At 39.8% G+C, this 72,089-nt stretch overlaps 1 pseudogene; it reads right to left on the bottom strand.

Annotated features, from left to right (window-relative positions):
• Positions 1–21,292: 21,292 nt before the first annotated feature.
• Positions 21,293–24,292, bottom strand: LOC118627876 (annotated as a pseudogene).
• Positions 24,293–72,089: the final 47,797 nt, after the last annotated feature.

The following is a 72,089-nucleotide window of genomic DNA, read 5'->3' on the forward strand; positions in this document are numbered from 1 at the left end:
AGGCAGATGTTGGGATCCTGGTGTCATGCCCAGAAGGAGCTTGATTATAATCATATTCCTTTAATAATCTCATTCTAACGAGGCTGCAGCTTGATGCCCATCATTGCCTTCACAGACCTGCCTTGGGCATTCTGTTCTAACTTTATGCTTGAATATCTCTCCTTCTCTTTCTGCTTTCTTGCTTTGCAATAGAGGTATGATTTCCTATTATTAGGTACCATTATTTATGAAGCACCGAACCTTCTGAGTGAAAAAGTGCAACCTACTTTTCTTCCTTCTAGGGGCAATTGGTCAGTTAGCTCTTCTTGTCCCCATCCCAGTTTCTCACTGAGCTCAGGAAAGCACCTCCTACCAGATTCTGTTTTCTTGTTTTTTAATCCTCACCTGAGGATATGTTTGTATTGATTTTTAGAGGGGAAGGGAGGGAGGCAGGGAGGGAGGCAGGGAGGGAGGGGGAGAGAGAGAAAGAAACATTGATGTGAAAGAAAAACGTCGATTGGTTGCCAGCCATCGGAAAGCTGACCAGGAATCAAATCCACCAGTTTTGGTGTATCGGATGACACTCCAACCATCTGAGCCACCCAACCAGGGCTCCTACAAGGATTCTTTTTGCTAGCACTGTCTTTTCTCCTACACCAGTGACACTGACATTTGCCTCCTGCATTCCTTCCGAAGCTCATCTTACGTCATTATTCCTCCAATCTCATTCTCCAAGCCAATTATGATCCCATTATCTCTGCTAACTTACTACATTATACACATGTGAATTATTGAAGATGAAAAGATTATGATCTTAATATTTAATTGCTTTTTATAATGTGGTATTTATTTCAAAATGAAGCTCTGCTGTAATGGCATTTCTCTATTATATACCATTCAGTGACAGTCAATTAATTGCAAAAGAAAACAACAAAATCTTAGTTGTGGTTCTCAGAAGAAAGGGTAGTTCTGTTTAAGCCCAAATTACTGACATGCAGCTATTTAAAAGGAAAGTGGAAGATGGGAGCCTTAAAGAGAAACATTACCTCGGAGCTGTAGAAAACATTCCTTCTCTGATGAGAACAGGGTGGATCTTGTGGAGGGAATCTCATTCGCCGTCAACACAGACATTCTAGATGTGTAGCTCAGAATCATAGCCAGGCCATTCATTCATTGACATTCATCCCATTCAAATACAAATTGATTTACTCATGTAGTCATTCACTCAAATATGTATTGAGCACCAACTGTATGTTAGGCACTAGATGTTCAGGTTCAGTAAGACATAACTGACCTCCACCTTCAAGCATCTACTGTTGTAACCGAGGGGGCAGAAAAGTAAAAAGGGACCAGACTAGGAGACAACAGATATAAAACGAAGAGACCTGTGATGGGGGGAAGTGATGATCAAGTTGTGTATTGAAGATTTAGCTGAGACAAAATCAAAGAGAGGTAGAGACATTGCTGATACCGGAAACGGCAGATGCACAGACATCGCCACGGGTCACAGTCTGGCGGCTGCAGCTGGAATTGTGCTTCAGAACAGTTCCGATTGGTCTCAGCACAGTGTTCTTAATTTGACTTTCAGAACTTTTATGCACACATGCCATAGTATCTGCTACTCTCTGTTACCTTACATCTAGGCTGTTTTACACATTTGTGTTTCCCACTTGGTCTCTAAATATATTTGAGTTTTCAAACCTTGGCATAGAGACAGCAAACAGCATGAGGCATTATAGAGAAGCTTCAAGTAGCTCACTGTGGGCAGCATAATAGGTGAATGCAGGGAAGGGGAAGAAAGGAATTTGCAGAACTGCATGGGAATTTGAACAGGAGAGGCCTTGCAGGGCAATGATAAAGAATCTGAATTGCACCCATCTGGAGGGGTTCATTTGGCTGAGCGTCATCCCATGGACCAGAAGGTTGCTGGTCTGATTCCCAGTCAGGGCATATACCTGGGTTTCGTGTTTGATCCCTGGTTGGGGCCTGTACAGAAGGCAACTGATTGATGTTTCTCTCTCACATCAATGATGATGATGTCTTTCTCTCTCCTCCTCCATCCTCTCTCTAAACATATACTCAGGTGAGGATTAAAAAATCTGAATTTCATCCAAAAAATTAAAGGAAACAAAGTAGCACAAGCAGGAAGTGTCAGGATCAAATTTGTCTTGTGGAAAGACCATGAGGCAGCAGGGTGCAGGATAGATTGAAGGAGATAACAAACAGACACAAAAATAAAATCTCCACAGTTATTGGTTAAATGAGGCTGGATATCATAAAGGCCTCTACAGTAACAATCAGAATAAAGGACTGCGACACATCTTTTGAGTTATTAAACAGGTTGAAAGAGTAAAATTTGGCAAGTGTGATTTATGTGAAAAATAATTAAAACAGAAATGTTTTAGGTAAAATAAAATCTATTTTTTTCTGTTTTAAACAGCTGGATTTGTGGTAGTGCCATTTGCCAAAACAGGGAATGAAGATTAAATTGTAGAAATATTCTCTTTTTGTCCTTACTTGTCCTCCCCTTGCCCAGAGATGACTGCTCTTCCTGTGTCTGTGACCCTGCACTTCACACCAGGTACCAGGAGAGTGAGCATGGTTTAGTGAAGAGAGTATTAGCTTTGTAATCAGGAGACCCAGTTTTGAACCATCTCTTTATGTAATCTTAGGCAAGTATCTCATCTTTAAAATGGAGATGCTAACACTTTCCACTTAACTTAAGGCTTGTTTGGAGATAAAATGTGCTGGAGAAAAGTGGATTTACTTCAGGAAGAGCAAGTGTAAGGAACTATCTAGGAGGTTAATTAAGTCTCTTGGGTCCACCCATGTCAGGAGAGCAAGCATTGACCCAGCAGATATCACATGGGCCGATTAAAGAGCAGTGAGAGATGTAACAAGCCTGCTGTGTCAAAACCAGGAGCAAATGAAGCTAAAATAAGCAAACTGTAAACTGGTGAGATGGAATGAATCCTTGAAACGCAGGTCGACTGACAAGGGAAATAATCTCTCTGGGGAGTCAGGGCAGATAACTCTGAGGAAGGATGCTGGATTTGTTCCACTGTTCTTCTCTGGAGAAACACAGGCTGAGAGGTTTACTATCAAGGTCCATCAGCAACTGTATAAATACTCAGTACCTGATGTATGTTTATGAGGAAGCTGTGAGCCACACAGTACTGCTGGAGATATGGTCTTCCCTGTGTTTCATTCAGTGATGGTACCTCATTTGGGACTGCAAGTTCATTCATGGGTGTGGAGGATCCAGTGTAAGCAACAGTGAGCCCCCTCAAATCCACCAGACCCTTCTGCAGTCCTCTCTTATCAAGCAGGTATTAGTGGATTCCTGAGTCATGGTCCTAAGGATGTTGCCCAAACATAGGATGATTATGTTAATTAGGATATAGATTAGGAGGCTATAACAAAAAGACTCTCCAGATACAGTAACAAACAAAAGAGAACTTGATTTCTTTCTCCTTTAGACATTTCAGTAGGTGGTCCAGGGCTGTGTTGGTGGCCCCGTGAAGTGAGAACCCAAGATTTTTTTATATGAATGCTCCCTCATTGTGTTACCACAAGTTTGAAACTAGCTCAACATCACATCTGTTGGGAGTACTTTTTAGCCAGTAGAGAAGGGTAAAGGGGAGGCAAAAGGAAATTCTTTCTCTTTTAGTTATGACCCAGAAGTTGTACACATTACTTATGCTCAGCTCTGAAGAACCTAATCATTGTCCGCACCTAGTTTCAATAAGGCTCAGAGTGTAGCCTTCAGCGAGGGATTCGTGTGCCCAGCTAAGCCTGGGAATCACAGAAGAAGGAGGGGTGATTGGATGCTGGGGCACTGGGTGATTTCCTGTCTCCGCCACTGTGCTAAAAGCACTTAGGTCTGGAAATTTGTCCGTAAGGATATCCTTAAAAATAACCTCAGTCTGAAGAGAGAAAGTCAAATACTAATCTGATGAAAATCTAATTATGGCTCCTTCTGTGTTTTTTTTTTTTAATCAGGGTATAATTTATATACAATTTAATGTGCACATGTTAACTATTATAGTTCAGTGAGATTGATGAATATATATACCCATCTAACCTGTACCCTTATTAAGATAGTGAGCATTTTTATCACCCACAGACATCCCTTCACGCCCCTTCTAAACCATCTCCAGCACTCAAGCAACCACTGTCCTGAATATCGTTGTAGTTTTGCCTGTTTTAGAGTTTTGCGAAAATGAAAATCAGAGAGCATGTGCTGTTTTACCTCTTTCACATAGAAGACTTTTAAGATTCACCTGTGTTGTTGTGAGTAGTATTCCATTACATGAGCTCGCTGCAGCTGGTTCGCCCGTTCTTCTATTTGATGAACATTTGGCCTGTTTACAGATTTGGACGACCATGAATAAGGATTTTCATGCATAAGTATTTTTCTGGACATTTGTTTTCATTTCATTGGATAAATACCTAGGAGTGGAATTACTGGGTATCAGGGCTGATGCATGTTAAGTTCATAAAAAAAAAATTGCTAGGTTTCTAACCAGCATTTTATGAATTCCAGTTGCTCTAAATCCTCACCAATATATGCCACTGGCAGAATTTTCAATAAATGCTCTTCTGATGGGTCTATTGGGTTTAAAAGGAGAAAAATAACATTTGGTCTCTAATTTGCACATTATCATATTTTTCAACAACTCTCTTCCATGGGGCAGCAAATAAACACTGAGGAAACGTTCATAAAATACTTTGAAATATACAAAATTCCACATAGAAAAATGATCCTATGATGAATGTTTTTATAAAAAGGACTTTTATATAAGAATTTATAGTGTAATAGCATATTTGGAGCCAGAAGATGGGCTTCTCACTGAGCCTCAAGTTTTTAAATCTACAAAATGGAGATAGAAATGCCCTTTTCAAGTTTTTATTAATTCCAGTTGCTCTAAATAAAGTGTTTTGCCTAGCACTAGCATGGTGCCTAATGCAGAGTAAAAGACAAATATGTTTTAATAGAATCTAAGATGGAGCTTATTCAAATAATCACAATTATCATCATCATCATCACCATCACTAGTCACCCTTATCATTAACTTTAACTGAATCCTTACCATATTCCAGGAACTGCTAAGCACTTACTATATATTTTAATTTAATCCTTGAACAGTCCTTAACTTCAGCGTTGGTGTTTTAATTTGTCAGGCAACCCTTCTATCCATAGGTTTCAGGACCAAATACAGCAGGTCCTCAAATAAAGTTGTTTTGCTCAACGTGGTCTCATTGTAACATCAGTGAGATGCCGTAGGTACTAAACTCTTGTTTATATCAATTAGCCTGTGGTAAAATTGATTTCCTTATATGTTGTTTCACTTGACGTCTCAGAACCTATCGAGGACAATGAGCCCAAGGACTTGTTGTAACGGCTGCTCTGTGCCTTTTGTGTGAAGAGGAGCCGCTGTTGTACCGAGAGCTCGGGCAAACACAGGAGCAAACACAGAGGCAAACACAGGGGCACCCCAGTGCAGACCAGAGCTCATGGGCAGAGGGTCAGCAGTGGCACCGACACTCTACGTCCTTGTCACCCTGTGGAGAGGGTATCCTGTCCTAGACCGTAGCTCCACGGTGCATCCAGCTGTGGCTTATCCCAAGCGTGCTCTCCAAAGTGCTCTAAGGGAACTGGGGACTCAAGCATCTGCTCGTTCTCCTGACTACACAGGTTCCCGCCAGTGTCAAGTGAAACCATGAGGGTTTGTATAAACACATTGCACGCACCATATAATAGACCATGAGCCTTGATTTAAAAAGGTACATGATTTGCTCAAACTGGCAAAATTAGCAAGTTGAAGATACAAAATTCAAACCCAGGCTGCATGACTCAAAGCCTTTATTCTGAATTGCTATGAGATACAGACTTCTTATCTGGACTTTTATTTATTCGTTTGTTTTTAAACCTAACAGAAACTTAGTTTCTTTTTGGTATACAATCAAAATGTCCCTATGTTATGTGCCTGAGGAGAACAAATGAGAAATCAGGCACTTGTAATAAATTTGCACATGCAGGGACATGACAACAGAAAACACCAGCATTGATCCAATGATGACTATTAGGGTATCTAGGTCATGTCAATACAAATCTTTAGGACACAATTTTGTTTCAAAGACTAAAGAGAAACAAATATTAGTCTGATCTGGGTCAGAATCATAGTTCTCTCAGTTACTAGCTGTATAATCTGGTAGCTGACCTTTTTAAGACTTAGTTTCTTTATAAAATAAACACAGTAGGATTTTTTCATAGGTTGGCAGGAAGGTTAAATATAGCTTATGTTGCAATATTTTATCAATTCTAAGAAGTCATGTGTCTTAAACATCAATAAAATGTTAAGTGCCTGGTACATAGGCTCCCACTAAATAATACCTACCATGAGGATTATTGCTGTTATCACTGTTATTATTACCATATAAGCCCATAAAATTGACACAGAGATTTCCAGTATTAAGATGCTTTAAAAAGTTGAAGGCAAATGATTTCTTTGATCCTTTCAGGTACAACTCTATCCACTGGTATCCCAATCTCTGTAGTATCAGGACCTCCCACATCTGCCAACTGTAATATCTGTATTATTTCATTTTATTTTTAATAAATCAGTATTAAACCATTATTGGTGAGAAGGGTTTCCAGAGGGAATTCTGAAAGAACAGTTGCAAACTTTTAATTTTCTTAGTGATAGAAATAAAACCAAGTGTTATTAATCCCTTTCAGTTATGTATTTGAGTAATACAGGTGTCAGTTTTAAAGTTAAAGGTTACATTCATCCATTATCATCCATAGATATGGAGAAAACAATCCCTGACAACAGAAAAGGTATTTTGTTTTGAAGGTGAAGTACTGATGATGGATAGAAAGATCCTCTTTTACACAATTGCTAAGGAAAAGAAATTATTAGCAATAAAAAAATTTATTTGGGTTGAACTCTAGAGATTTAGTATTTACTAGTGTGTGATCTTAAGCAAGTTACTCATTCATTCTGGGCCTCAGTGTCCTTAGCTATACTATGGCATAATAACACTTCGCATTCAGCATTGTTAAATAGCCTGTCCACGTGCAATTTCCTCAGTTCCTCTCCTTGCTTTTCCTCCCGAGCTCCCCTTTTACTTTACAACTTAGTTCCAGTATCTCCTCCGGATGGAATCATAGAGAAGCTCTAATTAATTCTCCTTTTTAGATCTTATAATTTTAATTTGAAGAATTGCTTTAAAAGAAAGTGTCTCCTCCACTGGATTATGGGCTCTGTGATGTTAGGGACCATGTATATTCTTGTTTGATCCCATGCCTCTACTGTAGCACCTAGCACATTGTGGGTGCTATATCATTTTCCCAAGTGAACGAATGACTGGATGGATGAGCAAATAAGGTAAAATGCCCAGCTCAGCTCCTGACACATAACAAGTCTTCAAATGGTAGCTAAGGTAATTTCTCTAATAGCTCAATGCTATTTTTTTATGAAAACTTTGTTTTGAAATTCCACTTTACCTCTTTTTCTGTCTTGCTGTGTCTCAGTCATTTTAGCCACATTAAGTGTGGGACCTGGCTGTATTTTCAGGGATCCTTTGGATTCACTTGGCTGACGGGAGGCCTGAGCATGTTTGTGACTGCATGGTGGGCTGTCACAGTCTACACCCGTGGAGATCTGTATCTTTAGAAGTTCAGGCACTTTCCCTTGCTATGAGCGAGGGCGCGTCGATAGCTGCTGTAGATGCGCCAGCACTCACGGACACCTTCCACTTGTCCGTGAGGCCCAGGTGACAGGAAAGAGCAGTGGCCTGTGCTGGGAAAGTGGCCTGGGGGAAAGCACAACTGTTTTCAGGTGCACTGAACAAGTGGATTTGACAGAATAAATGAGAGCTTCTGAATGGAACCACAGTCAGTCAGAGTGGCTTTCATCATGGGAATGTCTGCCAAGTCCATTCCATTTTTCTCAAGATGCTAAGAGGCCTATTTCTACATGGTAAAGGATGTAGGGGATAAGCTGGAGACAGTCTGAGAGATTTCTGAAGAACAGTGTCGCTTATTTCTATGTATATGGGTTGGGCACGCAGAGACTATTGGCCAAAGCTGTGGAACCACCCTGCTGTGGACTGACAATGGAGCTTTTTATACTTATCCCAGATTTGGATTCTTAAGTCAGACCATGTGGTTTAAATCACAGTCCTATCACTTTTTAGATGCATTTTCTTAAAAAGGGTTTTTAATCCCTTGGTACCACAGTTTCTTTGTCTTCACTGGGAGGATAATAGTACTTATCTCACAGAGTTGTTGTGAAAATTAAACCAGTTATACTTCGTGCGTTGACTACCACCCTCACTATGAACAGTTATTCCTACGTTAGAGTTTCTCTTTCTGACACTGCAGTTGTATCGGGGGTCCTTTTTGTATTGGTCACGATCATCATGACTGTCACATATAGGCATTGTACTTTATAATTGTTTAAAAGTTTGCCTATTCCTTAACATAGTTAACCTTTACAAAAATCCTCTGAGACAAAGAAACTGCAACTCATCTAGTGAAATATGTAACCTGACAACCACCTGTCAGGGCAATGAGGCCCTGGATTACTCTAGCAGAAGTGCATGGAAGTCCAAAGGAGTTTTCAGACTAGGAAGAATAGACAGGAATTTAGGAGCTAACATTTTGAGTAACAAACTACAATGGGACAGAACCGTGTTAGTCATGACCGTTACCATGTAATGCAAGACCACTTTAAATGGAAGTTTCTCTGGTTCGAATGCTCAGAATGGAATTTTAACCCACTTATATCTGAGTGGAAAGCATATGTTTTTTCCACTGTGCAGTAATATTCATTCATATAATATTAACTAAAGTGTAATTAAGTGACACCCCCATTGCAAGCAAAATGGCATGAGGCATTCATGCCAAGCTTGAGTCTGTGTGAGCTTGAGTGGCTGGGAGCACCAGAACTTGGGTCAGAGCCTAGGCCCTAACCAGTCACTTTCCCCAGTGCCTGTCATGGGGCACGGCGGATAATGGGGACAGAGCATATGTTGGTGTAATGGTGGTGACAATTAGGAAATGAGAAGTCAGGAAGAGGAGCTGGCTGTCTCGTAGAGTGGCCCACTGATCTTCTATACCCCTAATGCTTCCGTGGTTCATTTGACATGTTTTCCAAGTCACTCAGTGTTTTGCTTGTCTCTCTGTTGTGTGCACTCTGTTTTGTCAATATTGCAGATATGAACACACTTTCCAGGTATTGTATGCCAATTGACACATGACTGATGCTGTGTATAAAAGGATTACTGTTTCTGTGAGGTCATAAAATCGTTAATGCAACCTAATACTGAGAGAGGTTTTGGCAACCACATCACCTTACCCAGGTCTGTTCTAATCTTATTAACTGAAATCTAAGAACTTTCTGACTAAAACCCCAAAATCCTGTACATGTATGATTGATCTTTTGAATGGAAACTCAGGACTTGACAATTAGCGCTGTTGGGCTATTCACAGAGAGATGGCTTTTTGAAGGAGGTGCAGTTTTAAGAATTGTTTAGATGATGGCAGTGGTTTGGTTGAATTTAAATGCAGGTAGAAAGGGCCCATTGGGCCTGGTGAGGGCTGGAAAGAAGTGAGCTCTGGGAGAACATGGAGTCTTTCATCTTTGCCATTTCCTGAAACCCCCTTGGGTAAGATTTCCTGTACTCGGAAGCTCCAAATAGAGGCTACGGCAACAGGTTTTCTGCATCCAGTAAACTGGAATTTTCACCTCCACCAGTTAAAGTCAGGATTAAAATACCCTGAACCAGACAAGCTTGATTCAAAGGCGGCATTTCTGCTGTAAGTCCCACATATTGAGGATAATTCATAATCACAGTGGACTCTAGAAATAGGAATGCCTTTGTGGCACTGCAGAGTGTTCGACATTCAATTACTGCCTTTTGCATGCTACGCCTGATGAGCCCCAGCAGTTAATAACTAATATAAGAAGAATAAAGCCACTTGTCACATTTAAAAAATATTCCATTTCTTTCTGGCTGCTTTTGCAGCTTTCTATTCTGAAAGCCATGAGTTAGCCTCACCACCCTTTCATTACACCCCACCCCCCTTTTTTATTCACCCATTTTAAATAACTGATTTTCTTAGTGTCTCTGACATCATTTCTGGCTCTTTTTTTTTTTTTTTTCCTGGAGGGAGTTTAGCAAAGTATTTGTCTTATAGGCTTAAGACTTAGGTAGAGATACTGTGACAAGTGGATTAAAGTCAGGAGCCTTACTTAAAATATATTTAAAAGAATGAGTCCAGCTGGCTTCATTACAATAAGCAGAGGCTATTTTTTTTTCAGTTGCTTAGACTATAATCACTAAAAGTTATAGCAAAAACAAAGTATTTAGTGATTTTACAATGATCGAAGGAAATGGGGTTCCTAACATGCTGCCATTAACAGGCCTTTTGACAACAAATACCTTTATGAAGGCTACTCTGGACAGCACAAAGAATGCACGTACTTGCATCTCCTCAGTCATTGGTCTCTGAAGCCGTGTGCAGGAGGACACCGGTAACTCACAACTGAGACCCTGTAGGAGCTGCTCAGGGCTTGGCACTGGCTGACTGTGGGTTGTCCTTGAGAGTTATAGAATTGTCCCATCTGTTGCAAGGAGCCTAAGACCCTCATCTCGAAAATAAATAGGTAATAATATAGGTATAATATCTTGGAAGCCAGAGCTTACCCTTTCAACAAAGACACCAATTTGTGTATTACTCTCTTCTTTCCCTGGCTCCTCCATCTTCCAGAACTACTGTCTCACCATAGCAACCCATTCCAGGTTGTCATTCAGAATGGGTTTTCAGTTTTGTTGTCCCATAACTAGATCTCCTGGACACTATGGAATCAAGATCTGAGGGAGCTGAAAATTGGTCATGTCTATATCTGTGATGGAGAAAGCAGGTGTGTACCTTACTGTTTCATCCAGGAGTGTGGGAGGAGAGATATATAGCATCAACAGGGTGCTGTGAGGCTGAATCCTGGGAGGTGTGCAATATTCTACTAGAATCCTGCAGCCAGAACCCTGAGTTTACAATACAGGAAAAAAGCATGTCTTGAGGTGTCATAGGAATCTGGTAGTTAGAGAAGACCTATTTTGTGTTCCAACATGGACACGTCTTGAGAGACTAGAAGGCCCCAAGAGTGTTGAAAAGGTCTGGAGAGGGGCAGGTAATGTTTTACTGATGTCTGAGTAAAATTGGTAGTTCTGCTTCTATCAAAAAACATTTGGAAAAAAAAAATTTGAACAATAATGTGTGCACCAGAGCATATTCTTTTCATTAGTAGAACCATAGCTGTAGAAAGAAAAGCTAAAGAGTAAACTCCATAAATCTCAAACAAAGGCAGAATTTTACATATAAATAGGGGAACGTTATTCTCTAGGCTATCTGGGATTAGGTAAATAAGGAATAAATTTATATCTGTTCAAAGAAGTTTTCGTTAGACTTGTGAAAAATAAGTGTCTAGTGATACTAGAATGTTTCAAAAGTTGTGCAATCTTTGGTGAAATGGCCAATCATTTCCATTTGGTCTCCTGATATTCTTTTTTACAATTTTTATTAAATTTATTGGGGTGACATTGGTTAATACAATTATATGTTTCATATATACAATTCTATAATACATCATCTGTATATTGTATTGTGTGCTCACTACCCCAAGTAGTCAAATCTCCTTCCATCACCATTATCTCCCCTTTACCTTCTACCTCCCCCACAGTATGGCCCTCTCCACACTGTGTTATGTGTCTATGAGGTTAGGTTTCTTTTTTTACCCAGCCTCCCAATTCCCAACCCCCCTCCCCTCTGACAGCTGTCAGTCTGTTCTCTAGATCTATGAGTCTGTTTCTATTTTGTTTGTTTATTTGTTCTTGATTGTTCTTGATTTTCTTTGGAGACTGTTTGAACTAGAGAAGATATTTTGTTTTGAGACTAAAAACCTAAACTTTGGTTAAAAAGTTAGGACTCTAGTCAGTTTATTTTTGGATTTTACCTGGAATTAGACAGAAAGTCATTTTTATTCCTATTCTTCTTAAAATCTTTTCATTTTCTCTATAAACCTAATGCCTCTGCCTTAGCAAGTCAAGGATAGTGAATATTAGTGAAACTCCATTGTTGATTCCAGATTATATAGTGACAAACTCACCATCATTTCCATTCTGATCAACTAAGGGTCTAGTGACATACTAATGGCTGTTCATGAGTAAGGTGTGTGGTTAGATAGAAACATTCAGACCCTATCCTCAGAGTGTTTGTAATTTGTTTTTCAATTTAGTGAAAATTTTTATTAAATTTATTGGGGTGACATTTATGGGAAGAGATGCTCAAATGCAGGAAGAGTGAACTCATGTTCAAGGTGAGAATAGGGAAAGACCTAGGCTATATTCGTGATATGATAATAAGCTTCAGGATCTAGTTCTAGAAATAAAACTAACCTAGGGATAAATAGCAGGAGTTGATTTTCCAGTTAAGTCCCTCATTATCTGTTTTTCTGATTCAAACTGAGAATAAAATATTAAGAAAGAAAGAAATATGCAAAACTGCCTGGTATTCTTGCATATGCATTTGTACGGTGAAACTGGTTGAGTTCAGTTTGAGTTTAATTTGCCCACGTCATTTAAATTCTCAACTTATATTTGAATACCAAAGATAAGAAAATTTAGCATATTTTCTGTTTCTCAGTTTTTCAATACTTAAGCTTTTTAACTCTTTCCATACCCTGTCCCTTCTTCCTGTGAGAGAGCTTCAGTATTAGGTTACCTGCTGATCTAAAAGGAAGAATGATGGATCAGGGTGACAGCATAGAAAAGTAATTCTCTTTGAGGCAAAATTTCATCAGGTTAAATGCATATCCAACGCCTCTTCTCAGTTTTTCCCTAAGGTAATATCTGGGAAATACTCCCTCAGTCTGGCATAATTCATTAAAGTAACTCACAGGAGCAATTTCATGAGGTATTGGCTTTATGTCTGATCCCTCATGGAATCATTCTGCTACTAAAGCTACCAGGAAGCCATGTTCAAGACCAAGCTTCAAAAAAGGAGGTGCTGGCTTTCAGTTTTTGTTTCTAGAAGAATTCTTTTATTTTCTCCCTTCCTTTCTCTTATTTAGAGAAAATCAGAAAAATGGATATTGGCTAAACAAGTTCAACCAAGAAAAACTAGAATGTATTCAGTGCTACATCTGTTGTGGCCCTAGGTAGCTCCTGGAATGGAAGGAGGCAGAAGTAGAAGCTAAACATAGATATTAACATGTCACAGGTGAACTCCTCTTCCTCCAGTCCAGACACAACTATCTTTTTCACTCTGCCCATATCTTAAAACCTTCCACTCCATATCATTCTACTATTTCTTCTTTTTTTTTTTTTTTTGGCTCCTACCCACCCTCTTACCAAAACACAACAATTTCCCCTACAAAGTCAATCTGAGAGCTTCATCCTTAATATCTGCAGTGTACAAACAATCTTATATTAAAGTACTCATCACACTGAATTGCAGTCTTTGATTATATTGCTTTTTTCCCCCAGCATATTATGGGCTACTTGATGAAAAAAAAAAAAATGTCATTCATGTTGTTTTTCCAGTGATGCAGAGGATCGAAATATAGTAGGTTCTCATTGACTATAAATGAATATTGAATGTATGAATAATTGCATCGATGGATGAATAGATTAGATGGGTGAATATCTAAATTCTGACTTCTTCTTTCCCAGGACTTTAATGTTTCTTCTCTGAAAAATTAAGGTTTGAGGAATACCTCTAAGATCTTTCCTAGAATTCTAGGATTCTATTGCTCATTGACTAGGGTTGCTCCAAAACATGCCTCTGACATCCTTTTAGCTTCCTCTCCTAGACAGGGCTCCTGATCCCTACTGCCTAGACCAGCTGGAATCTGAATCCTATCTTACCCATTGCATTTCCCTTCTCATTCCTGGTTTTACTGATTTGACTGGGTTTGGGGCCTCATCTATTTAAGTCACATTCCTCTGCTACTTCCTGTTCCACTCCCATTGAAAGTCAGAGAATGGTATCCTTCTGTGAAATACTACTAGGCCCAATGAATGATTAAATAGCTTACAATGTTCCCAATGTACATGCTGTGGGAAAGCATGATCATAATGCTTCTATCCTTCCATCTATGTATCCATTTTTTTCTTACTATTTTTTGGGGGTAGGTATTAGATGCCTAACTCATTATATGTGTTTGTGTGCTTAGGGTAAATGATGGATAAGTTGAGTGACAGATCTCAAGAAGCTTGGCATCTACTAGAGATAGGCATGTAAATCAGTAAGTGTAATACAGTATTACAGTTTGGGCATCAAAATAAAAGTCTGTATATAGTCTTATGGGAGATCAGCAGAGAGAATGGTCAACATTATATAAAGGAGAAGGCAAGAAAGCTTCAGCTAATGAGGAGCTATGTGTAGTCAATATGGTTGGAAGTTAAAGCTTGTGGGAAAGGAATTAAGCAGAGGTTGCTACTAGGCCCACGTCACAGCTGGGCCTTTCCCTCTATTCCCTGCTGCTGCTTCTCCTCCCTTCAGTGCATGTTGACTTCAAAGGCATAAACATTCTGTATTCTTAACGTCATCTCAGTCTGCTTTACTGGGAACACAACCTACTCCCTAAGGAGGCTTTCTGTAGATAATGAGAGACATGAAACAGGAGAGGAACATAACAACAGTGTTCTAAGAAGATCATTTTAGTAACAGTTTGGAGATCGTATTTAATAGATCAGTTATTAGACTATTATCATAGTCCCCACAAGAGTTGATAAAGGCCCGAAATTAAGAAAGTGGGAGTGGAAATGGGGGAATAGAAGAAATACTAAAGACACAGAATAGGAAGGAATTGGTCACTGATGTACTATGGAGAAAGAGGCAGGTTCACTGAGAGGGAGAACTCAGGAAGAGGAGGGTTGTATTGGGTGGAGGAGGTACCTAGCCAAAATGAAATACAGATTTGGCTATGCTGAGTGGGATGCCTGTAGAGCGTCTGCATTAAGATGGCCAGAGCATACAGAGTCTGGATGGAGAAAGTGAGGTCTAGGCTGGGAAAAGAAACGTGGACATCATCATCCTAAATGTGGAAGCAAATCAAGAGAAGGAAATGAGCACACTGAGGGTACCTTTGGAATAATCTTTATAAGTGATCTCTCGGTAGCATATACGCTATAGTTTATCTGTATCTTCAGAAGAAGAGAGGTTTATGGACTGAACGCTGGAAAATTTCCATACTGAGACACAGACAGAAGCAAGCCAATGAAAAGGACTGAGAAGGACTTCTCAGAACTGTAGATGATGCGGGGACATAAAAAAATGTTCTCCCACCTTCTAAATTCCTCTAGCTGGGCTAATAATCAAATTAACAGAGATAGATTAGGTAATAGAAGAAAGGAACAATTTAACATGTACACATGAGGAATTCACATAAGCATGAAATTTCCCAAAACAGGCAAAATGAGGTATGTGTTATTTTCAACAAGGCAGAAAGGGTTGGAGAGAGCCTGGGATTTCAAAAAGGAAATAGGCAATACAATGGTAGCCGAAAAAGCGGCAAATTCTTGCTAAGCAACCCAGAAACAATGGGACAGAGGGAAATCTAATGAGCAGATTTTTGCGTGGATCCTTCGGTTTACCATACTTAATTCATGTGTGCTGAAAGGACTATGCTAAAGGGACTATGCCAAAGTGATTATGCTGAGGTTCCTTTTTTGAAACAGGTTTTTCTATCTAAATGAATCTCTTTGAGAAGGGATGTAAAAAACAAAACAAAAACCTCTTTCTGAGTTCATTGGGCTTTAATTGATTTCAGCTCTAAATAATCTACATGCCAGGGTGGCACATTCTGGAAAGACCTTCTCCCAACCCCCGACCAGAGGAGGACAGAGATATGCAAAGAGATGGCAGGCGACAGTTTCAAGTAAGGTAAGGACTGAAATGTTACTTGTATTTGGCTGTAATGATCAAACATTTATTCATCTTGTAACATGTTGAACACACAGGATATTTAAGACAGAATACTGCTAGGTTCTGACTGATGGCAAACATGGTTCACTAAGTGATAAATACAAACAAACAGAATGTTTTTGAGCAGTGTGATAACAGGTTTGATGAAGATGCATACACAGTGCTGAAAAAACTGAGTTTCAGGATAGGGAGCCAATCCAGTCTTATTGGAGTTCCTAACAGAGGAAAAGGACCTTGGGAGGCGAACAGGTTTTCACCAATAGAAAAGCTGAAAAGTGCCCCACCGGTGTGGCTCAGTGGTTGAGCATCGACCCATGCACCAAGAGGCCGCCAGTTCGATTCCTGGTCAGGGCACATGCTCAGGTTGTGGGCCCAATCCCTAGTAGGGGGCATGCAGGAGGCGGCCAATCCATGATCTCTCTCATTAATGTTTCTCTTTCTCTAAAAATCAATGAAGAATAAAAGTTTTTTAAAAAAAGGAAAGCTGAAAAGTATGCAGGTAATGATGAGAGGTAAGATAAGGCTTATTTCAAAATTAATTTTTATCTAATGGTCCAAATTAACTGTGAAAACTGGCATTGAGTATTCAAAACACACTGTAAAGTGTCAGCAAGCTAGACACAACTCTGCTGCTTCCCTTCAGTCTCCTCTGCAAGGTAACCTTCAGTTCCATTTGCTCTTTAATCAAATCACTAATGCAGCCTTTAGTTTTCTGTAGCCCAGGGACCAGAACTTTGAGCTTAGAAAATAATGCTGTTCACTAAATTACATTTTCAATACTATTTTCTCATCTTCTTTTTAAAACATAGCATTGTCTTTAAAGTTTTATAGTCATACCCTTTGCTTTTTGAAAAAAAAAATTGCATACACCTGGGAAAGAAAACATAAACCACCTGGAGCCCCAGCTCTCAGAAATGACCAGTTTTAACGATTTAAAGAATTTATTCCATTATTTATTCTGTGTGTGTTTCTTCAAATTGAAATTGTATTTACAGACAATTTTGGGTCTGGCTCTTTTCACTGGACGTATTTACAGAACTATTCTACTATAATATTATCTTCTGACTTTCGCATGAATAACAGTTTTTTCACTAAGCAATGTCTTCAGGTAGCATATATCTTGTGTTTCATCATCACCTTTTCTTAGAGACCATTCCTGAATGCCGTCCTTCTTGTAGGGTTCAAGGCTGCCTTTCCCTAGGACCAGAGAGACCACCTTGTGGTATGTGCTTGTTGGTGACATGCCCCAGGGTAAAAGCTGCGTCTGTTTAAACATCGTTTTCCCATAGACTAGCCTGACATACTAGAGGCTTTTCTTATTTATCTGTTGACTTATTACTGACTGATGACATTAAAAATAAGTAGCACTTTTAAAAGCCTGGGTGAAGGTACTGACAGGGATTTTGCCCATTTTATTGCTTATCTACATCACAATCCTCAGCTTTAGAGATGAGCATCATTATCCCATTTTTCAGACAAGAAACTCAAAGTTTAATTTCATTGACTCCAAGTTATGAATTAAAAAACTTTATTGAGAGTAACCTGAACTAGGTAAATCAATCTAGTGAGGCCCCTTGTTGCTTAAACTAGATATTTAGAATACCTTGTTCCCTTGCCATTAAAAACTTTGTTATATTTATTAGATATTTGATCTAGTTCTGGATATTTTAACTCAGATACCCATTTATAAAACATTTTAGTCTCTTATTATTCTTTTCTTTTGTATTGAAATAAGCAGTTTTCAGAGACTTCCTCTCAATTCATCAAAACATGACCAGGTAGAAAAAGATAAGTTGAACACTTACTACTATAATTTAAACTAAGATAAATGGTATTCTTAGAGTTTTATTTCAACAAACAAAATCTGACATTGATTCCAGGAAACATTAGATATTTTCAATTCAATGTCATGCCATGAAAAGTAGAAAATCACAATGTGATGATAATGTCTTGAATCCAGTGTTTTAGTAGACTCTTTTGTGACTGTAATATTTGTATTTCTGTAAAACTGAGAGGGAAATTAATATCAGTGTATGTGCGCACTGCCCGCATCTAATCAGTGACGTTTCTGACGGGGGTTGTGGTCTTCACCGCTGTTAGAGCAAGTGATTTTTCTGTACTAAGTATATTTTCTTGAATGTTTTTGAAATGGTGGCTAAACTCACAAAGAATGAACCTCAAATGAACTCTGAGAAGTAAAGACACAGCAGTCCTGAGAAACCAGCAATATTTAACAAGTTCATATGACCTGAGAAGGTCGGAGGTCAACTGGGTCACTTTGGCCAGAATGGTTCAAATTTAGATTTAAAAATCTCATACAATCAATTCAACTGAGTTGATGGTACTTTTGGTACAAGAATATGGACTATATCTGATTCTAGGAGCATAATGAAGACATATGCCTAAAATAATGAAGACTGTGTCTAAAGCATGACTTGTTTTCAATGGTAAGATTAGAAAAATATAGAGGGGAAAAAGCTTTTCTCTAGAAAGACTGATTATGGCCTATGTCTAAAAGCTCAACGTTCCAACTCTACATTAATTACATTTTATGAAATTTCCAATGTTAAGCAGAAATTGAGCTCATTAACTCAAACAATTCTACAAAGGCAACATTGCTAACTGGAGCATGGCATTGTGTTTGATAGACAAGCATGGGCTTCAGACGTATCCATTGTCAGTGTCTTGAAAACCAGCACCTGTAAAAGTTAGTAGCAGCTTCTGCAGGTACAAAAATACACATTTATCACATAACATATGGAAGTAAAATGTGTCAAGATATATTTTACAAACTCAAAGCATTTTAGCTAAAGCATCAGCCTAATATTTGTACTATATTGGTTAACAGAGTATAATAAGATGACATGTTCTTCACAAAATACAATGTAACACTTTACAGCAATATCAAAAACTATTCACATTAAAGTATTAGAGGAGTATCTAAGGGAACACAGACAGTAGAAACGGTTGTTTAAGAACTTCAACATTGCCTGGCTCTGTGGTTGAACGTCAACCCATGCACCAAGAGGTCACTGGTTTGATCCTGGGTCAGAGCACATGCTCAAGTTGCAGGTGCGATCCCCAGTAGGGGGCGTGCAGGAGACAGCCAATCGTTGTTTCTCTCTCTAAAAATCAATAAAAACATATTTCAAAAAAGAACCTCAACATCTGTTTTCTTCTATGCTTCAAATTGGGTGAGTGATTTTCTACTTAGCAATGTGATAATTTAAAAAGCCTAGAACTATTATTTTGTTAAGTAGAGAAGCTGACAGTAATATTGCCCCGAGGGTAAGGAAATCCCTGCTGCCTTTATATACCACAGAACATGCACGTGGACACTGAGGGGTCTGACCATGGGAGTGGTCAGCTACAAGGTGAAACCTACTTCATTCCTGTGACTGAGATGGCCAGTGGCATGAAGGAGTTGTTTGGACCCAGAGTTCTAAAAGCTAATAATGCTTAAGGTAAACAGGGCCATGTGCCCCTAGAGGTAGGTAGCACTGATAGCTCTAATACTAAAAAAACTTCTTATATCTTACAGAAAACATTGTTTCCCCATAACAGAAAAATGCAACATTTAGAACAACAGGGACAGAACATTTGACATGAAAGTTTCCAGATGGCTCAGAAAAGTAATCTGGGATAAGCTAGTTGGTGAAAGAAAGGTCCATCTGATGTTGGACTAAAGCAACTTAGAATCCCAGTGGATTCTAAGCAACTTCTTATGAGCTGAAATGAAGGAAGGTGTATATCCATAGCTGAAGGTGGATATCCATAGGTGCATATCCCTTCCTACCAGCTGGCAAGGCCTAATAATCCAAGGAGAAAGAAGTACCAGCGTAACCTTAAGGTGAGAGAGGAGAACTGTCCATGGATAGGAGATATGGTGTATACACTATCTGTAAACAATGAATCACTTGGGATAAAAATAAGTAAAAACATTTGGAGATAAGGAAATGTAAATCTAATGACTTTCAGAGAAAGTCAATGACAGCCACTTTGGTGGGTATTCTAGTCTGTAACTCTTTTTTTGTTGTTGTTTTTAATCCTCACCCAAGGGTGTTTTTCCATTGAATTTTGGATAGAGTGAAAGGAAGGAGGGAGAGAGAGAAACACTGATGTGAAAGACACACGTTGATTGGTTGCCTCCCTCATAATCCCAACTAGATCTTGGGATAAAATCTGCAACCCAAGTACGTGCCCTTGACCAAAAATCAAACCCATGACCCTTTGGTCTACAAGCTAATACTCTAACTGCTGAGCCAAACTGGCCAGAGTTATTCTGTAACTCTTTATAAACTGGCATCCTCTAAATTTCTCCCTGCCAAATGATAATCAGAAAAATTATGATTTATTAGTAATGTTTTCTGGTGGAATACTCCAAGAGGCAGGGCTACAGAAAACCACGTCAGCAAAGAGGAGTCAGCCTCTGATTACAGGTTGGCAAGTGCATTCCTGTAACAAGGACTGTTCCATCTTCCCCCACACTCAGGTAATGATGCTTTTCAAAAGGTCACCTTCTAACAGAAAAAGTTGCATTTCTGGAGAATGTTCCTAGCACAGGACTCTTTGGAAAGGACCCAGCCATGAGCAACCATTTCCTCCTTTCTCTTCACAGCTCTTTCCTGGAGCCTTTGCAGGACAATGCAGTGCTAATAGAAAAACGAACCCAGCAACATAACCAACAGAAAAATGCTACCATTATACTCATGATTCTGGAATCACTCTAGTTTTTTCCATTCTAGCTATAGCAGTGGGCTGTTTTCTGGAATGATTCTTTGAGGGCATGTGACTATAGGAAATCAGAGAAATGGCCACTGGGTTGGATTCAGAAACATTTCACGTGATTTTCTTCATTATTGGGCATCCTTTTCTTCCTAATGCTTGGATTAGTGACATTTTTCATGCCTATTTGTTAGAAACATCCCATGGAATGTGGATGGTTTCTCTGTACCCTTGCCTTCTCTCCACAGTTCTGTTCTTCACATACGATATCCTGGCCTTCTCGGGAGACTCATATAGGGTATGTTTTCTCTACAGCAAATGCTTTCTCTAACTCTCTGCAGGCATCTGTTAAATCACAAGACAGGACCAATCCCATGCTCTAATGAGGTACAGCCTCCCAAATTCTTAGGCAATACAATTTTTAGTCGTAACACTTTTCCAAATGGTTTCCAGAATTACTTTGTTGTCCTTCCTAAGTATTAGCAATGATTATATGCTCCCTAGCCAAGGTATGTTATACAAAAGTATCATAGTAATTATTGTCTTGACATTACAATTAGCCTAGTTTTTGTTCTTGTAGACATCAGATTATTGTGGTTCAATGTCTTTGGTTGAATGTTTGCCCCCAATATCAGTAACTACTATAGGCCCTGAGTCTGGGCTGGACACATCATCCACAATCAAAAAGCTGGGCGAGGATCTCACACAAGGCAGGGTACCAGGAGAGCGCTGCCCATTATTCTCTCCTTCCTTGTGTGCTTTCATACAAAGCTTGAGTGTGTCTCCCACTAGCTGAATGGAGAGATACCTTGTTTCCCTGAGTCTTGGCTGGAATAAAAGCTATACTGTTGGACTGGTTGCACAGTTCCAAGTCCTTCAGTTGCCCTTAGGAACATGTGTTTCTGTTTCTCTTGCAGTGAGTTGGCTTCTGGAACACCAGAAGCATGGGAATGTGGCTCATGGGTTCATGTAGAGAAACTAATATCTTTTCTTCTGATCTGCATGCCCTTGTTTTCTTTTTTAGAGACTAGTTTTTCAAACTGGCTAAACCATTTCTGAACCAAGTGCTCTGGTGAAGAATTACAGAACGCATTTGTGAATGACACTCTACTGTGTAATTTTCTTATCTAAGCCAGGCGGCCACTGGTCTACCCAGAGGAGGTCCTCAACATTCCAGAAATGAGACTGGAACTGAAAAAGTCAGAAGAAAACTTCTTCCTGCTTTCTTTGAGCCTGAAAAGTGCAGTCTATTGGAGAGGAGGTTTCATTGGATGTAAACCCGAATGTTCAGCACCCTGAGGAAAAGCACTGTCTTGGGAGCTCATTGATGAGCCAGATGGGGAAATGCCTGGGGAGGACAAGCAAATGTTTCATCTTAAGGGTAAAAACTTATTAGTGTTTCGCTTCATGGCACTATTCTCGCCCACCTTGAGCCCCACGACCAAACTATGATTAATAAGCATTTGACCCTCTGTTTGCAAAGACTTGTGCTGTATCAGATAATCCTCTTCTCCATGCAAGTGATTGGCTCTGTAGCTAGTTTTATTTTGTTTGTTTGGAAATATCCTCCTGAGATAGCTCAGTCTGCAGGGCCGGTTATCAATGTTGGGCTGTGAGCAGTGCCACTGCCTCTTTGAACTCTTGAGGGTATCAGTTGTGTGTGGCAAGGTGTGACCCAGTGTATCTGAATCACAGGGCTGCTTCCTGGGACCAGAACAGGTGACTGCAAGATGCCACGGAAATAGCCACTGGCTTGGACTTAGGGAGAAACTTCACATGAGTTCCTTCATTACCAAACAAGCGTTTTTCATATTTTTATTAGTGGCATTTTTCTTGACTTAGTGCCTGTGACTAAGTTTAAAATACGTCTTATCCCCTTTCTGTAGGAGTTGATTCTGCTGCAGATGGTCCTCGTTTTTTGTGAGGGAATTGCACCACAGCTGGACTTGCATAGCTGTTTCTGGTAGAACTGCCTAAGAGAAGAAAGCTTTGAATCTAGGTAGGTGGTGCTAGGCTCCAAGCAGCTCTAGTGTCCCCTTCAGCTTTTAGGAGCATCTGCAGCAGCTGTGGACAGACAGCTGGGAGTGGTCACACCAGATGGAGCCCCAGCATGGTCCGGCAGTGTGGCCTTTCTGTCCAGTACTGTAATGGTCATGGGTTTGGATTCAAGTGGGCATTGCATTTGAATGTCTTTGTGTTTAGGTCAAAGTCAAAATCACTCAAGGTTAAAAGACCTTCCATCTCTGGCTGGTCGAGGTCATCATCACTTAGGGGTTAAGACAGTCCATGTTTCTATGCCCTGGCCAAGGTTCTTCACCAAGTCTCTGCACGGAGCATTCACATCTGCATTCAGCTCATTTTCCAAGCTTTCATTGGGGGAGTCAGTCATTCGTAAGCAAGAGATATTGGAGGCATTCTCTCTAGTATCACATCTTGCAAAAATCTTTCCAAATATTCTACAGCAACTTTCAATTGACTAGGCAGCATAATGTTTTTGTAAAATTGTTTTCTACTTTTGGGCTGGAGGAAGTAGGAGGCCAAAGAATGCTTGGAGCATACACACTGCTAAGTCAAATGTAGCCATCTGATTGGATGAGGACTGTTGCTCAATATTGTGTAATACCCCAAGAAGGTACCGTAGGAGAACAATATTGGCTCTTGGAAGCTGGTCCAACAGCCTTTGAATTAAATTTATTTTTTCTTCACAATTTTCTTGATACACTACATAGACCCAGTGATCATAGAGATCTGATAAGGAAATACTTCCAGTAATATTTTGCCGAAAATCCTTTCAAACAGATGCTATCACAGAAATAGACTCTCAGTCCAGGTGTACCTAGGCTCCAGAATTCAGTTTCTTTCAGCAAGAATGTACATTGGCTGATTGTCTGAAGATGACTTTTGTGAGGGGTCTTTTTTTATTAAGAACAAAAAGCATACTTGAGACAGTTTTGGGCAGCTTGTCATTCTCTCAGATACTTGGCAGACACTCCAGGGAGCCATTCTGGCACAGGAGAAGCTGATGATATGGGCAACGTAGCCAGGAGAGTGCTAGAACCCCACCCAAGTTGTTTTTAAATGTCTGACCTGAGTCACTCAGCTGCTGGGTGGCAGCCAGGTGGCAGGGCTGCAGGGTGAACAGGCACTGCGTCTGCCAGGGCAGCTGCTCCATGAGGAGGGGCTGGTGGAGTCCTCTGATCCCTGTGTCAGGAGGGCAGGGTCTGTAAGGTGGCTCATTCTAAGTCCATAGGGACATTCATGCCCACCATACAGATGCGGTGCCTCTTCTTTGCCAGAACTGACCCATCACTGGCAACCTCTCTCAGAGCCAGTTGTCCCGGCACTGGTAGTGGCATGTTGATATGTTCATTCGCTGGGTCTAAATTCCTTATTACTATAGCTTCAGAATAGGCACAATTCCCAATGTCCTTGCTGAAGATTTTGAGGGGTATACTCCTCGGAAGTTCTCTTTCTCTAGACTGGTGTATCTCTGAAGGACAGAGCGCCATTTGTCCTTCTGTCCTGGGGAACTGAAAGTGGCCACGATGTTCACTGTGGGCCCGCCCAAGACAAACACTCTCACGGCATCGGTACTGCCTCCTCCCACTGCATCCACACGTCACTTACTTTTATTTTCCATCTTAAAGTTGTTGTTACATTTGACTTTGCCAACAAACAGATCAGTGAACAGGAAGAGATCTTTTGAGGTCCACCCACCCATTAAGTAGCAGAGTCCTAGTGGAGCACACAGATGATGATAGAAATGCACATGTCCATGCTAGCAAAAGGCCCCTGTCCTTGGTACTAGGCCATTTTTGTAGGGCTTTTTCCAGGGTGAGAGATGGGGCACTCCTCATCCTTCCTGCTAGTTCTTTCATTTTCTTCATCACATATTGCTGAGCCCCACAGACACCACCAGCCCTGATGACCTGGAAGCTGACCTTTTGGTCAAGAGACAGGGTGTGCCTGGGGGACCTTGGGGGAGACCCAGGCGCCCAGCACCTGGAGTGGCTGGGGAAAGGCAATGTGCCAATCCTGCACCACCACCACCACTGGTCTGGTCAGGAGGGCAGGTAAGGCAGACGTTCTAGAATTAAAGCTAAGGCAGTGAGCCTCAGTGTTAAATCGCTGCAGGCTCCGGCACCCTGGTTGTGGGTGGGAAGGGTTCACACAATGAGTGGTTCTGCTACTTGGGTGGTCCGTGGCAGCCTCCTGCTGGCTCAGTGTCCTCAACTTCTTGGTCCCAGGGCCTCCTTCACCTAGACACACCTGTCATGGAAGAGGAGTATATGTACATATGTGTGTGTGTGTCTGCGTGCGCGCGCATGTGTGTTTAACATACACATACACAATGGAATATTACTCAGCCATAAAAAAGAATGAAGTCCTGCCATTTGCAACAACACAGATGGACCTAGAGGGCATTATGCTAAGTGAAATGTCAGACAGAGAAAGACAAATAATATATCATTTCACTTATGTGTGGAATCTAAAAAAAATAACAAATGAACAAATAAAATTAAAAGAAACTGAATGATAGATCAAACTGATGGCTTTGCCAGAGGGAAGGAGGATAAGAGGGTTGGGAAAGTGTAAAGGAGAATATAGTCAATAATACTGTGATAAGGTGACAACTAGACTTAGTGTGGCAATCACATTATAAGTTATATAAATGTTGAGTCACTATTGTACACCTGAAACTACTACAATATTCCATACCAACTATACTTAAATAAAATTTTATATATATATATATATCTTGGTTTAAAGTAATTCATAAAACTGGTATAATACCTATTTTTGAGGAATTGTATCTCTTAATTTTTGAAATTGTAGAACACAGATTGGTTAATAGAGGCTCTATTTCTTTTTTGAAAAAACCTTGAACAGTAATTGACCCACATGCCTGGTTCTAAGGGGTATCTTATGATTCTAATCTATGTGCTAAAGGTGAAGGTCATTTTGTCTTTGGCCAGAGCCCCCTGAATTTGTTAAGAAATTATTTTATCTTATTAGTATTTCATTTATTACTTTACAAAGGATTTTATTTCTAACGAATTGAAAATAAAACATGGCTGAAGATAATTATCTTGTTCACCCATTCATACATTTGTATATTCAATTAGGACATACATGAAAGATGACAAAGGTAAATAGCATTTATCAACTCCAGGAGCTATAATAAAATATATATATATAAATATACACACACATATATATATACACACACACACACATACATACACTAGAAACAATTTACCAAAGTAATATATTCTGTCTGTAGTTGGAGAATATATAAAACTCCTCCCCCAATTAAATAGCCCTATTTATAAGTCTCAATTTATTAGTCTTAATACGCTCTTCACTATTGGGAATTATATATTCATGTATTTGAGTATCATCTTTATTTTATGACCTATGCTAGAATGTAAGATGAATGAGGGCAAGAACTTTAAGGTTCATCCCTGTGTTCCCAGCAGTGAGAACAGTACCTGGCACAGAGGAGGCAACGGATACTGACTGAATGGATGAAGGAGTAATAAACCTTACCTAGAATTCATTAGAAAGCTTCAAAGACAAAGAGATGATTGAACTGCATCTTAACCTCAATTTAAATTTAAAAATAAAGTTAGTAGGGGTAGAAGAGCATTTTAGGAAGCAACACATTTGAGAGAACAATATATTCAAAAGCATAGCAGAGAGAGAGATTGGTTTGTTGAAGGAACAATGAATAATAGCTCAGGTCAGCAGAAAGACTTAAAAGGTTTCTTGGAACTGGTCCATGAACTTTAACTTTTAGTCAATAAAAAGTGAATTTTTCAGCCCAGCTGGTGTGACTCAGTGGTCGAGCGTCGACCCATGCACTAAGAGGTCACCAGTTCGATTCCCGGTCAGGGCACATGCCCAGGTTGTGGGCCCAATCCCCAGTTGGGGGACATGTTCTCTCTCATCAATATTTCTCTCGCTCTCCCTCTCCCTTCCTCTCTCTCTAAAATCAATAAAGGAAAAGAATGGTTTTCAATACAGGCTTTATTAAAGGGAGTAACAGGGGATCTGCTGTCTGTTGGGGGATCACTCTGGCAATAGCGCAAAAATTGACTGGCAAAGCACTTGAGTTGGATCAGGGAGACCAGATAGGATGTAACAGTCCAGGCAAGAAATTATAAAGGTTTAAATCATGGTTCCATTGAAACTGAGGAAGAGAAAATGAAAATGAATGATTCTTCATTCATTCGAACTCAGTTTACAGCACTTTATCCACTGAAGGCATCACATGCCAACAGGCACACCTGCTTCTTAACTTGAGCATCACTTAGGAATAGAACTCAAGCCAAGTAAAATGCAATTTTCTCACTATGGAACTTCAGCTAAAAACAAGTGAGCACAGCAGTTCCTAATTGCTAGACTGGTGACTTTTTACCAAGGTGGGGAGATCAATTTGAAATAACAACAACAGAACAGGGTGGATTCTGTGGCAAACATCTCTCCAAAAGCAATTTGGGCAAGGGGAGGTCTGCAAAATCCAAATCGGTTAAAAATAGAAAGTTTTAAAAAACACACACAAAAATTCCTAAGTTTTTGAGAAGGGAGCAAAACCTCAGTGTAAAATACCTTACATTACCCATGTTTTTAACATTCCCTGCATTGGGACAAGGCAGGATGGTAATTACTGGCTTTTCCTGTGGCTATAAAATATAGAATTGATCATGTGACACCATTACCAGGGACCCTTCTCCAATCAGAGATTCTCTAGAGCCACAGGACATGGCAGTTTAGGGCGTAAAGGTTGTAACAAATCATTATTAAATAGAGTTTAAGTATGGAAGCTTGAGAATACTTTTCTTTATTACACACATTTAAAATTATTAATACAAAACCACCCTCCCCCTCAGTGGCATTATGCCATGCCTTCTTGAATGTAAAAGAAGGGGTTGGAATACCAGGTCGTCGGGGATTTTCATCACCCTGGCTATGCTCATGGAAAGAAGGTACAAATGTGATGATTGCAGTTAAAAGTATATATATATATATATCATTTACCACAAGATTATTTTGAACGTCTCTAATGATGATAAAAATCCTCAGAACCTGGCCCTAGCCTCCTCTCTCCCCTCCAAGAACTCTATGCCCAGGACACACCTGATGTTTGACATTGTTGGAACATGTTGCACTTCCTTGCCTTTGCTTCTTCTGCCCAGAATGTCCTCCTCCTTCCTCCACCCTTTCAGTCTCTTTGAAGTGCCTCCTGACTCTCCTAGGGGAGCCATGCCCTACAGCATCCTCACACCTCTAACTGCAGTACCTCCCTTGCCTTACAGGATTTAGTGTTAGGGGGTGTCTCCCTAAAAGATTGCAAACAGAGTGAATCTGTCTAATGTTTTCAACATGCCTGACTCATAGCAGTGCTTAATGAATGTTTATAGAATTTTTAGTAAATATTGAAGCAGTAACATCAGGAAATGTTAAGAGTGTGATGATAATTATTTTTTACATCACAAGCCTAATGAAAAAAAAGCAATTCATCTATTTTGACATGTGTCTTTTCTTCTGCTAGGAAAAGAATTACTTCACATCTTGGGCATGTTAATTTAGCAAATATTTTTTTGAAGATTTCTGAAGCTAAACCTTCTGTAATAATGTTATGATCAAAGATTAATAAAAGTGTCCTTACTTTCAGCGTAATGAGACACATACTTATCCCCAGGCCCTTCCATCAAATGTGTGTGTGTGCACATATACACACATCTCCCTGAGCTGCCAGGCAATTACAGTTCATTACCCTGTGCTAAAATCGGGTCATGGCATCAACTCCATGCTCCAAGCAGAGCTGAGAAAAACAGAAATTAATTCTAATGTTAGTTATGATTAGAGATTGGGGCCTAAAGGGCTTTCCAATTTAGGTAGCTAGTAGCTTAAATTCACTTTTTCTTACATTTGCATCAGATTCTGTTATAGGCTTAGAAAGATCCCTAAGTCCTCTGAAAAGTGGAAAATCGAAGTCTGTGATTCTGCATATAATTTCTCTTCCCAGTTTAATTGAAACACTTGACAGTCCAGCCTTGAGGAAAAAGCTTCAAGGGCAGGGTGTTTTTCCCCTGAATTAAGCTCAGTGTCTGGGCTTCAGCCAGCAGTAGGAGACAGACTTGTAGGAAAGCTAGTGAATGTTATCTAATGACTACCCTTAAGAGTGAAATGCTTGGTGGAAAGGAAGAGAAATGAATGTGAACATCACTTAGTGGTCCACAGCCTTGGTCTGAGATGCTTGTCCTGAGTGAAGCTAGTTTCTAGGTGCTCTGACCTGTGTGCATCAGGAGGGAGATTGTGTCGGATGCCACAGACGACTTGAGGCTTCCAAATGCTGGCTTGCAAGACAAGCAGAAACTGTGGGTGTCACAGGAATATCTGTGCTTAGGACATATTTGGAGGATTGTTGAGCACGATTTTTTGACCTTGGTTAACCCCAGAAGACCTATCATGGATTCAAAATGAGGGGCTTTATGGAGCAATGGGAAAGCACAGGCTCTGGCGTCTGGCCGAGCTGGGCTGGTTTCTGATTCCACCCGTGTGCCTTTGTGCCAGTCACTTCCCTCAAGTTCAACTTCCTTGTCCACAAAATGGATATCATAGCAATGTTTATGCTTTTACCTAAACGCTACTTACTGTAAGTTCAATAAGGGGTGGTAGTTATTAATGTCACATTGGTGGAGGCTAAGACCAAGCTCTGAACCAGGCATATCTGGACTCAAATCCCGGTTTCTAGTATTTAAAAGATTTGTCGTCTTGGAGAAATTACTTTACTTCGGTTTCTTATAAATCAACATAACAATAATTACAAGAATACAGTCCTTATAGGTTTGTGGTGAGGATCAAATGAGATAATACATTAAACCCTCTCAACACAATATCTGCCATGTAGTAAGTGTTCAGTAAAAGTTAGCTGTCATCATCATCCCCAACCCTAGTGTAACCCTCAGATACCTGCTCCTCTCACCCTTGACGTGATCCGGACATCTGGTTACAATGGCCACAAAGCAGGCATTGACCTACTCAGCACTGCCAGTTTTGTAGCAGACTTTCCTTTCTTACCCCTCAAGCCTGATACAAAGTGTACCCAGTAATGCCATTTTCCCTGACTGACATTTCATACAGATAAGTTCTTTCTCATAAATTATGGTACCTCATTGAGCCGAAAAATTGAAGAGTCTGAATTGCCTGGATACTGAAGGCATTGAACTGGGCAGAGGTGGAGGACTTGCATCAGCCGCCTCCTCATAATGGCGATCACCATGACTGGCCAGCGTCTAGGTTACAGACACTGTGTACTGCATGTACATAATCTCATGCTTTTAATCCGCACTCTTGCAAAGCGTGGCAGGAGGGCAATGACCAGGAAAATGGCACTGAGTTGTGAAACCTGTGAAGAAGGCCTGAATTTTGGAATATGCCCTGAATTTTCTCAGTTCCATGCATTTCTCAAACGGTTTCCTCTCTCAGGAATTCTTTCTCCACCTGGAAATATCCCACCTGCACTTCAAGGCCCTGCCTGCATGGCACGTTGCCATGTGATGGCTCCCTAACCATCCTCAGTGAGTTAGCTGCCACTCCTCTGTGTTCCCACATGGCTGCCCATGTTTTTATAATTGCTCGTTGTGGCCTAGCTGGTGTGGCTCAGTGGACTGAGCATCATCCCATGGACTGAGAGGTCCCAGTTTGATGCCCAGTCAGGGCACAGGCCTGGGTTGTGGCTTGATCTCCAGTAGGGGGCAGGAGGCAGCCAATTGATGTTTCTCTCTTACATCAATGTTTCTATCTCTCTCTCTCTTCCTCTCTCTCTAAAAAAGAAAAAAAATAAATATAATTACTAGCTATATTGTGATTGTTTGGTAAGTTGTCTACCTCTTCATGATAGGAAAGATGTCTTATTCATGTTTCTGTCCTCAATGTCCAGCAGAGGGCTTGGCACATAGTAAATGCAAAGTATGTCTTGATTTTTGATGCACAGTTGACACTTGAATGATGTGAGAATTTGGGGCACTGATCCCCTGCGCAACTGAAAGTCTGCATATAACTTCTGACTCCCCCAAAACATAACTATTAATAAACAGCCTAGTGTTGACTAGAAGCTTTACTGATAACATAGAGCTGATTAACACATATTTTGTATATGTATTATATACTGTATTCTTACAATAAAGCTAGGGAAAAGAAAATGTTATTAATAAAATTCATGAGGAAAATACATTTGCGATATTTATTGAAAAATATCAGCATATAAGAGGACACACGCATTTCAAATCCATGTTGTTCAAGGGTCAACTGTATATAAATTTGTGTTTCAGACACTTCCACCTGTTATGTTAGTGCCCCTTTTCCTGCTGGCAGAGACACCCCAGAAACATGGAGCTCTGTCTTAAATTCTGCTTGCAAAAAAACTATTATAAGTTGTAAAAATCTTCCCTTTTTATGTAAACAAATGGTAAGAGCCATTGAAGTTCATGAAATAGTATTTTGTTATTTAAATAATAACTGGACCTGTACTGAGTGGAGGATCTGTGAATGGGAACGAAGTCCGGATGCCCTGGATGCCATTATCCACTCTTACTTCCTACATGAAGCTAAATTAATCTCCCCACTAGATTCAGTGCCCAGCCAGTGAAGGCCATCCCTGAGCCCCCTCTTCGGGAGGTGCCTCTTGGCCTTGGAACTGGACAGAAGTTCATTTCTCTTTTAATAAACTGGAAGCTTCTTCCCTCCTCTGTGCCCCCCACAGGTCTGGCTGCTCCCCATTTGATGAACTCCATGTTTGTGTCCTCAGGGAAGTAAACTGTGAAGCAGACCAAAGACCCAGGGTCAGAGACGATCGATTCTGTGATACCCTCTGTGCCCTGGTCTTGCTTCCTCTGTACTGTCAAAAGAAATAAAACAGAATTGCCTCAAACTGAAGGGCATCACTACAAGCAAGGGTTAACTCCATCGCCTGAGTGCTGCAATGTTTGCTGAACAGATAAAGGCAAAGCGTGAACACTCTGAAAGGCTGCTCCCTTGCGCTGTCACCTTCAAAAAGTCCTCTAAATGCTGCAGCAAGAACAACAAACCTGCTGTATAATCCCAGGCATTCAGAAGTTAGTATCAGAACCAGGGTAGCCAGGGGATCCTGATTTATTGAACAATTACTGTAATCCAGTGCTTATCATTATTTATCTCATTAATCCTCAGTGCAGTCTAGTGAGATAAGTACTATGATTATGACTCTCTCACAGATGTGGATAAAATTCAGCCTTTCTCTCAGATATGATCCAGCACTAAGTTCCCCAGCTTTTAGAATTTCACAGAGCAGTAAAACTCCAACAAAATTTGAGGTGGTTAATTTTACTAAAAGTGGACACTTTTTTCAAACAGCAGCAACTGCCATCTTAGTATCATTTTTAAATGGCATTTGCTGCCATAAAAGAGCACAATCCAAGAATAAAAGCGAGTCATTTAAATTGAATACATATGTCTGTATGGAAAGCATGCACTCCACAATCTAGCAATTCTACCTCTAGGTCTATCTGAGAATGATGCTAATATATACCAGCACATGTACCAGTGCTCATAGCAGCCTGGTTCATACTCGATGTAACTGGGAAACAATTCAAATAGCCATCTACAGGAAAATGGATAAATATATAGTACCTTTACACAATTAAATAATATACAGTCAAGATAAGTGAACAAAAACTGCATGTAAAAAAGTATGGATCTTGATAAAAGGTTGAGTGGTAAAAATTCCAAAAAGATTACTTATAACAAGACACACTGTATATGAAGTAAAACTTTATGATATACTTTTCAGCATTATATGTAAAAGTCTATGGGTATATATGTGTATCTGTTTATATAATTGTTTGAAGAATGAGAATATCTCAAATGAGAAGAGGCATGAGAATGAGATGCAGGAGAATTACAGGTATAGATGTCACTTTTGATCAACGTTCTAGTTCCCATGTTGGATAGAAGAAACACCCAAATTTCTGGATTCTGTTGTTTCAAACGCATGAGAGTTATGCATGGACAGGTAATGGAAATGTGTCAAAAAATCCAAAAACTACAAAAATAGTAATAACAACAAGTATTAGTAATCCATTTTTGCCACCTGAGATCCAAAGGCAAACACGGCATAACACAACAAAACAAATTCCTCATCGTATTTTTTTTTTTTTGTACAGACAGAGTGGGAGGGAGAGAGAGGAAGAGAGAGAGAGGGAAACATCGATGTGAAAGGGACACATCGAGTGGCTGCCACCCGCACGACCAACCAGGGCCGGGGACAAACTGCAACCGAGGTACATGTCCTTAGCGGGAACTGAACCCGGGACTCTCCGGACCGCAGGCGGACGCTCTAACCGCTGAGCCAAACTGGCCAGGGCTCCTCATTGTATTTTATTTTTTCCTCCATTTTCCTAAGGATTGCTTTATATTATGGATCAATATATTTAAAAAATTATTCAACATGACCAAGTGGGATTCACCCAAGGATGCAAGGCTGGTACAATATTTGCAAATCAATAAATATGATATACCACATAAACAAAATGAAAGATAAAAATCATATGATTATATCAGTAGATGCTGAAAAAGCATTTGACAGAATCCAGAACCCATTTCTGATAAAAAAAAAAAAAATGCTCAGCAAAGTGGGAATATAGAGATCATATCTCAAAATAATAAAGACCATATATGAAAAACCTACAGCCAGCATCATACTCAATGGGAAAAAACTAAAAGCATTTCCCTTAAGAACAGGAACAAGGCTGGGATGTCCACTTTCTCCATGCTTATTCAACATAGCACTGGAAGTCTTAGCCATGGCTGTCAGACCAGAAGAAAAAGTAAAAGGCATCCAAATTGGAAAGGAGTAAGTGAAACTGTCATTATTCACAGATAACATGATATTGTACATAGAAAAACCTAAAGACACCATAAAAAAAAGCTACTAGATTAAATAAATGAATTTAGCAAAGTAGCAGGATATAAAAATCAACATTTAGAAATTGATGGCATTCTTATACACCAATAATGAACACTCAGAAAGGGAAACTAAAAAAAGAAAATCTTATTTGCCATTGCAACAAAAAAATTAAGATACCTGGGCATAAACTGAACCAAGGAGGTAAAAGACCTGTTCTCAGAAAACTACAGGACATTGAAAAAAGAAAGAGAGGAAGATATTAAGAAGTAGAAACATACACCATGTTCATGGATTGGAAAAATCAATATCATTAAAATGTCCATACTACCCAAAACAATCTATAGATTGGATGCAATCCCTGTTAAAGTACCAATGGCATTTTACAAATCTAGAACAAACACGCCTTAAGTTTATATGGAATCAAAAAAACCCCGAATAACCACAGAAATCTTGAAAAGAAAGAACAAAGTTGAAGGGATCACAATACCAGATATCAAGCTATACTACAAAACCATCATAATCAAGACAGCCTGGTATTGACACAAGAACAGGCATATAGATCAATGGAACAGAACAGAGAGCCCAGAAATCAACCCAAGACATTATGTACAATTAATATTTGACAAAGGAGGCAAGAACATACATTGGAGAAAAGACAGTCTCTTCAATAAATGGTGTTGGAAGAATTGGACAGGTATATGCAAAAAAAAGTGAATTACACCACCAAATTACATCATATGCAAGAATAAATTAAAAATGGATAAAAGACTTAAATGTAAATCATGAAACCATAAAAATCCTAGAAGAATAGGTAGGCAGCAAAATCTCAGATATCACATATAACAGAATTTGTACTGATACATCACCTAGGGCAAGAGAAACAAAGGGAAAAATTAATAAATGGGACTATATGAAACTAAAATGCTTCTGCATGGCAAAAGAAACCAGCATCAAAGTGAAAAGGGAACCCACTCTTTGGGAGAACGTATTTGTTAAAGATACATTGGATAAAGAGTTAATACCCAAAATACATAAGGTACTCATACAGTTCAACAAAAGGAAGACAACCCAATTAAAAAATGGGCAGAGAACCTGAATAGACACCTCTCCAAACAGGATATAGATAGGACCCAGAGACATGAAAAAATGCTCAAAGTCATTAATCATCAGAGAGATGCAAATGAAAATGACTATGAGGTATCACCTCACACCTGCCAGAATGGTCACCATCAACAAATCATCCAACAAATGCTGGTGAGGATGCAGAGAAAAGGGTACTTTAGTACATTGCTGGTGGAAATGCAGACTGGTGCAGCCACTATAGAAAACAATATGGTGTTTCCTCAAAAAAGTAAATATAAAACAGCCATTTGATCCAGTGATTCCACTTCTAGGAATATAGATTAAGAAGCCTGAAACACTAATCAGGAAAAATAAATGCACCCCTATATTCATAGCAGTGCTATTTACAATAGCTAAGATCTGGAAACAGAGTGCTCATCAGTAAAGCTGTGGTACATATACATCATGGAATACTATGCAGCTGTAAGAATGATCTCTTACCCTTTGAGGTGACATGGAGAGACCTGAAGAGTTACGCTGAGCAAAATAAGCCAGTCATGATCTCACTTATTTATGGAATATAATGAACAAAATAAACTGATGATCAAAATAGATCCAAAGACATGGGAGTAGGGAGCAGACTGACAAACTTCAGAGGGAAGGGGGATGAGGGGTGGGGTGGGAAGAGATAAACCAAAAAACTTATTTGCACATATGTATAACCAATGGGCACAGACAATAATATGGGGAAAGCAGGAAGCGGGATGAGAATGGGGAGGAGGGGGTCAATGGGGGAAAAAGGGGGAACATCTGGAGTACTCTCAACAATAAAGATTTTTTTAAAAAAAGAAATTTATTCTGGTGTAGAGGGGAGAATCATAGTTCTCATGAACTTTCTCCTTCAGCTCTACAGTAGGAAATTGTTCCACTTATTCCATTTACTAGTAGAACTTGTATGGCGAGACCTATCCTATAGAACTTAAAAGCCTTCTTGCAGAAATACTGCAATAATCTACCTTACTGCCTCTTCAGTGATTGATCTAAACACATCACTACCCTTCGTAAAACCTTTGTGTCACCCTCCATAGATTTAAGACAATGTTTAAGCTTCTACAGGACATCCTACAACTTGGCTTTGCCTGCCTGGTCAGCCTCATCAACCACACCTCCCTCAGAGGCACCTTACACCAGTCTTCTGAGTGGGTTGCTGCTTTTTTACTGTACTATACACACTCCACCTTTGCATGTGTAGCTTTGTCTGGAAAGCTGTTTCCCCATTGTTTACCTAGGTCATCCCACCAATCCTCTACTCCTCATGCAGGTATCCAGTCTCTGGGAAACCTTCCTTGACCACCCGGGTAGATAGGCTCTCCTGATATCCACCTCTATCATAATATTTATAGTAATCATTGGTGTACATTTTTGTATCTTCTCCATACTGAGAATTCTCTGAGGAAGAGGTTTATGTTCTTTAGTTTTGTGGTAGGCAGTTAGACAGATATGAGCAGAACAACAATGGTGGGCAAGGTACAGAAGGTCGCCAGGGTGGGAAAAAACCCTGGGTGCCTGGCAATGGACAAAAGTGGAAAAACAAGGACCTCATCCCCAGGGTAACCTTTTCTCCCCTAGCATATCACTGGTCATGAGGTTTAGACCCCTCGTCCTTTCATATCGCTGGCCATACAGTTTAAACACCCTGACCTTCATATCGCTGGTCATGTGGCTTGGAGGCTTGGACCCTCCCCTGACCTTTTCTCCCCTGGCATGTTGCTACTCATACAGGTTAGACCTCATTAGAGGGGGAACAAACCAAGTGGCTGGAGAATAGCCCTTAAGCATCAAGCCCCTGGAGCAATGAGATCTGACCAGCATCAAATACATCTAGGCCTCAGTTGTATTTCAGCTCTAGGGCCAGAAAAGCAGCAAAGCCAGACAAGTGATGCCACAGCTGACCTCAGGACCAGCTGCATTAACTAATGACCCCCTGCCCTGGTGCTGACCAATCAGTGGAGACCACAACCCTGAAAGGACATACCTGGAAAACTGCTGAATATTCTATTGAGATCCTTTCCCAGGGACCTCCCCTCAAATCCCCATCCTTAAAAGCCCTTAGAATGACTCAGCCAGTGTGGTCAGTGGTTTGAGGATTGTCTCATGAACTGAAAGGTCCCAGTTTGATTCCCAGTCAGGGCACATGCCCGGGTTTTAGGCTCAATCCCCAGTTGGGGGTGTGCAGGAGGCAGCCGATCGATGTTTCTATCTCATATCAATGTTTCTATCTATCTCTCTCTCTCTCTCTAAAAAAATAAATAAATAAATAAGACATAAAAAAAAAAGCCCTTAGGGCAGAGGACCCGGTGAGGGCACACTCTCTCATTCTCTCTTGTGCCTGCTCCTTTCCCATCCCTCTCTTGCCCCCCCACCATGCTTTCCTTGCCTCTTTCTTCTAAGCTCCAAGGGCCCTTCTTTTGCCTCTGTATTTTGTTTCCTGAGCCCATGTGCATCTGGGTCACTTTCCCTTCCTCTGTGGCTTTCTAAATAAACTTTCTTTTACAGTTTGAGTCTTGGCTGTAAATTCTTTCCTAGCCAGAACTAAAATACCAAGGTTGCTGAACCCAGGTCTGGTCTGACCCCACCTGTCTAATACCTGCTGCTGTTTTTGCCACCAACAGTTACATAAGGCTCAGATGCCTTTTGGAATGAGACAAGGTACACATAAACATGTAGTCACCTGTGGGAATGGGGGGTTGGTAGATGGATGATTTGTAACCTTGTGATAATGCATTCTGGCAACCTGGCCAGCCTAGGATCAAAGTGTGTGTGTGGACAGACAGGTTTGACTGAAAGGCAGGAAAACTGCCTTGCTTGCATTGAATAATTTTTTTGCATGTGAATAAGTTAAGGTTTGTGTGACAAAGGCTGGAACACTGCCTTGATTGGCTAATGGGCCACAGGCCCAGGCATGGCTGGGTTTGTTATTTTTTAGCTTTAAAGTCTCTTTCTGCCGTAAAAAGTGAGAGACAAGGCTAGGCTGTATGGTTTGCAGAGACACTATATCAAGGAAATAATTTACATAAATTCACCTGTAACCCAGAGAAACCAATCTTCAAATAAATGGGACTGCGTCCAGAGATCTGGAGCATTTGCTTCCTTGCAAATCTCCCTCTCACTCCAACCAGCGGTTACGCATAGTTCATTGCGTTGCACCGATCTGGCAGGCCAACAGACAGCAAGTGGTGACCTCAACATGACTCCAGTACATAGTAGCAGTGATCAGAAAAGTAATGATATGCAAAAGGGAATTAGAAAAGGAATTAGCTATCTGGATCAAAAGTAAACTAGGCTCGAGTTTTCTGAGTCAGTGGCACCCAGCTTGGGACAGCTGCCCGTGTATCTAGTGTTGTGAGGGGTTTCCAGTAAGACAGCATGGGGTCAGTATTTACAGCATTGCAACAATTCCTTTTGTTACCCTACTGGGTTCCTGGAGCCACCTCCACAATAAGAGGAAGTGCAGGGTTTGAGAGCACTGGTCAGTGTGATGTTTTCTGGACTGTGGCTATTAACACCAGAAAGCCCTTGCTCTCTATTAATATACAAGGGCAACTATTTTTAGGATTAGTGGATACAGGGGCAGATATTTCTATTATAACAAGAGAATGGCCTAAGAAATGGCCTAAAGCCCCAGTAACAGGAGAGGGAGGAACTCAAGCTCCTCAACAAAGTACTCACCCCCTTTCCTGTATAAGTCCAAATGGACAAAAAGGATGGATTCAACCTTATGTCATGGAGTCTCCCTTAAATTTGTGGGGAAGGAATCTTCTCTCTCAGTGGGGAATGGTTATTTAAACCCAGCCTTTTGGCTAGGGGTCACTGGTAAAATTCTCCTCCTTTCACTGGCCTGGAAAACAACAGAGCCAGTATGAGTTGATCAGTGGCCCTTAAAAGGGGAAAAATTGTTACATGCAAACAGATTAGTGAAAGACCAATTAGAAGCAGGTCATATAGAACCTTCTGTCAGTCCCTGGAACACTCCCATTTTTGTAATTCCTAAAAAAGGTGGTAAATGGAGATTACTACATGATTTGAGAGCAATCAATGCCATTATAAAACCCATGGGAGCGTTACAACCTGGGCTCCCCAATCCTACAATGATTCCTGAAAATTGGCATGTAATTGTTATAGATCTTAAAGATTGTTTTTTCGCTATCCCTTTGGTCCTTACAGAAAGGGAGAAATTCACTTTTTCTGTTCCCTCCATTAACAATAGAAAACCAATATAATGGTTTCAATGGAAGGTACTACCCCAACGAATGATAAATAGTCCAACAATTTGTCAATACTATGTTCATCATGCTATTGAACCGGTAAGGAAACTATTTAATGCCATTTATTTTTACCATTATATGGATGATATTTTATTAGCAGCCTCTACCCCAAAAGAATTAAATCAGACCTATGTAATGCTTCAGAAGACTTTAAAAGAGGCAGGATTACAAATTGCTCCAGATAAAGTACAGCAATTAGAACCTTGGCAACACTTAGGGTGGATATTAGGGGCAAGAACTATCCACCCCCAGAAACTTACCATTCCAGTCAAAGTAACAACTTTAAATGAATTACAAAAATTACTGGGAGCCATCAACTGGCTTCGACCTATGTTTGGTATCACTACTTAACAGTTAACTCATTTATTTGATACTCTCAAAGGTGATCCAGCACTAAATTCACCTAGAACTCTATCTATAGTGGCACAACAGGAACTTAAAGTAATAACTTCTCAAATACATACTCGACAAGCTCATCGTCGGTCATTAAAAGACCCTATTAGACTATTTGTTTATCCAACTGCACCATACCCAACAGCATTAATAGAACAATTAACACCTGAAATAAATCATCTTGACTGGATCTTTCTCCCAGTTATCCTGTCTAAAACTGTAACTCCATTTGTGGAACAGTTAGCAAATCTAATAGCCAAAGGTAAAAAAAGAACACAAGAACTAACAGGGTATGACCCTCAGATTCTACATTTGCCTCTTACTCAGGAACGACTTACCACTTTGATTTGCCAGGCAATAGACTTTCAAACAGCTCTAGCAGGTTTCATTGGAGAAATTAATTACTCTCTTCCAGCAAATAAATTCTTGCAAAATATTCCTCAGTTACACCTTAACTTGGTGCAAAAAATCAGTAATACTCCTTTACCTGGGGCTAGAACTGTGTTTGTTGATGGATCAGGTAAATCTCACTAAGCAGGAGTAGCCTGGAAAGAAAATGAGGAATGGAAAAATATCAGCAGCCTTGAGCCTGGGTCAATACAGAGTGCTGAATTACAAGCTGCAATATTAGTTCTTCAACAATTTACAGAAGAGCCTTTAATATAGTTAGTGATTCACAGTATGTAGTTAAAGTGTTACAAAGAATAGAACAAGACTTTATTAAGCCTTTAACTGATCAACATCTATTAACCTTATTTTTTATCTCTGCAAGCTTTAATAGACCAACGGAATCATCCTATTTTTACAACCCACATTCGATCTCATTCTGCGCTCCCGGACCTTTAACACAAGGAAATCAACAGGCGGATGCCATCATAGCGACAACCCTTGCATTTCAGCAAGCGCAGTGTTCACATGCCTTTTTTCACCAAAATGCTCAAGCACTCATGAAAACCTTTCATTTGACCCACTCACAAGCTCAAGATATTATCAAGGCTTGCCCAGATTGCCAACCTTTCATAGGGACTCCAACATCAGCAGGAGTCAATCCTCGGGGTTTATCCCCTAATGCCTTATGGCAAACAGATGTAACACATATTCCATCATTTGGTCGATTTCAGTGGATACATGTTACTATAGATACCCATTCCAATTTTCTACATGTAACCACCGCTATCTGGGGAAAAGCCAAAGACGTTAAGTGTCACTGGCTGTCCTGTTTGTCACATATGGGGTGCCACTGGAAATTAAAACAGATAATAGGCCAGCTATACATATCAAATCATTAAATTATTTCTCCAACAGTGGAGCATTAACCATAAAACTGGCATCCCCTATAACCCTACAGGACAAACTATTGTTGAACACGCTCATAATACTTTAAAATTAATAATTACAAAACAAAAAGGGGGAGTATGGGTGAACCTTCTGTAAATCAGCTTTCTCTGGCAATCTATACCTTAAATTTTTAAAATCAAGATTGCTTTGGCACTACAGCTGTGGAGTGACATTTTCAACAAAAGGCTTCTTCCATAGGACCCAAGCCTCTGGCCCGGCACAGAGATCCACAGCAAGGGTCTGAACGGCAAGGTCCTGCAGAGTTGCTGGCTTGGGGGTGGGGGTATTCTTGTGTGTTGTCTCCTACAGGTCCCAAGTGGCTGGCAGCATGGTGGATAAAACCTTACCATGAACAGGAAGGACCTGCCCTTCAACCTGACTCCTCAGATGGCACAGCTGACCTTGAACACTGATCCTAAAACTAACACTCGATCCTAGACTTGGTCCTAAGGCCCCTCTCATACCCTTTCTAGGGTTATCTGGGGAAGCCTTAAGCAGTTGCAACAACGTTCTGAGAAAATGCTAACTAGAATAGGGACTTCTCTTACCCCAGAGAATATGTTTTGGCTTACTTATCTATAATCTCCACCCAATCTAGGGTAGATATTTTATGCTGCTTGCTTATATTATTGAGCCCTACAGCAGCAGAACAACATTTATATTGGACTCATATTATGGACACCCCCATAAAAGGAGGTTTATTGGGTGGCTAATAGCATTCATCATTTCAGCTATAGTCACTGACGCTACTGCAGCTGTTTCAGTCACGGCCTCGACACAATCAGTCCAAACTGCACATACTGTGGCTGAAGTAATGACCAACGTTACTAAAGATATGACTACCCAGACAGAAATTGATCAAGGAATTCTGACTCGATTGAATGCCTTAGAGGCAGCTGTATTGTGGCTAGGAGAGCGTGAAGAGGCCTTAGCCACTCACTCTACATTACACCGTGATTGGGAATTTAGTCATAGTATGTGTGTACTGCATTCCCTTGGAATGCCACCTCCCACAAATGGACAATGGCCAAACAATGCCTACAAAGAGCTTTTGCTGACAACCTTGGAGAGCACAGAACTAATCTAAAAAAGGCTCTAGAAGCACAGCTAACAGATATACAACAACTTGCTCAACAAAATGTTTTAAAGGCAATCTCAGATAATGTTCAATGGCTCAATCCAAAACATTGGTTTGAGGGTTTCAATCTTAGAATGTGGATTTTTACTGCTATTGGTTGTTTTCTTGTTTGTGTTGGCCTCATAGTTCTCTGAGGACTCTGGCGAATGGTGTCCTCTATGCAGAAGACTGAAAAACGAGTGATGATGCTCCTGACCACTGTAGTCGTGGTGATTCCACAATTTTAAGAAAACAAAAGTGGGGGAGATGTGGGAATGGGGGGTTGGTAGATGGATAATTTGTGACCTTGTGATAATGCATTCTGGCAACCTGGCCAGCCTAGGATCAAAGTGTGTGTGGACAGACAGGTTTGACTGAAAGGCAGGAACACTGCCTTGCTTGCATTGAATGCTTTTTTTGCATGTGAATAAGTTAAGGTTTGCATAACAAAGGCTGGAACAGAGCCTTGAGTGGCTAATGGGCTGTAGGCCCGGTGTGGCTGGGTTTTTTATTTTTTACCTTTAAAATCTCTTTCTGCTGTAAAAAGTGAGAGACAAGGCTAGGCTGTATGGTTTACAGAGATGCCATCTCAAGGAAATAATTTACATAAATCCACTTGTAACCTGGGGGAACCAATGCAGGTTGCAAATAAATGGGACTGTGTCCAAAGATCTGGACCATTTGCTCCCTTGCAAATCTCCCTCTCACTCCAACCAGTGTGTGTTTGTAGTTCATTGCATTGCACCAATCCCGAGAGACAGCAGTCATCTTTATATCCCCACTACCTAACATGAGCCCAATGTATATTGTGTTCAGTAAATATTGGTTGAATAGACTGAACATCAAAGATAATTCTATAGCCAAAAGTAATTTCATCAGTAATCTGGACAGTAGCACATTCAGTATTTAATTCAGTAGTTCAGAGAAAGCCTAGCTGTCAGTCAAAGAGGCTATGAAAGGAATTCAAGAATTAAAAACATTTTTTAAATTGTTTAACAAATTTTTAAAAATTTTAATAGGGGCTATATTCTGCTTTCTAGCTGTCCTTTTGATCAGTTTCCAGGACCTTCTGGCAGAGGGTTCTGTCAGTCATTCAGCTCTGAGTCAAGCTGACAGGCAGAATAAGACAAACTCCTAGATCCGGAGGCACAAGCACGCCCACTGCAGCTGAGTCTTGGAAAGGCAGCTTGGCTGTATATAAATGGTGTGCATTTCTGACCAGCTTGCCAGAATTCCATTCCAGATTGGCCCTTTCAGATAAGTGATGTATTTTCAATACACAGCAATTTGAATCATCCTCTGGTTTCTTCTGGGGAACAGTTGCAACAGTGCCTTTAAAATGCCAGTGAATCATCTCTAACTAGAGCCTAAAATTATATGATGAAGCCATCTGTATTGCACTGGGAAAATATCATGTGGCATAATTAATTCATTGGATGTGATGATTACTTAGAATCATAGAAATACAGTTTTGAAAGGACTCTCATGGGGCCTGTCAAAAATTCCCAGATTCCTCCAAAGACCTGTATTTAAACTTACCAAAAGCATAATTACTTCATCCTTTAGATTATCTAGGCACAACTTAAAGATTTGCCACTAATGAGCTAGTGAAATTAGACAAGTAACCTAATTTTTCTAGGCGTTAGTGTCTCATTTTTAAAAGGGGGGGGGAAGAAATGTATCATTTTTCTCAAACTCTGACACTGTTTCTGCCTCTAATTTTTACTAGAAAAAAATCAAAACAAGATTTGACATTCAAGTCAATTACAAGAACTAACAATGTCCTAGATACCTCTTGCTTTAATAGACATTGAATTTATCAACATCATTGAGAAATGATCCAGTGTAGCAATTCCAGATTTTAAGTTGGAAGATATGATTTGAATGATGGCTCAGGTGATGACCATCTGTGGGACTCCAGGTAATTATTTATCATCTTGACTGCAGGTATAATAATAGCTTTCTCACAAAGCATCTAGCCTAGGCTCCCCAGGAAGCAGAGCCTGAGAAAGAGCTCATGTGGCAGCACTAATGGGAACTGCGATCCTAGCAGCAGATGTAAGGGGCAGGGGGGCAAAGCGGGAAAGGAGCAAGAACAATACAGAAATGGGTTATTGGCTCGTTGCTTGTCCAAGACCATCTTAGAAGCAGTACAGAATATTTCTCAGATCTATCAGGGGGACTAAGGAGAATGCATTTTCCCACTGGCTTTGAGGGGCACAAAATGTTGCCACCCCAAATGCACCTTTTCATGTATTGATATATTGATTTTAAGCTGATTTTTAAGGGAAAAGAAAAAAAAAAAAAAAACTCAAAGCACCTTTGACCTGCCCCTTACTGCCTAAAGGAACACATAGAGAAAAACCTGCTCTGGAAGGGATCCTTAACATATTCACCTTAGCACATATGATTTGGCACATATGTGGTAGACAGGAAGAAGTCTAACACAGCCTTTTTTCCCTTAGTGTGCCCTTGCTTCTGAAATGCCCAGCAAGGATGTGTTGGCCACATGCTTTCTCTTTCTCTGCTACCTGTGAATTACTGACTTTCTCTTTGGAATCCCAGACCCCTGCACCCCCTCCTCTTTTGTCCAGACTGGCATATAACCCTCAATTGCCTGCTGTGTTTGGGGTCTCATATCTTATGGCATCCTTGCATGTATATCCGTAATAAACTCCACACATTTTTTTCCTGTCAATCCGTCTTTGTTAATTTGATTATTGGCTCAGCTAGAAGAACTTAGAAGATTGGAAGAAAGTTACATATTTTTTGCTATCTCCCCATTTTATCGAGCCAGGAGCATTCTGGAGAACCGTTAGCCCCCTGGGCTGCTGCAGCGAAGAGATCATGCAAATCTGAGTACCGCAGGCACAGATGGAAGCATTCTTACCCTGTCGGCCTCACTCTCTCTCCTCGGTAGGGCTGAGTGGAAGGTAGAAGTGGTGGAAGTCCTTTTCCTTTCTTTTTAAATTTAGATGGACAGGAGAAAATATTGCAAAACTAGTTTCTTGGGCAAATGTGACTAAATACTTGGTTTGAATACACTTATCTCCTGTGGATCCTGTTCCTCCCAGAGACGGTCTGTTATCCCCAGCAGCTGGATGGTGCACATGCACTCGGCCGGCAGCCAGAGGCTGAGGATCCCAGCTTAGGGATTTTAAACCTTCTTCTGTTCAAAGGGAGGAAAGCATGTGATCTCTGGTTTTAAACAACTGTTCAAAGACAGCTCCATCCCACCTTTTGCAGGCTAACTCTGGGAATGAACCTTTGGGGACTTGTGAGGCTGCATCCTCTGCTCTCTGTGGAAGCCTCCAGTTTCCTTGGTTAGGCTGTAAAAGGCCTGTTGGTTTGAGTTGCTATTAAAATCCTACCATCACTGGCCAGGCGAAGGAATCTTTGAATTGGAAAAACTTCTAAATTGGAAAATTTGAGAGCTCTCATATTGGTATAATGACTAGCTATTAAGACTCCCTTACTCCCTTAATAAGATGAAAGGATAGAAATGAAAACAACAACAACAACAACCAAAGATCTTACTTATATGTAGAATCTAATGAACAAAACAAACTGACGAACAAAATAAGACCGGAGGCATGGACACATGGGACAGACTGACGGATCCCAGAGAGGGGTGTGGGAAGGACTGGAAGAGCTTAGCCAAAGAACATGTATGCATATAGCGCATGGACACAGACAGCCCTGTGGTGAAGGTGGACAGGGAGTGTCGGGTGTGGCTAGCGGGAGAGGGGCAAAGTGGGGGGATATGGGAGACTGCTGTAATAGTGTCAACAATTTAAAAAATCCAAATCTACTTAGACCCCTTCCCATTTGCCTTGAGATACTTGCAGATATTGTAAAAAAACAGGGCATTGGAAGGACAAGTGCCCAACACCTAAGAAAACAAAAGACTGAAAGGAGAGTGACGAGACTCTTCCCAACAAAGTGGAAATTTTTGCAAGATTACTGAGATATAAGACAAAGAAAATATTGATAGGAACAGAAGAGGAAACAGAAAGGGAACAGTCACAGGACTCATTCCAGCAAGATGGAAATATTTATAGTTATTAAGAAATGGGATAAATATAACAGAAGTCGATGAGGTTAAAAAACATTTTCATGTAGCAGGACCTAAAGTTGGATGAGCCCAAGAGACTGCCTGCTGGTCCTCCAACATTAAAGGGTCCCAAACAAGTCTGCTTTTTTCCCCCCAAATTTGGAAAAATTAACACACATACAACAATCAGAAAGCAGAGCTAATTTTTCTAAAAAAACCTGACCAGATATCTTTTTTAAAAAGCTAATGTTTTTGATCAGAAATTTGGCAAAATTGGAAGCTGCTTTTTCCAAGTCTAATAGGAATTTTTAAAGCCTGCTAAGCCCTTCAGTGGGTTAATCAGGAATGTAAACACAGCCCACAACTGCCTGAAAGTAAACAAACCAAAAATAATCTTGTGTAACTCTGTTAATGTTTGTGATCTCTGTTTGTGTCATCTGTTTGTCTTTGTCTGTATGTCTTATGTATAAAATGGTATTTGTTACCTCAAGAGGCTATTACTAATTTGTAATATTTAATTGGTTTAGGGAAATTAGCACTTATATAATTAGGAAATATAACAGAAAATAACCCAAATGTTTTTCAGGCTCAGGTGATCTGGAAAAATATTTCACACTAACAGTGGGTATACCTGAGACTCATTTAATTAAGTAAATTAAAACGATGGACTTATTTAATACTATTTTTTCTTTTTGATACCTGTTCTAAAGAGCACATTGAGCGGGAGAAACATTATGATCTAGGGCTTCACAAGAAATTTTCTATCCAAAAATATCACAATCACCTGCAATGAGCTAGGGTTTTTGGATATAGTTCTTAGGCAACTAAGCGGATTTCTGATACTGGGCAAGTTATCCATTCTAAGTGTTTCTTCCCCTTTTCGCTCTGAAGTCATAGTAATATAGGCACTTACATAGGAAGTTATAATTAACAGAAACTTTCATGCTCATTATCACATTTAATCTTTCCAGCAAAACTGTTACGCAGAATGTCTGCACTACAGACAAGAACTACAAGAACTGATATTCAAAAGTATTAGCATTGCCCTCCTCCTGCTCACAAAGCCATCAAGTAGCTATAGCTATCCAGACATAAACCTTCTTATATCACCCCCAATTATTTTTATTTTCCATACTATATTGACCTCTTATGGTAGAGATACTATAGTGTAGTGAATAAAATAACATTGAGAATGAGAAAAGTCACAAAGACATGAAGTTGTTGTGAGGAACAATTGAAAAAATGTCTGGGCTTTTAAACAGTTATAGAGGAACAAGGAATATAATTGAACAGGTAAAAGGAAGCTGGCTAGGAGGGTGGGGATGAACTGTTTGATTATAGTTAAATATTTCTAGGTTGTGAGTCTAAGCACCTAACACCTTTATTTTCCTTTTTCTTTAAGGAAAGTTCTTATTTTCTTCACAATTCCATTTAAAATAACTTCAAGAAAAGGCAAAATGCTCAGAAATAATTTTAACAAAAAAGTGCAAGTTTTGTACATCGAAAATTATAAAGCACTGCTGAGAGAAATTCAAGATCTAAATCAGGGGTGTAAGTAAAGAAAACTCAAGAGAATCAACTGAAAAAATGATTAGAAAAAATAAGTAGATGGATATACCAAAATAAAAATACAAAAATCAATACCATTTTTATAGTCCAGAAATAAGTAGTTCAAAAATACAAAGGAAAAAAAGCATTTATCATAGCAAAATAAAACAAAGTACCAAAAAGTGTTTTCTTCTATTAAATGTAAACAAGATAACACATACTTTGAATATATCGAAGAATAATCTTTTCTTACTAAAATATACTAATTCTTTTGAAGTTAATTTGTGATTTTGATGCAAGGCAATAACATTTAAAGAATTTGGGGAAGATTGTCAAAGTGATTCTAAAATTTACTTAGAAGAACAAATGAATGAAACTTACTAAAAACTTTTAAAAAGAAAGGTGGAGGGAGCTATGGCTCTACCAGATAGAAATGTTTCCTATGAAGTCACAATCATTAAAACGATAAACAAGGCCCTGGCCAGTTTGGCTCAGCGGTTAGAGCATCGGCCTGCGGTCCGGAGAGACCCGGGTTCGGTTCCAGCTAAGGGCACGTACTTCGGTTGCAGTTTGTCCCCGGCCCTGGTTGTTCGTGCGGGTGGCAGCCACTCGATGTGTCCCTTCACATCGATGTTTCTCTCTCTCTCTCTGTTCCTCTCTCTCCCTCCCACTCTATCTGTACAAAAAATGGAAAAATATCCTCGGGTGAGGATAAAAAAAAAAAACGATAAACAAGAGTCAACAGATGTATAATATTTAGCAATGTCATCAATAAATTGTATGAAATAGTTTAAGCAGTGGTTATGATAGTCATGGTTGTTCACTTGGTAAACAATTTTAGATGCTCATTCTATAGAACAAAATTGATTTCATATGTAATAAAGAATTGAATGGGAAAAAAACAACAACAACAGAACCCACACACAAATGGAGAAAATGATGGGTGAATATTCATATGATTATGGATTGGAAACATTTGTAAAATTTAACAGTGAGCCCTGGCCACTGTAGCTCAGTTGGCTGGAGCATTGTCCTGTGCACCAGAAGGTTGTGGGTCCAATTTCTGGTCAGGGCACATACATAGATTACGGTTCGATCCCTGGTTGGGGTGGGTAATGAGGTAGCCAATCTATGTGTCCCTCACACCTATGTTTCTCTTTCTCTCTTGCTACCTCTCTAAAATAAAAATGAAAAATTCTAAAAAAAAAAAACAAAACACACTTAATAATGAAAGATCTCTTAAAGAAAAAGGAAAATAAAGTTCACTAGTTAATAAGAAAAGCCATCTATGTATCAAAAATCCTAAGCAAAAATAAGAGAGAGAAGACATAATATTTGCTTGCTAAGCACATAGACTCAATTACAGGAAAAAAACTCATCATCCTCCAAGAAGGAAAATATATGAACAAACAGCAGTATAAGAAATAACATATTTTTAAAAACAAAAATAATTACAATAAAATTCTAATTAAAATTAAATTTTAGCTTTCTTTCGAAGCTGGCTCCAAATCATGTCTTTAAATGCTAGCATGTTGCTATTGACCAGGAGGTGATAAAGGAATAAATTGGCACAATCTTATGACAGATAATTTGTCAGTACATCAAAAAAAAATAAAATAGCCCTGGCCAGTTTGGCTCAGCGGTTAGAGTGTTGGCCTGCGGTCCTGAGAGACCCGGGTTCGGTTCCTGCTAAGGGCATGTACCTCGGTTGCAGTTTGTCCCCGGCTCTGGTCAGTCGTGCGGGTGGCAGCCACTCGATGTGTTCCTTTCACATCGATGTTTCTCTCTCTCTCTCTGTTCCTCTCTCTCCCCCTCCTACTCTACCTGAACAAAAAATGGAAAAATGTCCTCGGGTGAGGATAATAAAAAAAAAAAAAAAAAAAAAAAAAAAAACTAAAATACCTTGAACCTTTTGAGCTGACTTATTTCTTCTTGAATGCTGAAGAAACATACATGTGCCAAGTTCTCTACCACTCCTCCAGTTCCAAGGACCCATAATCTCTTCATAAAAGCTTTTTTTCTGGCCTCTGTGACCGGTAATCTGTTGTCCATTTCACAGTTGAAGTGATTTTTTTTTCACAGGGTAAATCTTATCATGCCATTCCATTTTTTTTTTTTTCAATGCTCACCCAAGGGAGAGAGAGAAACAGATCGGCTACCTCCCGTGAGTGCACTCAGGACCTGAACTGCGCAGGATGACACTAAACAACTAAGCCACTCCAGCCAGACTCATTCCTCCTCCTAAGAGCCTTTCCTGGCTGTCCCACTTGTATTCTCTTACACGTGACTAATTAGAATACGTGACAGCACCACATCTATCAGGAGGAATAACCATGTTAAAGCATTCTAAGTTCTTTGCATTTTCTCGGGGGGAGTAAAGATATCAATTAATACTAGACTAATACTAGACTTTAATAAATTAAAGATGTAGGCTAATCATGGTTAATCATGAGTATAATGATATGTAGCATATAACCTCTAAACTGGTAGAGGGGAAGGAGTGGGAATTGCCAAAAGTAATCAACCCAATAGAAGGCAAGATGAGTGAGAAAAAGGAACACAGAACTGGCATGACAAACCAGAAGCACATAATAAGACAATAGATTTAAACCCACATAGTGAGTAATGGCATAAATGTAAATAAATAGAGAAAAATGATCACACTGAAAGAAAAATTTTCTGAATTGGGTAAATAGGAACAAAACTCAGTTATATTCTGTTCACAAGAGCCATATCTAAAAACATAAGGATACAGAAATTTTGAAAGAGGATATAAAAGATTTACCAAGAAATCCTAACAAAAGATGGCAAAATGATTGTTTTTCCCAGACTACAAAAGAATCTTCACACTCAATCCTAGATGTACAAAAAAAGACTTTCAAATGTGAGAGACACTCAATCTTTTCTGGGTCTTGGACCAGGGCTGCAGCCTGGGGGTCTGCGGAGCTGTACCTCCAGCAACACGGCAGCGCGCCAGGGTCTCCAACCCTGCTCACCACCACGCCGTGCAGCCTGGTGAGGTTGGTGGGAATGTGGGCTTACTCATACCAAATCCGCACGTTCCCATCCACCTGGACAAACGTCCCATCTCCAGAAGACCAATGACAGTACTTTTTAAAAGAATGATCGGAGGAACAGAAATTACCTATAGTAAAAGCTCTAAAAATAATAATAATAATAATAATAAGTTTCAAGAAGATAAATGATTTATTCCCAAGACTAGTTTTATTTTTCTGTTCTTCTACCCTCTATTTCTTTCTTATCTCCTTAAACATTTGGAGGAAACTAAGTCCAGAAAATAAAGCAACTTTGAATATAATATTGATAAGTTTTTTACCTCAAGCTTTTCCCTAGTCTTTAGGAACTAGAAAAGATTTACCCAATTTCTACACATTACATCTCTTTTGTATTTAAGAGTAATAAAGGGGATTGGGATATTAATTGAGATTGCTATCAGAATAAGTGATTTTTTTCTATTCTTTTTAATTGTATGCCTTTCAATTCCTTCCCAATTTCTGTCACTTCTCAGACATGTACAAAGAATTAGGAGAAAACATATTTTCTCCCATCAATAATTCAAAATTTCTGAGATATTTAGATAGCCCATTATCATATAGATACAGAGGAAATTTAAGTTGCAAATAAGGCTTAAATTTTATTTCAAGTTAGCCAGTAATCATAAAGCTGAAGGAAATCTAGTCCTAGCTGTGCCTTTATTGTGAATAATTGTTACCCAATGATCCCATGCTTTCTGCTGTGGCACAGGCAAAGTTCTATTAGCGCAGATGGAGGGAGTAAATAAAATCTCATAAATCTTTCTCTCTGAAATGCAATAAGAACATACACCCACCTGCTTAAAACTTTCAATGATACAATGCTGAATAGAGAAAAGAAAAAAACAAAAGACCAGATTCAATGATTGGCCTCTTCTTGCTTCTTCATGAGGATGTTCTACCCCTATTCTTAAGAATCTCATGGTCTGTGCCTCTTTTGAGTGGCAGGCCCTCTCTGTGGAATGCGTACTCCCTTCCCCACTTTCTTTGCTGCAAAATCTTTTAAGGGCTGCTGGTTTTACCTTGACTATGAAAATGTTCTTTTGTATTATCTGGCTCTACGTATAGTTGTTCCCTCATTTGGGCTGCATCAATGAAGCCTTTATTTTACCATATTTTATTGCTTTGTAAATTTAGAGAAAAAGGGTAAGGCACCATGGATTGTACTTGTTCATTTGTTTTAAAGTTTCTAGCACCTTTGCTGAATAAATAGTACTCCTATTTTACCCATTAAGTACCTAAGATTCACAAAAATGTAAGAAATTTACTGATGGTCTTTCATGCATGAGAGGTGAGAAAAATTTGGGGAAAATGGGATGTGTACAATTTCAAATAATATCTTATTTAGGTAGTAATTACCAATGAGCAATCTGAGTTTCTCTTATTTATTTAAATTATAAAATATGTACATTTTGTATCCTTGTAGAAATTGAGATTAGTTTGACTCTAATGCTTTGCCATAGATCCACCATAACCCTGGAGGTTGTTAGACAACTTCAGATAGGTTAGGATGCGGCTCACTGCAGAGTAGAGCAGAATTCTGCATTTAGAAATTAGAATCTCAACTTAGTCACCACTGAACTTGAGCAAATAACTTCATTTTCTCATTTGCAAAATAAGGAAGATTGACCTGATCAGTATAATTAAAACTAATTTTAATTTAATTATTTTTTTTTTACTAAATAAAAAAACCTTTCTTGTGATCCTTGGTGAGGCTCTGATTTGCCCAAGGCTGGCCTCACCCTTCCTTCTATCACCAATGTTCGAATCACCTTTGAAGCTCTATTGACTATTTCCTGTGTGTTGAGCACTGGTCTGGGCCCACTTTGTCTCATTTAATATGATCTAAAAATATAAGAAAATGTGGGCTATAAAAAGAAGGAGATAAAATTTTAATTACTAAGACTGAAGAAGACATGTAGGTGGAAATACTCTGTGTACATCTATTACTCATATTCAATCACAGTAAGAATTGCATGAGGGATGATTTTTGGGGGTTTCTCAGTAAGTGGGGCTCCACGTGCTCCACTCTTAGGCAGCATTTTTTTCCTTGCCAAGATCCCAGGCTTCTCATCTTCCATTCACCTGACCAGCAAAACAGACTTCTTGCCTTTTGTGCAAAATGATGAAAGTCTGACTCCTCATGTCAGTAATTTCTGGTTGCTTAGAAACAATTCTCATTTTGCCACTATGACGGAATTAGGTCAGCAGCAAATTAATCCCTTGGAAATTAGGGAAATCTAGCCAATAAAAAATTCTAAATTGTCCTGTTGAATATAGGGACCGTAACGCTGGTTCTCCCCTTCTTCCATGAATGAGAAATTTAAAGACCATATTTCAAAAAATGTCTGTGATAATGAGCAGTGTCATTTTATAGCAAAAAACACCTGCTTTTAACAAAAAGACCCAGTGCTTCTTACCACCCACAGCCAAAACCATCGCTTTTTTTCCACCTTCTCACATTAGTAACATATAGCAGTGAGGAGGTAGAGGAAATCAAGCTGTGTCCCTGTGAGGTACCCTAATTCTAAGAAAATGAAGATGGTATTTTATATCCTTCAGTCAGATAGAACAGCAGAAATGACCATTTGAATATCACAAAAATTTATTTTAAATGATGAATTTTGGTAGGATACCAAAAAAAGAAGGGGAAAAAAAAGGTAGCAGCATATGTTGAGACAGGATTGTGCTAGTCCTAAAGTGAAATTAATCTGGGTATTCAAGGTTAAGACTCCTCTTACTCTCTTTTCAGGATACAGATAACCAAGAGTGGACAAGTTGCAGAGAACATCAGATAAAGATTCCTTAGCTGAAGGAACTATCCAGAACCAGAGGAAGCCGTGATTGTTTACATTTCCCCTGCCCTAGACAAGGGGCAGGGTCCTATCCAGGCTCTCTGGTCAGCCTGCAGAGCCCCTTTGGCACATCCCTAACCTCCCCTCCTGGAACGTGATGCAGCAGAAACAGGAGGGTACCACAGCATGTGTACGTGAGGACCTTCTACCTGGAGACTGACCTACTGGGCTGCACACACACATGGGGATCCTCTACCTGGATAGAGTGTGGAACTAGCAAAACACGGTGGTATCTGCGCATGGGAAAATACTGACATGAAAGCAAAAATTAACAGTAATACAATAATAGTTAGGGACTTTAATTCCCCACTTACCTTGATAGATAGATTACCCAGATATAAAACTAATAAGAATGGCTTTAAAGGCCATATTAGATTAGATCAACTTAATGTACATTTATGGAACTTTGCACCCCCAAACTGCAGATTACACATTTTTATCAAATGCACATGAAACACTTTCTAGGACAGACCACATATGAGGTCACAAAACAAGCCTCGAAAATTCAAAAATATTGAAATCATATCAAGCACATTTTATGACCACAATGACATGAAACTATAAATCAACTACAGCAAGAAAACTGGAAAAAATAAAAATACATGGAGATTAAACAACATGCTACTAAACAACAAATGAAGCAAAGAAGACATGGTGCAGAAAATAAAAAACTATCTTAGACAAGTGAAAATGAAAATGCAACTTGACAAAATTCATGGGATGCTGAAAAAGCAGTTCTAAGAGGAAAGTTTATAATCACACAAGATTACCTCCAGAAACCAGAAAAATACCAAACAAACAATCTAACTTTGTGCCTAAAGGAACTAAAACCAAAAAGAAAAAAGAAAAATCTAAAATAAGTAGAATAAAGGAAATAATAAAAATCAGAGCAGAAATAAACAAACAAAAAAAAAACAAAACAAAATAAAGACAAAAAGTAAAAAAGATCAATGAAACTAAGATCTGGTTTTTGAAAGCATAAATAAAATTGACAAAACTCTATCGAGACTCTTTCCAAAAAAAGAGAGAGCCCAAATAAAATCAGAAATGAAAGGAGTAATTACAACCAATAACACAGAAATGCAAAGTATCACTAAAGAAAATTTGAAACCATACAAGACAAATAGTAAAAGGAATTTTGACAAAGAAGAACAAAATTGGCAGTATTACACTCCCTGATTTCAAAGTATATTACAAAGCTATAGAATCAAAACAGCATATTAAAGATACAAAAACAGACAAATCAATGGAACAGAAAACAAAAATAAACGCTTGCATATATGGTCAATTAATCAGTGGTAAAGGAGGCAAGAATATACAAAGGGAAAATGAGAGTCTCTTCACAAGTGTCATTGGAAAAACTGAACAGATACGTGCAAAAAATGAAACTGGACCACTGTATTACACCATATACAAAAATAAACCCAAAATGGCTTAAACACTTAAATGTAAGAACTGAAACCATAAAAGGCCCACAAAAAGCATAGGTAGTGAACTATCTGACATTGGTCTTAGTAATATCTTTTTGGATATGTCTCCTCAGGCAAGGGAAACTAAAGCAAAAGTGAACAAATGGGACTTCACCTAACCTAAAGGCTACTTCACAGTGAAGGAAATCATCATCAGTGCAAAAAGACAACTGACTTCTGGTCAAATGACAGGGTAGTTACACAATGTGCTCGCCCCCTCCAATGACCAAATAAAAATCACAACTAAATTATGGAACAATCATCATTGAAAATCACCTGAATACTATTTAAACAAAAGTCCTATTACTGAGGATGTAAAGCAGCAGCCACAGTAGAGACTGGTAGGAGGGGCAGACACATGGGATGGGCAGGTCCCACGCCCACGGTGTGGTGATTACCAATCAGGAGGGATATCTCAGCAGTGGAGGGCCCCACTGAGGAGTGAGGAGCCACGCATCCTGCCTGGGGCAGGAAGAGGAGTTTCCGTAATATCTGGCTTTGAAAGCCAGCAGGGATTTTATCTGAGTGAGAAGGAGGGCTCTGGAGTCCAGGTGTTCTTCTTGAGTGGCCTACACAAGGACTTGCTATATGACAAATTCACTTGCTCTGGGCTCCAGTGTAGGGTGGCAGCTTGTAGAACACCAGACACATATGGGCAGAAACTGAATTGACTGGCTTCAAGACAAGGCATAGATGGGAAGGGGTCAAGGCAGTTCTCATCAGGGAAGTGCTGGTAGGCATTATTGTTACTTTGTTCATTTAAGCCTTCCTGCACCCAGCCAGCAGATGCAGGTAATGACCAAATCTGAGCTACCCATTAACCTGGCTAACATCTTTCACCTCACCTTGATGATGCCTTAAATCCCAACCCTACCTAACTTGTGCACCCAGTTGAATCTCTTTCATTGGGTCCTCCACACAAGCAGTCTTCCTTGACTCACACTCTGAAGTTTCCTAAACTCTTTCAAAGTTCCACAAACCCCAGATGAGCAGCGACAGGCCTTGAAGTGGCCCATAGTGCCTGCTAAGCAGCTCCAAGCCCCAAGCAGCCACCTGTCTAAACATGCATTGCAACTCCCATCAGGTGGCCCCAAGCCAGGCGGAAGCTGTGGCCAGTGTTGACTTGAAACGTAGCTTCAACTAAGAGACTATAAGCCCGACAGAAGTGGCAGCTGGCCTTAGCTCACATCTTTTTTTTTTTGGTATGTGCCCCTAGAGGGAACCAAACCTGGGACTCTCTGGTTTGCAGGCCGATGCTCCAACCGCTGAGCCAAACCGGCCAGGGCATGATATCAGTCTTGGTAATATTATTTTGGATATATCCCCTCAAGTATGGGAAACAAAAATAAATAAATAAACAAACAAACAAAGGGACTACATCAAACTAAAAATTTTTCCACACCCAAGGAAACCAGCAACATAATAAAAAGACAACCTACTAAATGGAAGAAGATATTCACCAATGACACATCTGATAAGTGGTAAATGCCCAAAATATATTTTAAAAAACTCTTACAACTTAACACCAAAAAACCCACCAAACAATCTAAATAAAAAATGGGCTGAAAACAGGAAGAGATATTTCTCCAAAGAAGACCTATGTCTTCCAATAGATATATGAAAAGATGCTCAACATCATTAATCATCAGAGAAATACAAATTTAATACCACAAATTAAATTTAATACAAATTAAAACCACGGTAAGATAGCACACCCGTCAGAATGGTTATCATCAATACATGCACAAACAACAAGTACTGGGTGAGGATGTGAAGCAAAGGGAACACTAATACATTGCTGGTAGGATTGCAAATTGGTGCAGCCACTATGGAAAACAGTATGGTGGTTCCTCAAAATATTAAAAATGGAACTCCTGTATGGCCCAGCAATTCCATTTCTGGGTATTTATCAGATCAAACCCCAACCAGTATTTTGAAAAGATTTATACACCCCTATGTTAATTAAAGCATTATATACAATACCAAGATATGGAAGCAACCCAGTGCCCATCAATAGATGAGTGGGTAAGGAAGAGGTGCTAGATATAGACAATGGACCATTTATTCAACCATTAAAAGAATAAAATCTTGCAATTTGAGACATCAATGTACGTAAGTGAAAAGACGCAGAGAACTCAAATACAAATATCATATTATTTTACTTATATGTGGAGTTTAAAAATACAAAACCAATGAATAAACAAAACAAAATAGACACTGAAATTTTTGCTATAGGAAAAAAAAATTTAAAAGAACTTTATGAGATCAGTAATATTAATATATCTATAAATCAAATCAAATGAAGATATTGGATCACTTGAGTAAATAGATTAACATCTTCAACCTAATTGAAATTTTCCATCTCCTCAAATTCAAGGCTTCTGTATAACCACTGGACGCCAACAGTCTAGGAACTACTACAAAATCTGCCACACTGATTTTTTTTGTGGAAATCTCAAAATGTCTAATAAACATTGCTTAAAATGTTTATCTGGTTAAAACTGTCTACTCCAAAAAGACCTCAAAAGAATTCATCATTCTATTCCTTAATATAAAGGATAATTTCAGTGTATATATTACACCATTCTTTTCTCACAGCTAGGCAAAAAAACAAAAACTAAGAAATCAGTTGAAATAGCCACTTTGTTTTACTGATTAGAAAAAGACACTTAGGAAATGGGTTAAAACATTTAGGGAGGTTGAAACGTTTAAACCATTTAGGCATTCTTATTTACTTAAAAGTAGTGATAAAAAATAATTTTTAACTGAATTTCCTATTTTGATTTATGAAAAACACGCAGTTTAATTTTCATTTTGAGGATGGTATTCAATGAATTGTACTAAGGCTCAAATAGATTCTTGTGAGTTTCGTTCCTACATTGAAGCAGGATTAATCTTAAAGTCTGCCAATGTGTCATTTTCTACTTATTGAGCCTTAAAAAAAAAAAAAAAATGTGAAGCTTAGAAAAAGCCTTACAAAGTTTATTCAAATAATTTCTAGTCAGAAAAAATAATTCATTAAATGTTAAATGTTTATATGCAGAATACAGACCAGCCTGCTTTTAGGGACACATGTTCTGTCTGCTTCAACTGACGGAAATTCCAGCAGTGTCTGCCAGTGGCTGCAATAATCACAGCATTACGTTGTCCCACACAAGAGCAAATCATTATAAAAGACTGATCATTTCTAATGCAGTCCAGACAAAAGGATGAACTATTAATCAAGAAGCTGAGTGATTAGATGGTCTCTGAGAACAAACTAATGATGCCCTCCTTTTGTAGCTGTGCGAACTGTTTCTAGAAACATCACAGTGCCACAAGATTGGTTCAAAAAGCATCCTTTGGGCAGAATTGGCTTTGGGTAAAGACATCATTTTTTTCCTCTCACACTAATGCTTCTCAGATTTTGGTGTGCATCACAATCACTGGAGGGCTTGTTAAAACACAAATGCTGGGCTCCATCTCTCCAGTTTGTACTCAGTATAGCTGTGATAAGGCTTCCTAATTTGCTTTCCTGACAAGTTCCTAGCTAATGATAATGCTGCTAGTCTGGGAACCACAGTTTGGGAATGATTGCCCAAGTAAACATGCAGGAAAAACAATGATTGCTCATCCTTGTAGATCCAAAATTAGTATATTTTTAAATCAGTAAATGAACACAATGATAATAATTAACACTTATCGAGCTCTTACTTGACATTTAACTAGGCTCTATGCAATAGGTCATTTATTTTTCTTAAGAATCCTCCTAGGTGGGTCACATTACCAGATTTCAGGTTATACTACAAAGCCACTGTAATCAAAACAGTCTGGTACTGGCACAAGAACAGGCATATAGACCAGTGGAACAGAACAGAGAACCCAGGAATGGACCCAGGGCAATATGCTCAATTAATATTTGACAAAGGTGGCAAGAGCATTCAGTGGAGTAAGGACAGCCTTTTAAATAAATGGTGTTGGGAAAATTGGACAGCTACATGCAGAAAAATGAAACTAGACCATCAACTTACACCCTATACAAGAATAAACTCAAAATGGATACAAGACTTAAATGTGACTCATGAATCCATAAAAATCCTAGGAGAAACTATAGGTAACAAATTTTCAGACATCATACACAGCAGAATTTTCACTGATACATCACCTAAGGCAACAGAAACAAAGGAGAAAATGAACACATGGGACTAAATCAAACTAAAAAGCTTCTATACAGCAAAAGATACAATCATCACAATGGAAAGGCAACCCACTGTATGGGAGAACATAATTGCCAATGATATATCAGATAAGGGGTTAATTTCCAATATATAGAGAGTGCTCATACAACTCAACAAAAGGAAGACAAAGAACCCAATTTAAAAATGGGCAGAGGAGCTGAATAGACACCTCTCCAAACAGGACATACAAATGGCTGAGAGACATATGAAGAAATGCTCAACATCATTAATCATCAGAGAGATGCAAATTAAAACAACAATGAGGTATCACCTCACACCTTTCAGAATGGCCACCATCAACAAATCATCAAACAACAAGTGTTGGTGAGGATGTGGAGAAAAGGGGACTCTAGTACACTGCTGGTGGGAATGCAGACTGGTGCAGCCACTATGGAAAATATTATGGTGCTACTTCAAAAAATTAAAAATTGAACTTCCATTTGACCCAGTGATCCCACTTCTTGGAATATACCCTAAGAAGCCTGAAACACCAATCAGAAAGAATATATGTACCCCCATGTTTGTAGCAGCACTATTTCCAATAGCTAACATCTGGAAACAGCCGAAGTGTCCATCAGTAGATGAATGGACAATAAAGCTGTGGTACATATACATAATGGAGTACTACACAGCTGTAAGAAAGAAAGATCTCTTATCCTTTGAGACGGCATGGAGGGACCTGGAAAGTATTATCCTAAGCAAAACAAGCCAAACAGAGAAAGACAAGTATCATATGATCTCACTTATTTGTGGAATATAATGAACATAACAGTCTGAGGAATGGGGTAGTCCCAGAGACATGGAAGTGGGGTACAGACTGACAATCCCCAGAAGAGGGGGGAAGAGGGAGTGGTGGGTGGTGGAAGAGAGATAAACCACAGATCTTATATGCATGTGTGCATGAACAATGGACATGGACAACAAAGCTGGGGACAGGGCAGGGAGGGAGGGGGAGGGGGAATCAGTGGGAGATAAAGGAGAAACATCTGTAACAAAAACAAATTAATTAATTAAAAAAATAAGTTGGAAAAATAAATGAATAAATAAAAATAAATGCAGGTTCTGGTTAAGCAAAAAAAAAATAAGAAAGAAATTCACTTTTCCTGTATGAAACCTGTTTTCTTCATCTAGGACATAAGGACAGTGATTTTCACTTTATTTCACGTAATTTCTGTGAGGCTTAAATGCATGGTAAATGTTAAGTGCCTAGTACAGAATCTGGTGGCTGTCAGTCCTTCCTCTTCTCCATGTCACTGATGAAGAGGGACATGTAGGGAAGTCTCAGTGTGTTGGGTCAGGAGACAGGAGGCTTGGCTCTCTGGATGAGTCACTGTCTGTGAGTCTCAGGGTTTTTTCTTTGTCTCATGAGGGATTGATCAAGGGATCAGTTATCTCCAGGGGCAATAAACGGGTCTGTGAATACAGACTATGTCTACCTGCTGCCACATGACTCAGCCCTCCCAGCTAACACTATTCCTGTGACAACTAGAAAAAACACCACAGAAAGAGGTTAGGGTAAGAAGCTAGCAAAGAAAAATAATGAGATAGGCCTCATAGCCCAGAGAGGAGGAGAAAAGACGGGAACAGAGAAGAAGTGGACACTAATGGTAAAGACCAAGTAAAGACCAAATAAGGCTCAGAGCTGAGACACTGTTGGCACTATCAGCAGAGAACCCTGCTCATCAGTAGAGATGACGCAGGGAACAGAGGACCCTGGAGGGCTGGGGGCAGCATTGAACAGGGCTCAGATCTCCCAAGACAGAATCTGCCTAAAGCATCACACCTTAAATTCTGGACTTTGAAATCTCCAATGAGCTTAGCTCAGAAATGGACATTTAGAAAGTTCTCAAATTTTTAACTTTTTTTCAAGAAAAAAATCTTAATTTTTCACCGGTTTGGTTCCTAAAAGGGTTTTCTTCCTTCATTCACATTTCCATTTGGAAGGAGCCAGAGAAGAGAGTAGTTGTGGGGTTATAGAGGAAAAAGCTATCATCAGTAAGAATGGAGTTAGCCAGCATTTCTGTGCCCCCAGAACGGGTCAGACACCATGAGGGGCTTTTGCATATTCTGTTTCAATTCTTCACAATTCAGACACAACCCAGGTGCAGTAACACACTAAGGGGAAATGTTATTGAATGCATCTGCAGGCAGGTATGTTATATTTGAAGTGCATGTGTATCTTCAACTTAGGGCTGGGGACATGAGGAACGTCAAGGAGCTTTGTGCAAAATTTGGTCAAAGGGTCAAAGGCGTCCGTCAGGACCACCAGAAAGCTCATTCAATATTCAGACTTTCAGGTGCCTTCCCAGACCTACTGAATCAGAAACCCAAGTCATTTGTGTGCACCTTAAAATTTGAGAATCCTCAAAATAGAAAATGAGAAGATACTGCCAATTATCCCTGCTGCAATTATGCCAGGCCATTTACCTTTGGCACTCTGTTTTTATTCCTTAGTGGTAATGGAAAGTGCTATTAAGGTGGTCATTTTCCACGCTGGGTAGCTGCAAAGTACAAGAAATACTTGGGTGGGAAGCTCTACTCTCTCACCAGTATTATGACATGGGGAAAATTACTTATGTATTCTAAATTTTCATTTCTGCTTCTGCAAAATGAGGCCAATCCATATAATCTATAGTGTCACAGTGTCAAGAGAGATGAAATCAAGTATGAATCATGGTACATCTCTTCCTGGAAAACTTATACGACTCCTCATACCCTGCAAATTTATACACAGTCTCGAGGTATTTAAATGGCATTCGTAGCTCCTCACTCTAACCTATTTCACCCTATTTCTTCACCTTCACTGTCCATTTATATTTTTCCATGAACCCTATAACCCTGCCTTTTCCTCAAAGATAGCATTCACTTTCATTTCTCATGCCTGGGCCTGTGCTGTTCCTTCTGCCTCTCTTTCTCCACCAAAATTCTACTCTATCCAGCAAGACTCAATCAGTCCAAATACTTAATTAACTTGTTATCAACACCACTCACTGGACAACATGTAGCATCTCTGCTCAGATACACTGATTTGCTCCTTTCTCTGCTCCAGCACTATTTCATTCTTTTTTAAGTTGGAGCTGGTTTTGTATGTATCTGAAATCATATCTGGGATGCAAAATACTCAAGGAAAGGGAGTATTTATTATCCATTATTCTTGTTCCACCCAACCACTAAGACACTACTTTTAACATAAAATTATTAAGGACATTTAAAAAAAAAATCCTCTAAAGGCATTGGTATTTCTGGAGATACTTTTGCTTTGAAAAATTATCTGACAAATTTCTGTGTGGTAGGAATAAAGTTGCTGATGAAGTATATGCCCATCTACTAATCTGGAGGTGGGGGGAGGCTGCGATCGTACACATTATTCTACACAGAGAGGTCCCGTAATTGCAGTTCTGTGAATAACTCTGGGATGCTTGCTGGGTGCTCCCTGACCCCTAAACTTGCACCTCCATGTTCTGCTCTAGTTCAGGACATCGGAGGGGCAAGCTGTCCATCATTCTCCTCTAAACTGAAATTACCTTAATTGCTGCTTACTTGTGGTTAAGCACAAGGGCTCATTTCTTGATAAAACACAAAGATCCTTACAAAGGGCACGAGGACCAGCCCTCACTGAAAAAATTCAGTGGGGGAGGTTTGTGCAGAGAACACACTGAGCAGGAAATCAGTAGATCTGGACTCAAATTTTAATTCTGGCACTCTGTGACTCTAAGCAAGTCACTTAACCTCTCTGAGCCCTCATTTTATGTCTTTTTTTTATTAATTAATTAATTAATTTTTGTAACAGATGTTTCTCCTTTTTCCCCCACTGACTCCCTCCTCCCCCTCCCTCCCTGCCCTGTCCCCAGCTTTGTTGTCCATGTCTACTGTTCATGCATACATGCATATAAGTTCTGTGGTTTATCTCTCCCCCACCACCCCCTCCTATGGGGATAGTCAGTCTGTACCCCACTTCCACATATAGGGGACTACCCCATTCCTCAGACTGTGATGTTCATTATATTCCACAAATAAGTGAGATCATATGATACTTGTCTTTCTCTGTTTGGCTTGCTTCACTTAGGATAATACTTTCCAGATTCCTCCATGAAGTCTCAAAGGATAAGAGATCTTTCTTTCTTATAGCTGCGTAGTACTCAATTGTGTATATGTACCACTGCTTTTTTATCCATTCATCTAGTGATGAACACTTGGGCTGTTTCCAGATGTTAGCTATTGTAAATAGTGCTGCTATGAACATGGGAGTACATATATTCTTTCTGATTGGTGTTTCAGGCTTCTTAGGGTATATTCCTAGAAGTGGGATCACTGGGTCAAATGGAAGTTCAATTTTTAATTTTTTGAGGTAGCACCATAATGTTTTCCACAGTGGCTACACCAGTCTGCATTCCCACCAGCAGTGCACTAGAGTCCCCTTTTCTCCACACCCTTGCCAACACTTGTTGTTTAATGATTTGTTGATGGCGGCCATTATGACAGGTGTGAGGTGATACCTCATAGTTGTTTTAGATTGCACCTCTCTAATGATTAGTGATGTTGAGCATTTCTTCATATGTCTCTTAGCCATTTATATGTCCTGTTTGGAGAGGTGTGTTTTGAGCTCCTCTTCCCATTTTTTAATTGGGTTCTTTGTCTTCCTTTTGTTGAGTTGTATGAGCACTCTATATGTATTGGAAATTAACCCTTTATCTGATATATCATTGGCAATGATGCTCTCTCACACAGTGGGTAGCATTTCTGTTTTGATGATTGTATCTTTCACTGTGCAGAAGCTTTTGAGTTTGATGTAGTCCCATGTGTTCATTTTCTCCTTTGTTTCTATTGCCTGAGGTAATGTATCAGTAAAAATTTTGCTGCGTATGATGTCTGTAATTTTGTTGCCTACAGTTTCTTCTAGGATTTTTATGGATTCATGACTCACATTTAAGTCTCTTATTCATTTTGAGTTTATTCTTGTGTAGGGTGTAAGTTGATGGTCTAGTTTCATTTTTCTGCATGTAGCTGTCCAATTTTCCCAACACCATTTATTGAAAAGGCTGTCCTTACTCCACTGTATGCTCTTGCCACCTTTGTCAAATATTAATTGAGCGTATTGCCTTGGGTCCATTTCTGGGTTCTCTGTTCTGTTCCGCTGGTCTATATGCCTGTTCTTGTGCCAGTACCAGGCTGTTTTGATTACAGTGGCTTTGTAGCATAACCTGAAATCTGATAATGTGATCCCTCAAACTTTGTTCTTCTTTTTCAAGATTGCTGTCGCTATTCGAAGTCTTTTTTGGTTCCATATGAACTTTTGAAGTACTTGTTCTAATTCTGTGAAGTATGCCCTTGGTATTTTGATGGGGATTACATTGAATCTATAGATTGCATTGGGTAGTATGGACATTTTAATGATGTTAATTCTTCCAATCCATGAACAGGGTATGTGCTTCCACTTTTTTATATCTTGCTCTATTTCTTTTTTTAATGACCTGTAGTTTTCTGTGAATAGGTCCTTTATTTCTTTGGTTAAGTGTATTCCTAGGTATCTTAATTTTTTTTGCCACAATGGTAAATGGGACTGTTTTCTTAGTTTCTCTTTCTGTGAGTTCATCATTGTTGTATAAGAATGTCATCGATTTCTTGACATTAATTTTGTATCCTGCTACATTTCCAAATTCATTTATTAAGTCTAGTAAATTTTTAATGGAGTCTTTGGGCTTTTCTACATATAGTATCATGTCATCTGCAAATAATGACAGTTTCACTTCCTCCTTTCCAATTTGGATCCCTTTTATTTTTTCTTCCTGTCTGACTGCTGTGGCTAAGACTTTCAGTACTATGTTATATAAGAGTGGTGAAAGTGGACATCCTTGTCTTGTTCCTGTTCTTAAGGGAAATGCTTTTAGTTTTAGTCCATTGAGTATGATGTTGGCTGTAGGTCTTTCATATATGGCCTTTATTATGTCAAGATATGAGCCCTCTATTCCCACACTGCTGAGCGCTTTTATCAGAAATGGATGCTGGATTTTGTCGAAGGCTTTTTCAGCATCTATTGATATGATCATGTGGTTTTTATTCATTTTATGTAGTGGTGTATCACATTTATTGATTTCCGAATATTGTACCAGCCTTGCATCCCTGGGATGAATTCCATTTGGTCATGGTGGATAATTTTTTTGGTGTATTGCAGGATCCAATTTGATAGTATTTTGTTCTGGATTTTGGCGTCTATGTTCATCAGGGATATTGGCCTGTAGTTTTCTTTCTTTGTTGTGTCTTTTTCTGGTTTGGGAAGTAGAATTATGCTGGCTTCATAAAAAGAGTTTGGAAGTCTTCCTTCTTGAATTTTTTGAAACAGTTTGAGGAGAATGGGTGTTAGTTCTTCTTTGAATGTTTGGTAAAACTCCCCGGTGAAGCCTTTCAGGCCTGGCCTTTTGTTTGCGGGGAGAGTCTTGATTACATCGTCAATTTCTTCTGTTGTTATTGGTCTGTTCAAGTTTTCTATCCCTTCCTGGTCCAGTTTTGGGAGACTATGTGTTTCTAGAAATTTGTCCATTTTGCTTAGATTGTCAAATTTGTTGCCATATAATTGGTCATAGTAGTTGTTAATGGTCTTTTGTATTGCTGTGGTGTCAGATGTTACTTCTCCTCTTTCATTTCTGGTTTTGTGTATTTGGGTTCTCTCTCGTTGTTTCTTGGTGGGTCTAGCTAAGGGTCCATCAATCTTGTTTATCTTTTCAAAAAACCAGCTCTTCATTTCATTGATCCTTTGAAATGACTTTTTTAGACTCTATGTCATTTATTTCTGCTCTGATCTTTACTATTTCCTTCCTTATACTCGCTCTGGGGTTTTGTTTGCTCTCTAGTTCTTTAAGTTGTGAGGTTAGATAGTGTATTAGAGATTTTTCTTGTTTTTCGAGGTAGGCCTGTAGTGCTATGAACTTCCCTTTCAGAACTGCTTTTGCATCATCCCATAGATTTTGTGTTGTTGTGTGTTTATTTTCATTGGTTTCCAGGAAGTTTTTAATTTCTTCCTTGATCTCCTCAGTAACCCATTCATTGTTTAATAACATGCTACTCAGCTTCCATGTGTTCAAATGTCTTTGCATGTTCTTGTTGCAATTGATTTCTAGTTTCATGCCATTGTGATCTGAGAAGATGCTTAATATGATTTTAGTCTTCTTGAACTTGTAGAGACTTAGTTTGTGTCCTACCATGTGGTCTATCTTTGAGAATGTCCCATGTGTACTTGAGAAGAATGTGAATTCTGTATTTTTTGGGTGTAATTCTCTGTAGATATCTATTAAATCCATTTGTTCTAGTGCTTCATTTAGAGTCTCTGTTTCCTTGCTAATTTTATGTCTAGAGGATCCATCCGGTGATGTCAGCGGGGTGTGAAGTCCCCTGCTATGATTGTATTGCTGTCTATTTCTCCTTTGAAGTCCTCCAGAAGATTTTTAATATATTTTGTTTATCCTATATTGGGTGCATATATGTTTATCAAGGTTATATCTTCCTGTTGGATAGATTCTTTCAATATTATGTAGTGGCCTTCTTTGTCTCTACGTATGGCCTTCATTTTGAAATCCATTTTATCAGATATGAGTATGGCTACCCCAGCATTTTTTTTCCTTTCCATTTGCTTGGAAGATTTTTTCCATCCCTTCACTTTCAACCTATGTGAGTCTATTGTTGTGAGGTGGGTCTCTTGCAAACAACATATAGATGAGTTGTGCTTTCTTATCCAGTCAGCTACTCTGTGTCTTTTTATGGGAGCATTCAATCCATTTACATTTAAGGTGACTATAGATATGTATTTATTTATTGCCATTTTTGTTTAGTGTGGTTTTATTTTTCTTCCTATTTCTCCTGGTAATTACAACAGTCCTTTTAACATCTCTTGCAGTGGTGGATTGGTGCTAATGTATTCCCTTAGCCTCTTTTTGTCTGGGAAGCTCTTTATTTGACCTTCTATTTTGAATGATAGCCTTGCTGGGTAGAGTAGTCTTGGATTAAGATCCTTGTTTTTCATGACCTTGATTACCTCATGCCATTCCCTTCTGGCCTGTAGTGTTTCTCTTGAGAAGTCAGCTGAGAGCCTTATGGGTTTTTTTTTTGTAGGTAACCTGTTGCTTATCTCTTGCTGCTTTTAGGATTCTCTCTTTGTCTTTAATTTTTGGCAGTTTGTTTACTATGTGTCTTGGTGTGGACCTGTTTTGGTTCTTCTTACTTGGGGCTGTCTGTGCTTCTTGAACTTGAATGCCTTCTTCCTTCACCAAATTAGGGAAGTTTTCTGTCACTATTTCTTCAAATATATTTTCTAACCCTTGCTCATTTTCTTCTTCTTCGGGGACTCCTATGATGCGCATGTTATTACGTTTCCAGTTGTCCCACCGTTCTCTTAAGCTGTTTTCCTGATTTATAATTACTTTTTTCTTTTGGTTTTTCTGATTAGTTGATTTTTTTCTACCCTGTCTTTTTTTTTTTCTACCCTATCTTCTAATTCACTGATCCGGTCCTCAGCTTCCTTTACTCTGCTATTTAGACTTTCCAATGTGTTTTTCATTTCTGATATGTCATTCTTCATTTCTTCTTGGTGGTTTTTCATTTCCAACTGGTTTATTTTCAACATTTCTATGTCTTTACTCATGGTGCTCATGTCCTTACACATGCTGTTGAGCTTCCACAACACCGTGGCTCTAAATTCTAGTTCTGTTAACTTGCTTAACTGTACCTCATTTATCTCATCTTCCATAGAGGTCTCTGGTTCTTTCATTTGGCTTTTGTTTCTGTGTTTCACCATTTTGGCTATCACAGTGGGCTTTGGAGTCTGCCAAGTTTTCCCAGTGTTGGTGTTCTGCTGTTTGTGGCTCCCTCTCCTGGGTTTGGATGCGCCAGGGAGGACCCACTTTAAACACCACCGTCAAGTCTTAGCTTTTCTGGTTAGTGTTGCATGCCCAGGGAATGGTAGTTATCTTCTAGCTTTTTTTTTTTTTTTGCCTGGAAGCTATTAGTAGAGGTCACCTGCAGACCCTTGGTTTCTGAGTTGACTGAAAACTCCTTCAGGTGCTCAGTGTAAGAGGATTTCCTGAGGGTGGGGCAGATGCTGGTTGTTAATGGGCCTCAATTAGCATGTCAATGGCCACCAGGTGGAGTTGAACCTCTGAGGGAGGGGGCCGCAGCCTCTCCCCAGGGCCCTGGCAAAAAGTGAGATGACCACAGTCCTGCATGGTTGCAACTCAGCAAAAGCTGTGAGCACCCTCCAAATCCCAAGTGTCCCCACACAGTTTCAGTCCAGTCCACCCTCCCTCTGCAGGAGCCCAAGGTGAGTGGCCGCTGCCAATTTAGCCTCTGTCCCGGCTCTGCACCGTGGAGCCGCCTGGGACTTTAACCCAAGGGCACCGCTCCCAGCTAAGGGCGGCAAAGGCTGCAGGTCCCAGCCAAGGTCGCCGCAGATCTCAGCCGAGGCCACAGGTCCTGGCCATGGCTACAGGTCCCAGCCCAGGCCGCTGCAGGTCCCAGACCAGGCCACTGTGGACCGTCGGCTCCCGGCACCCTATCATGTCCTCGCAAGCCTACCAGTATTGAGTCAGTGTCTCTGGTTATGTGGTCCTCCAAGCTGCCTTTCAGTTGCCCCTTCCTGATTATTTGTTTTTATTTTCTTTGTAATTCCAGTGTGGTCCTGTGAGATGGTCTGTGTAGCTTCCATTCACTCCACCGCCATTTTCCTCTCTCTCGTTTTCTGTCTTAAAAAAGGTTACTATGATCAAATAAACAACTAGTGCTTGTGTACTTATAATTTGTACACTGTAAAGAACTATACATAAGCAGGTTTTTGTTGGTAAATTCAGCTAACAGGAAGTTCAGACAGACCAGCAGACTTAAAACTACTGGGCATAAAAAGTCAACCACTATCATTTAGACCTACCCCTCCTTCTACACTGTGAAGACAAGCATGATGGACAACAAAGGGACAGGTTGCTGGTTATCTTTCTTGTTCTGGCCCTAGGTAGAGTCCTCTACCTTATCCCCACAGAGCCAAAGACTCACATAATCCATTCCCCACACTCTACCTAGTACCTGAACAAGGGTTCACTGTCTAAGTCCAAAACACTATCTACAAATGGCACAGGCTCAGGAGAACAGAAACAGAGGTGGCTTTGACACAAAAATCACACTGCCATTTTCCCTTCGGAAATACGTTGAATGAAAAGCTGGCCTAATGAGGCAGGAGGTGAGACAACTTTATTCTATTTATTCCATTGGTTTTAGAGTCAACCTGACCTGCATTTGAACCTAGGTTCTACTGAGAGCTATGAAGAGGTTGAGATTGTGTATGCTACTTGCAAACTAATAAGTTAACCTGTCACAGTTTCATCGGTGCTGGTATAAAACACAGGACTCCTAGATCAGAGATGAAGGGCAGTTTATTGCTCTCAGCAATAGCAGTAGACAGAGTAACAGCATCTTTGTCAGGCCTCCAAGCCCCAATTCCCACAAGGTGATGTGAACAAGGCCAGTTGACACCTGTACACACAGTGGACTGGGTTACAGGGGAGGATCTCTGAGCTTGGGGAACCCAGCTCTTTTATAGTGGGTAGTAAGCATGCCTGCACTATGCTCTAAAGGGAGATGCTATCTTGCAGTGTTTACTACACTAGATATTAAGCCTGCCTGACCTCTGCTCCAGGAGAGGACACTATCTCTATCTTCCAAGACTCCTCCCCATACAAACATCCTCAGAAAGATAACCCAGAACAAAGGCAATTAGCACTTCTGCTCATAAAATAAAGAGAAACATGAGCAACCCATGGAGAAATGTTTCCCAACAGGTTCTGTCTCTTACTGGATATGATTAAAAATCCAATTTTAACCCGGCTGGTGTGGCTCAGTGTTTGAGCGTCGACACATGCACCAAGGGGTCGTCAGTTTGATTCCCAGTCAGAGCACATGCCCAGGCTGTGGGCCCAATCCTCAGGTGGGGGCATGCAGGAGGCGGCCAATCAGTGTTCTCTCATGGATGTTTCTATCTCTCCTTCCCTCTCCCTTTCTCTCTCTCTAAAATCAAGAAAAAATAAACAAATAAGTGGTTTGCTTTTTATTTAAAAAAAAATCCAACTATACCTCCCTCTGAGGGTCAATTGAGGGTTTGTTGGTCTGTTGTTGGTGTCTATATAGAGTGGTAGCACTTCTATTACAAAGGTAAAATGCAATAATCCATATTAAGTGCTTAGCACTGCCTAGCATCTTAGTGGTTGCTTGTTTAATGCAACAGAATGACAATGGAATGTGCACAGAAATGTCTTCAGATCGGCCCCTAACCCGCAGTCCATTCCGACTGATGAACAGACGCAGTGTCTGGCAACCCAGTGCGAGTCCCAGGCTAAGGAAATGGAGGCAGCGGCGCAGCACAGAAGCGTCTCCGCTCTACAATTTACCAAGTGTGCGACCTTGGCCACCTAATGTACTCCTTTTCCTCATCTAAAAACATTCTAACTTCCCAGGCTGTGGTCGCATGAATTAGGACAAGCACGTGATAAATTTACACACAACAGTGGTGCTCAGGAAACAGCAGTGGACAATCATTAAGTACTGGTAACTGCCCAAGTCGGCTGGTTCGAGGTAACACTGAAAGTTGCTTTCGGAACACGTTCTTATCCACCCTACCTGTCAGCTCCCTGATCCATCCACTAAAAAAAAAAAACCTCAGTGAACAGCAATCGTAGTAGGAGCTGTAGACCTGCAGGTTCCCATCCGCTGCTCAGGACTCCACCCTTGGTCCATTAACAGGGACTGGCATTGTCCTATTGGAAGTTGCATCTTAAAATTATATTACATGACTGCTGAAGATCCTAGAATCCTAGACTTTGATTGGGAATGATTAGTATATGTGAATCCCATATCCTTGAGACTGTATTTCTCCATAAATCTGAGTTTCACGACATTAGCCATCTGAGATATGACCTAGAAACACTAGGAAAATCTTTCTGTCCCCTCACCCTCTAATTGAGGGCTCCTTCCATCACTTCCACCCATTTTATCCACTCATCCACTATAACTATCTTAGCTCCTCCTCTCTCTTTCCTTTTCCCTCTTTTAAAAATGTAATCAATCTCTGACCTATTCATTAAACAGATATGTCTACCTACCATGTATGAACCATGCAGCTGAATGTACAACACAGTGAGTAACTAGAGGAAGCACCAGACATTCTGAGGTTATAAGACAACCCAGGTTCGCGAAGAGTGACGTTCTGGTTGGGATTGCAAAGACAGTCACATGTGCACACTTAAAAAGAAACTAGCAAAACCATGCAGTCACTCAAGATTCACACACACACTCATACATATGGAACCAAATGCCCGTTTTTCTTTAGGAAATTCATCGCTGCTCCAGATTCAAGTCAGTAGTGTTGACACATACGAGGACTGAAATGTAGACACACCATCACACAGTTTGTAATTCGGGCTGGATAACAGATACACCAGGTACTGCTGAACTTGCTGGTGTCTCCACTCAGAGGTGCAGGAATGAGGGAAGGGGTAGGTGGCCAGTAGGGCCTGGCTGTGTCACTGTCAGCTCTGGCCAGGGGTGGGACAGCAATGTTGAAGAACAGCAAACACTCTGTTTTCCCAGCCACGAGGCTCGGGCTGGATGTGGCAAAGGAAAAGCTATCTTCTAACATCACTGACAAAGTAGGCTGTAAACACAGCAATAGTTTGGTAACTTACCTTTGGCCACATGGTGCTTAGTGTTCGTTGAATGAATAAATGAATACGCAGCCTCCATTATCAGCAGACTTTGCCACCTCCCTTCATCTTAGGCACTGAAGGATCCTGGGAAAACAACTCACTAAGAAGACTCAAATTGTTCCAGTTCCAATTATGTCTTCGGGTTATAAACCACGGACTCGTGTGTATACCATGTGGTGCGCACAGCCTCATTTAAATCCTGAAAGGCTCGGGGAAACATTACGTGTGCTCAGGAGACTCACAACCTGAAATGAGACTCGCAGGCACT

The sequence above is a fragment of the Molossus molossus genome, unplaced genomic scaffold (genome assembly GCF_014108415.1).
Source record: "Molossus molossus isolate mMolMol1 unplaced genomic scaffold, mMolMol1.p scaffold_m16_p_13, whole genome shotgun sequence".
NCBI lineage: Eukaryota > Metazoa > Chordata > Mammalia > Chiroptera > Molossidae > Molossus > Molossus molossus.